The 72089-nt window shown below is 33.9% G+C and overlaps 3 protein-coding genes, 1 long non-coding RNA gene and 1 pseudogene across 4 annotated transcripts; 3 read left to right on the plus strand and 2 right to left on the minus strand.

Moving 5' to 3' along the window:
- The first annotated feature begins 3060 nt into the window (after positions 1-3060).
- Positions 3061-3474, plus strand: LOC145059848 (uncharacterized). The gene has a single exon (XM_079007621.1). It carries the CDS (start codon positions 3061-3063, stop codon positions 3472-3474), a length of 414 nt encoding a protein of 137 aa, XP_078863747.1.
- Positions 3475-12753: 9279 nt separating this feature from the next.
- On the minus strand, positions 12754-15474 carry DRB2 (dsRNA-binding protein 2). Its single transcript, XM_079006684.1, has 3 exons — positions 14840-15474; positions 13574-13793; positions 12754-13465 (listed from the first exon to the last, which is right to left on the minus strand). The coding sequence occupies exons 1-3, from the start codon at positions 15071-15073 to the stop codon at positions 12885-12887; spliced, it is 1035 nt and encodes a 344-aa protein (XP_078862810.1). The 5' UTR covers positions 15074-15474; the 3' UTR covers positions 12754-12884.
- Positions 15475-37391: 21917 nt separating this feature from the next.
- On the plus strand, positions 37392-38424 carry LOC145058789 (uncharacterized). Its single transcript, XR_013686523.1, has 2 exons — positions 37392-37725; positions 37846-38424. It is a non-coding gene; the product is annotated as an uncharacterized LOC145058789 (long non-coding RNA).
- Positions 38425-40294: 1870 nt separating this feature from the next.
- On the minus strand, positions 40295-41107 carry LOC145058788 (protein S40-4 pseudogene; annotated as a pseudogene).
- Positions 41108-58404: 17297 nt separating this feature from the next.
- LOC145059849 (uncharacterized) lies at positions 58405-59990 on the plus strand. The gene is made up of 6 exons (XM_079007622.1): positions 58405-58506; positions 58676-58688; positions 58790-58881; positions 59163-59217; positions 59408-59476; positions 59920-59990. The coding sequence occupies exons 1-6, from the start codon at positions 58405-58407 to the stop codon at positions 59988-59990; spliced, it is 402 nt and encodes a 133-aa protein (XP_078863748.1).
- Positions 59991-72089: the final 12099 nt, after the last annotated feature.

Consider the following 72089-nt stretch of genomic DNA (forward strand, 5'->3'; position numbering starts at 1 on the left):
GTGAGTGAAATGTGAGTGAGTAAAAAACTAATGTGACACTCAAAAAGTGAAAGATAAAAGATGGATATACCTATGACCTAACAAGTAATCAATGGGTAGTTTCATGACTTGGTATGTTTTGAAGTAGCGAAACCATACCTAATTCACTATAAAAATTAAATTATAATATAAATGGTCTCCATGTTATGCAAAGAGGTGTGATGTGGTTTAGTAGTATGGAAAAGGAAACAGTGCCCAACTACACTACACTGGGGGTGCGGTTCAACCGGTGTGGGGAAAGGGTGAGGGGAGGTTAACTCGCCCTTTTTCATTCCTCATGATATTAATTGTTTTTTTTTTCATTTTTTTAATATTTATTAAATTATATATACTAAAAAATTATAAAAATATATCAAAATTCTTGGTTTTTAATTCCATATATAATATTTATATAAAATATATTTTACAAAAAAAAAATAAAAGATAATGAAAGATGTCGATTTTCTAGCTTTTGATGAATGAAAGATGGATAAATAAAAAACTCATATGACATAGAAAAAGTAAGGGAAAGAATATAAGTATATGTTCCGGTCTTATAAAAAAAAACTAGTAATGTTGATCTAAGTTTATTATTATTATTATTATTACTATTATTATTATTATTTTTATTTTGTACAAGGCATTCCCTATGATTTTAATTTCTTCGAAAGTTTGGTTAAGTTTAACTTATGTTTATTATTTTAAATAAGATTTTTACATTTGGACCAAATCCGAAAATGTAATATACCACAATGGCCAATTTTGTAATTGCTAAATATTTATTAGGGTTATTGACATAAAACCCTCTAAATTTACATAAAATATTCGGTTATGTCCCAAGTACGTTTTTTAGTGCGTTAATGCCTTAAATGCCAGAAAAATTGTTCATTTTTGCCTCATGACCGGTTTTTACCTTCAATAGCCAGTTACCCTTGTTTAACTTTGACGAGTTGTTGACTTGGAGCTAAGTCAGCGTTGTTGATTTGCTTCCACATAAAAAAATAAACAGAGGATTTCGAGACGCCAGGTTTCGAACCTATGCCTCCCAAAACGTAAACAAATGGCTTACCAACATGATTTGGAGACCTTGGGTTTCGAAACTGGTAAGGCGTTAGGAATTTAAGGAGGAAACCCATGTTCGAATACTTTCAACTCCATTTCTTATTCCTAATTCCATGTTTTTTAGTTAAAGTATTCAACAGTTGACGTGACAACCACCTTAGCTCCACATCAGCAAGAATGGGCTCATTCAATGCCATTTAGCTTGGATAACCGGCTATTGAAGGTAAATGTCGACCATGGGGCACAAATGAAAATTTTTTCTGGTATTTGAGGCATTAACACAGCAAAAAATAGACTTTGGACATAACCGAACATTTTGTGTACATTTTTGGGGCTTTTATGTCAATAACTCTATTTATTACTAAACAACTTTCTAATTAAAGTATTTCCAAAAAATATCCATTTTCTTTTTCTTTTAAAAACTAATTAAAACTAGAAATACAACCATCTACTCTAATAAATGAAGATTTTTTTTTCATATGTCACACTCTCATTCAATTTGTCAAATATCATTTTGTGGTTATTTTGAATTAATTTTTTCCACACGTCATTTTATGAGTTTTCTTATTTATTATATTTCACATAATATTAATATAATAATTACAATAAATGTAGTAATAAATTGATATTAATTTCATTAATGGACTTATTTTCTAATTTCAAAATTATCAAATTAAAGCTCAATAGTTTTTTTTGTTTATTTATTCAAATTATTTGTTTAAATTTAAAAGATAAAAAAAAACATTTCAATTTTAATAATTCATTATTTTTTTATTTTCTTATAAATTTAAAATTCTCAAATATTTAGACCATTATATTTAACTTTTTTTTTTAAATTAACTCATATGATACATGGGTCTCACAACTAGTACTTTAATATTTTCACTTTCATGTTTCTTACTGTAACTTCATGTAAATATTCTCTTTTAATTCTAACATCTATGGTGTGTTTATTTCAAATTGTTTCTAAGGTTATTATAACTACATTAAATGTAGTGGCTTATATCTCATTCTATTAATGTATGCCTCTTATTTCCATCGTATCTTCCGGTAGTCAATTTATTTTCATTAGTTTTGTTGCTTATATTTGAAAACAATAATTGATCCATGGATATGGTAATAAAACGGTGTTATGGTTGACGTGGAGGAGCCTTAATGAAGTCATAACGAGATAAACACCACACCCCCCCCCCCCCCCCCGCCCATTCTCGTTGTATCACGTCGCGGTGCATCTCGTTGTCGTCTTGACCGGATGAAATGAACAAATTTCGACCATTTGAACCGTTTGACAAGGTCAAATTTAATAAAAAAAATTAATTCTTTTTTTACCTATAAATACCTACTATCTATTTACAACTTTTTCATACAATTCCTCTCTTTCTCTCTACAATTTCAATTATCTTAAAAAAAAAAACTATGGATCCTTCTGACTCATTCGATGATGATTGTGATGATATATTCTTCACTATGATGTACCATTGTTACACCAACGAGATGTTACAACCAGACCCAACCTCGTTACTAACAAGACGTGTGTTGTTAAATAAAAATCACAAGGAACGACACGAACGTCTATATCGTGATTACTTTGCGGATAATTGTGTATACAGGTAGAAGGACTTCAAAAGAAGATTTCGTTTGAGTAGGAATGTGTTCCTACGGATCGTCAACGCCTTGAAAAGACGGTATCATTTCTTTAATCTTAAATACAAATGTACTACATGTTTCTTTAATTTTAATACAAATGTAGTATATTTTTAAACCATGGTTAATATATGTTAGGGTATACATTTTTTCAACTAAGACATGATGCTAGAGGTAGGCGATGATTTACAACGTTGCAGAAATGTGATGCGACCATTCGTTTGATGGCTATGGAGGAGTCACTCGACACCATGGACGACTATATGAGAATGCCCGAAGGAACTACACAGGAAAGTTTGTATAGATTGTCAAAAGGTGTTGTTGAAACATTCGGAGATGTATAAACCTTCGTTGCATGATACGCAAGATCTTTATGCAGAACATGAACAAAGACATGGGTTTCCCATAATGATTGGAAGCATTGATTGCACGCACTGGAAATGGAAAAATTGCCTAGTATCATGGAAAGGGAAGTATGCAAGTGGTCATCATGGTTTGTCTTCGTTGGTTTTAGAGGTTGTTGCTTCTCAAGATTTATGTATTTGGCATGCATTTTTCTGGGGCGCGGGTTCCAACAACGATGTCAACGTTCTTGATCATTCGTCAATATTCGACAGTCTTTTGAATGGAAAGGCACCGGATGCTCCTTTCACAGTGAATAGAAACGAATACAAGTTTGAAAATTACCTTACAGATGGAATATATCCTCCGTATTCCACATTCGTGAAGGCATTCCAACACCCGGTTTGAAGAAATAGATAAATTATTCAAGAGAAGACAAGAAGGAGCACGTAAGGATGTGAAACGTACTTTTGGAGTGCTAAAGGCGAAGTGGCACATAGTTGTACGTGCGACACACCCATTGGACTTAAATTCTATGATATATCATGTATGCATGTATCATAATGCATAACATGGTAGTAGAGGATAAAAGATGAAATATTGCACACTATATCCCAACGGAGCCCAGACACGTTTAATTTCAACCAGGAACAACAAAATATTTGCATAGAGTCGTTGATATTCAGGACGCAAATAAACACAGACAAGCTCGAGAGGACTTGACGGATTATATCTTCGATGGTAACGATAACGAATAGCGTTGTTTAGGAAAATAAAATATGGTTTTTTTGTATTGTAATGTTTTTTTTTAATTTGGATGTTAATTTGTAATTTAAATGCCATGTTATTTTTATTTTTTAAACATTATATTTTATTTAGATATTATGTTTCATTTAAAATATATTTGTTTTAATAAAAAAAGAAATTCGGAAAAAAAATAAAAAAAGAATTTATAAAATGGAAAAAAGTCGGTGTTATAATATTCTCTTAACGTGGTGACAATATCCCCACTTTGTGTCACCATTGGTGATGTGTCATATGAGGTGGCACCAAAATGATGTTATAATTAGCCGTACACAATGTTCTAAGCAACAAAACAAATAAAAACATATTGATCATTAAAATAAGGTGATAATTTGTACACAATATTTTTTAGTCATACACAACAATTTATGTTTTAGATGATTGTACTATACAACTGTATAAAACATAATTTGTTATGTATGATTAAAAAATGTTACGTACGGCTTATCACCTATTAAATTACCGTGAAAATAGAGGTATAGAAATTTAAAATGATATATAAGTGACTCTATTTAATGCAATCATACTATATTATAAATGAAACATTTTCTCTTTCACCACATTCATTTGAAACTCTCATGCATTTTTCCTTTCACCACATTCATTTGAAACTCCCATGACTTTTCAATTTCTTTCTAATAATAATTATAATTTGGTTAATAAGATTAAATAAATATCAAACCTAAAGTGCAATCATATATAAACTAATTTTCAATATTAAAATAATATCTTTACTTCTACTTATAAAGTTATGTTTTTTTTAACTTTTTACATATTATACTTAATTTATTAGTTTTAATATATTGTTGAATGTAAACCATTATCATTTTAAAGCTACAACATTTGAACAATTTGTATGGAATATTTAAATTATAAACTTAAATATAACATTATGGGACCAACTTATATATAAATTTTAGTTTAACTTAAACAACTCAAATAATATTTTGTAAATAGTTAAAAGTGATGAATTGTAGTGTGTTTTTAATAATGATTATAATTTGGTTAATAAGGTTAAATAAATATCAAACCTAAAGTGTAATCATAAATAAACTAAATTGTAATATTAAAATAATATATTTACTTCTACTTATAATGTTATGTTTTTAACTTTTAACATATTATACTTAATTTATTAGATTTAATATATTGTTGTATGTAAACCATTATCAATTTAAAGCTATAACATTGGAACAGTTTGGACAAAATGCTTAAACTGTTAATTTAAATATAACATTATATTGTCAACTTAAATATAAATTCCATTTCCACTTAAAAACTCCAATGAATATTTTGTGAATAGTTAAAAGTGATAAATTATCGTGCTAAATGAATACTTAATTTATTATTTTTAATATATTGTTGGATGTAAACCATTATCATTTTAAAGATACAATTTTTGAACAATTTATATAAAATACTTAAATTATTAATTTGAATATAACATTACAGTGTCAACTTAAATATAAATTTTAGTTTAACTTAAACAACCCAAAGAATATTTTGTAAATAGTTAAAACTGATTAATTATAGTGTTTTTCTAATAATGATTATAAGTAGATTAATAAGGTTAAATAAACTAAAATATAATCATAAATATACTAAATTTCAATTTTAAAATAATATATTTACTTCTACTTATAAAAGTTATATCTTTAACTTTTAACATGTTATACTTAATTTATTAGATTTAATATGTTGTTGTATGTAAATCATTATCAGTTTAAAGCTACAACTTTTGAACGGTTTGGATAAAATAATAAAAAAGTGATAAATGTAAAAACTAAATATAAATTTCGGTTCCACTTAAAAAACAAAGAATATTTTGTAAATAGTTAAAAGTGATAAATACAAAAACTAAATTGTAATATCAATTTAACTAAAAATGTTTCCTAAATATATTTTTATAATCGTTAAAAGTTTTCAAATAAGTAGCTTAAAATAACTTACAATAACAATAGTTAAAAATAACTATATATGAAAGATTATATTGTTACCTTTAAAATCAAAAAACAATTTTTGATGTTTTAAATAATTATAATGATAAAATTTAAAACATGAAGCAAATAAATTTTTAAAAATTAATTAATAATAACAACTATAAATAACATTAAATCATATAATATATATAATTTTATTCATGTGTAACTCGCGGGTAGAAGTCATTCAAACGATTGAGATTATATAATTATAATAGATGTATATATTATCATATAATTCAAAATAATCAATACATTATATCAATTTAGTATAAAATTATTATATCAAATTTAACAACAACGTTATTGCTATATTAAAAAAACATATATTTGTAAAAACTTCAACTATATAGATGTTTATGCGGAACACACGGACATTCGTCTAATTACAATAAACTTAGAAGCAATTTGAAATGAATACATCATGTACATGGGTGTTGGAATTAAAAGAGAGTACTTAGATCAATAAACATGAAAGTGGGAAATGTGAAAGTACCATTGTATTTCTATTTTTAATTAGTTTTTAATCGAAAAATAAAATGGATATTTAAGAGTAAATTATGGAAATCGTCCTTATGGTTTGCTAAAAGCTGCACGTTTGGTCTCTAACTTTTTTTTTTTTGCAATCGGATCGTCCATCTGGTTTTTGTTGTGTTTTTCGTCCCTTACGTACATAAAGTTAGGGACCAAACGTGCAATTTTAACCAAACCATAGGGACGAAAAACGCAACAAAATCAAACCACAGGGACGATCCGAATGCAAAAAAAACGTTAGAGACCAAACATGCAATTTTTACCAAACCATAGGGACGATTTCAGTAATTTACTCTTTTTTTAAATATAGTTTATAAAAAAAAGTAGTTTAGCAATAAATACTTACTAATTACTACTTTGTCCCCCATGGTATATTTACACTTTCGTATATGGTCCAAAGATAATTAGTAATTCAAAACACATAAACATAAAATATAGTTAAAATTTAACGACAGTGAGACCAACTCCAAAAGAAATTAAAATCATGGGGACGAGCCTTCTAACAAATAAAAGCTTAGGTCAAAATTGCTAGTTTTATTATACTATAGGGACCCTTTATGTAATTTCCTCTTTTTCTTTTTTTGTGATTTACACTTGGTTCCACCTCTTCAATAGAAACCCAAGTCATAACTCATGAAGTCACCTATTGATTACCAGTTAATTATCTACAAACCGCGAAAATGGCTCAAATACACTAAGGGGGTGTTTGGGATATCTTTTTGAGAGGCAAAAGAACTTTTGGGAAAAGATACAGGACAAAAGATGTTTGGGAAAAGCTTCTTGAAAGCTTCTTTTGGATTTTTTAAAGAGGAAAAACTGACTTTTTGGAAAAGTCAGGGAAACGTGACTTTTTGGAACTTTTGCCAAAAGTTCTTTTGCCTTTGAAAAGATACCCCAAACACCCTCTAAAAAGAATTCTTGAATGGTTTAATTGACCACCCCCACCCCCCCCCCCCCCCCCCCAAAAAAAAAAAAAACTATTTCAATACAATGGTCAAACTACAATTAATGGTTTTTATACCAATTTCCCAATAAAAATTGAGTTGCTCCTCACCAAGTGTGGTGAAAATTTTGGAGTTTATCATTCAAACCTAGAAAAACAACTTCTAGATAGCAAGCTTTATCATAGCAAATACCATAATGCATTGCAAGATTATTAGGTATGATCTATGACATCTAAAAAAAAACATGTGTAGAGCAATGCTTCAAGAAATATCAATGCAATACAACGATTTTCGACCACATACCCATACGACGAATGTTTATGCATTTGATTATTTTCTCTTTCAACAAATTTTGTTTTTACACATTTGTAATATTACAAATCCAAAATTTTAGGTGTCAACATAGTGATCATATATAAGATAAATGTCATTGTGGAAAATAGAAAAAGGTGACGTAAACATGAAGGAATGAGGTTGGATATGATTTATTTCCGTATGAGCGATCTCTCAAGGCTCAATCATGCTACACTTGTGGTTAATGTTCTTGTTTGGCTTGATGTGTGTTATGCATTAAATTAGAATTCGAGATGTCATTTCGAAAATCCGTAAAAGGATTTACATGCACATGTGTGGTCGTACCCTATGGTAAAACATTTGTACATTAGTCACATCAATTTATGAATAGTACTTAGGGATGAAGACTTTTCAATGTGATTCATGGGTCTTGTTCCATCCAAATTTGTCCATGTTTACTGTGGATATGGTTGCAAACATGTATACATAGATAACGGAATTCAAATAATATTGCATGATGTACAAATCGTAATAGTAATCTTGTTTGTTGTGTATGGAAAGATGAATGGACTTTTCCATGAAAAGAGGCATGACAAAAGGCTTTGTTTAGCTTTTATGTTGGTATGTGTTAAAAATTGTAGTTCAAGTAATCATGTCATAAGTAGCGAATCCTGATCAAATTCCTTCATCTTCGGTGTCTCGGTGAAAAGGGTACAATAATTCAAATGACAATTTTATCACCAAATTTGTTTTAAACATAATATTTTATTACACCAACTAGTTTGAAAAAGATTTAAAGCTTTTGACATAATTTGTCAACCTTAAAGTAAAAGTTAAAAATTATTAGGGAGCATATCAAGGTTTTAGAAGCTTTGTTTTTTTTTAATAATCAAAGTGTCGGCGAACTAATTTTTTTTCTTTCCAATTGGATTCACCGTTTGCTCTTATTTTTATTGTGTATGTTATTAGAGCATCTATAATCAGAGTTTAATAGAAGAATTGAATGAGGTGTAATGTCTACTTGTCATTTAATGGATACAACTCATTCGTTGTAAAATATTACAGTGGCATTCAATGAATTTGGAGTTCGGTGGTCATTAAACTCTTCAATGGAGAAAAGGAAAGTCATTAAATCTTTAAATAATTTTTTTTTTAATATGTTCCATTAAACTTGTAAAGTTTAATGCATTGTGGGATAAAAATGAATAGAATTGTGAATGATGATGTGGCACTTCATTGACCTCTATAGAGTTCAATGTATTGTGGATGTCCTTAATCTTATTGATAAACCGGAAACTTTGCATAAATACGGTTAACAAAATAACTACTATTTTCATAAAATATAAAAATGAGTTGCGTTGGCGCATGTTCGTAAAAAAAATCCTAATACATTTTGAAATTGCAAACTCCATTAAGCATCGAACTTATTTTTATGATAAAAATAAATTTGAAATTTCGAAGTTAATTCTTAGTTTTGGACTATTTATTTGTTTTGTTTCTATAGTTCCAGTAGAAATATGTTCCAAATTCCCTTCAATGTCGTGGAAGGTAATGTATATGCTTTGAAAATCATATTGTCCATGTATAAGTTGTTATCAAAACAAGAGTTGCCATTAGTAAAAAAAAATGTCGTAGGGACATAAGAAGCTCGGAAATATCAACCTCATGTGAAAGTCATCTTCACGATGGAGTGGTTCAAAATAGCCTTGTAAGTTATTTAAAATATGATAATTTTCATGAGTTATTTAAAATATTTTAAAATTTGCTTCGTATCAGTTAAGGGGTGCCCATGTTAATTAAATAATATATTTGCAAATAGCACACACCGCGTTACATATACCCAACATATATTAATTAATTTAATCAACTGGAAACTTATTTAACAACAAAATCAAGTTACGAACAATGAATATATTTACTAAATACCTACAACTTTGTCCAAAATTTAGGAATGAATATCTACCTCTCTGGTGAAAGGTCGATAACTACTTGCGTGCAAGATAAAACGAAGAAGTAGATAAACATTGTGGATGTTTGTAACAAATAAGCTTTGTTATCAACATCTTCTGATCTAAACAATGGCCAACGACTCAACATTCGGTCACAACAAAGACCTTTCACCAAAGAATTTATCATCTAGCGGTATCAGAAATTGATGGATCAATGTCCCTCAACCCAAGTCCGTTAGGACTAAAGGTATAGATTTATTGATAAAGTGATAGTTGTGTATGTAAGCCTTTCAGTAAAGAAAAAAGGTATATCGTCCATTCGTTTAGAACTTATTTCTGATTTCTTATGAGTTTTGATCTCGATTATATATATATATATATATATATATATATATATATATATATATATATATATATATATATATAGAGAGAGAGAGAGAGAGAGAGAGGTGAGTTCAATTGAGAAAATAAAAAAGAGTTGAGAATGGGGGAATCATTCTAGCCACTCATTTAATCTAAGCATAAAAGACACTGTGGCAAACTTGTAAATATAATAATAAACTTCAATATCAAATACGTACTGTATAGAAATAGATAACAATTCAAACACATTTCTAATTGATCGTTTATCATCCACATTTCTCCTCCAACCTTCAACAATCATCCAGATTTATTCAATTAAACCATCATCCAATGTTAATCAATCATCAATCTTCGTCAATAACATGTTTATCAACATGATTCAACAGTTAACAACAAAAATTCGTTTTTGGTTCTTTTAATGCAACCTTCAATTGTGCTTGAATACGATCAGATCTTCAACATCTACGATAAATTATACTCCCAACGTTATTAGATCAACATCATCGATAATCAACAAAAAATCCACTTCAGATCATTCGTTCAACATTGATTATCAAATAAAACTTTAAAATTGAGGTTAGAAAAAGATCAAATCTTTTTTTTTAAAATTCCATATAATTCTCTATCAATCTACTCTTTTGTAAGATTTAAATAGTCAAAATATCATGTTTTTAACATTTTTAAAAAAAGTTAAATTGTATGCACTTCAACTGTTTGATGAAATGCATAAACTAAATTATCACGTTATATTCATATATGAATATGTTTTCTCAGTATATGATTATTAAAACAAAAAATCAAATATGCAGGTTTGTATGTTATTCATATGTGAATAACATATAAAAATTATATATATTTATGAAAATACCTTGTAATATTCATATGTGAATATACTGTGTAATATTCATATGTGAATATATTGTGCAATATTCATAAGTGAATATATCATATAATATTCACAAATGAATATACTATGTAATATTCACATGTGATATATCATGTAATACTATGTAATATTCAGATATGAAAATATTATCTAATATTTATAACTGAATATACTATCTAATATTCACAGGTGAATATATTATGTAATATTCACAAGTGAATGCATCGTCTAATATTTAAATATGAATATACTATGTTTATTATATGTTATATTCATATATGAATGATACTTAAATTGTAAAAAAAAATTAATCATAATTTTTATTCATAACTGAATAACAAATGTACTGTAGTAAAAATCTGATTCATTTTTATTCACTTATGAATAACGATAGCTGAAAATATAAAAAAATAAATTTTTTATTTTATCTTAAAACTATATCAATATGGATGTCTATTTGTAGAGAATAAAAAATCATGAATTTTGGTATATTTAAAATCATTTTTCGATAAAAATAGTTTCTTAAAAAATAAAAAAAACGAAAAAACTATGTTTTTGTATATATTAAGGTAATGATTAGCATAGTTTAAGGAAACATTTTTTGTTGGAAAACGCATGTCTATTCTTTTCCCATTTATGCTGGTAGGACGGAGGCTTTTGCGGCAAAAATAAATGAGTGAATGAGAATGATTCCCCCATTCTCAACCTTTTTTTTCTCTCAATTGAACCATCCTCTATATATATATATATATATATATATATATATATATATATATATATATATATATATATATATATATATATATATATATATATATATATATAACATAAAATTTACATTCTTCAAGTTTGCAATATGTTCTTCATTTTAGCTTCAAACATGTTAGTTAATTTTGTTAATTTTGAGTTGTGAACTAGATATTTATTTTCTATAATTTCATGTTGTCTCAAAATAGGTCATATAAGCTTCTTAATGACTTATATCACAATTTAATTTAGAAAAATATATTATGCATATGTTTCGCAGTCAGCGTTTAGGAGATTTTAACAAAAAAAATTCAATTTAAACAAAAAGTTTCGTTTGAAAGTAAAAACGTTTAATTGTTAGTTTAAATAAAATGATCTAAACCTAAAAGTTACTTCGTGTAGCGTTTAACAAAAAAACTATTAAGCTTTTTAATCAATTTTCAGAATTGTCCTTAAAAATATATTTATATATTTACCTTTTTTAAACAATTGTCCTTCTATTTAATTTTACAAATTTTAAAAACTTTCGCTACAATTGTCAACCACATTATTTATGTTAGTTTTGAACATGTTTTTTCTTACAAGTTTTGAACCAAAAATTATATTTTCAAAAGCATGATTCTTTCATTGTGTCGATCGTTTAAATAAAAAAGTCTTCATTTTTTTTCTAAGTTTCGTTTGTTTCATATTAAAAGATTTACGTAACAATGCGAAAAGTAGCTACGTAAATTTTCGAAGTTGTTCTTGGTTTGTGAAAATCCTACAAATATTTGTTGTAAGGGCCATAATAATCGAGTTCGAAGATCGGAAATTGATAATATTCAAATTCTGTGATTGATTATTTCGTATTTTTTGAAAATGATTGTCATTCATTTAATTATGTTGATGGAAAGTGATTATTTTTTGATTATCCCATTTTTGTAGTGAGGATCTGCTAAATCCTCCCAACAACCACCCTATCCCTACCCCATTCTCCTATTTTGGGTTTTGATTAAGCACATTTGATTTTGTTTGCATGAAGTGGGACCAAATCGGTTCAACTATTAGTATTTGACAACCAAAATATGTGTTTTGGATGCAAAAAACAAATTGATTTCAATTCCTAAGAGCTCTAGTACTATTTGCAATTAAGTTAATCTTATGAATGATTTGAGCTATTTCGTATATAGATCAGATAACAATAATCATAATAGGGAAATTAAGCTACACTTACATTACCAAAATTTGATACACCATTTTTACTTTAATTTCAAACCAAATATAAAAAAAAAACATAAACCATTTAACAACATTCAACATACAATCATCCATAACCCTCTCATAATTTAAGATTTTCTAGACACTTAACCGCTTCAGACTCATTTACCTTCAACCCCTCCTCTTTCTTAACCAGAGTAGGCGGAGGAGGAGCAGAAAAAACCGGCACCGTCTGTCTCACACAGATAGGCGGTGCCACCTTCACCGGTCTACTCTGCACCACCTGCCGAACAGGCGGTGCAGAGAAAACCGGCACCACGGTTCTCATAGTTACCGGCGGTGCAAGCGGCCTGTAGTACCGCATCGGAACATAAGCCGGGCAGGTCGGGCGGTTTTGGTTTTGATGTGGTGATGGTAACGATGACGATGATGATGGAGATGATGATGATGATGATGGTTCATGTTTTTGGTACAAGAATGGAAGTATTTTTGACGACGTTAACGGCGCTCGTTGTGGGCTAGGTGGTCGAGGTGAAGGTGTAGTGAATTTTTTATCAAAAGGTATTGGGTGGTGGTCAACGTAGTTGACTTTTCCAATTTTTTGTTTTAATTTGTAATTCATAAGTGCTCTCGCGATTCTGATTTGTTCCTGTTCATCGTTATTCTCCGGTTCAGTCGATGAACTCGCATCTTGTTTTGCCACTAAAAAGTAAAACAAAAAAAGCGTTAAATAATAAAATTAATAATTTATTTTTTTTAATTAGTTGAAGAAGGCAAAGTCAAAATTAAATTGGTTTGACTTTAACTCACAGTGTTTGAGAGATGACCATGCTGACATGGCAGCGTTTTTTTCCGCTTGTTTTTTGTTTTTTGCGGGTTCACCGGTGAATGTAATTCCGGCGAGTTCGACTATTCCGGTGAACACAGGTAGGTGTCCTAAACCGGACCGGTAAGTTGTGTAACGTGGCAATGGTGCACCGACTCTTTGTGAAATTTCTTGTAATAGATTCTTGTAAACCCCAGTTTCATCCTACAATTTAATTTTCATTTTAAATTTTAATTAAATAATATATTAATGATAATAATAAATACTATGACCCTAACTGGGCACATGCAATGCTGCAACAAAGCATTTATAAGCATAGTTAATTTTGGCAGACAAAGGCTATAACTAGTTAACTACTAATATGTGCTATCAATAACTTTCCCATGTGCCATTTTTTTCTTTTATTTTTTTTAATATATAAGTTTGAAATTTCATTTATGAATTATGAATTATGAATTAGGAATTAGGAAATTAGGAAGTAGGAAGTAGGAAGGAGGAAGACCACCCATTTATAATTCAAATTTCTTACATTCACATCCAAATGGTCAATAATTCAAAGTGTTCATACCTATTTATCATAATAAAAAGTAATACTCCATTCAGTCATCTTTTTGTTACTATATATTTTTTCTATATTTCTCCAAGATTGGCACGTGTCACGTTGTTGTAAATCACAACGTTTTTTACCATTTTCATATGAACACAAATATATATCATTTAAACATGGAAAAGGTAAAACATTGGGTATAAATTTGTTTTTTTTTTTTTTTATGATTGATGAAATATAGCATGTTAGCATGTAGATTAAAATCTTAAAATAAGGATTAACAATTGAATAAGTAAACTATTAAACCTACCAGAGTTGTATTTTCACACAACTGAATTGACTAGCTATTTACTAGTAAAAGTCTATAACTAATCGATTAAATGCTTCATGTTCATGCATCAATCACTTGTACGTTGACCAAAATTGGTACAAGTACTTATGGTGACCAAAATACCCTCACCGGAGAAGCTAAATAACTAAAATTGCCACACCCGGGGGACAAAGCGAGTGTATCATGATTCATGATGCATTGTTAGCTAGTACAGTACAACTCTAAATGCAATCAGACCTAATCGTTCTTCAAAAACTCGAAAGGGACACCGGAAAGGGGTATTTTGGTAAATAATCGACTCAAACGTTGCTTTTCCGACGAGATGAGTAAAGTAATTTTCCGGTGAAAAGTAGTAAGGAGAAAGGAACTTACGAGGATTCTAGCGGCGAGGGAGTGGGAGGAGAGGGAGGAGAGAGCGACCTCGGCGGCGGCGTGCTCAGCCTGACGGAGAGTGGAGAAATAGTTAGGGCTTTCAAAGGAGTCGCCGTTGAAGTTAACGACGGCCTTGAACCTCGGCGCGTGGTCAGGTCCTTCCCTGATGCACGTATAAGATGGGAGGTTGAAGCAGCTTCTCTGCGCTAGCTCTTGCAGCTGATTCTTATACATCTCCACCAATTACTAACCGGAAACCTCTCTGTATATGTAAACTCCGATGTGTTGGTGAAACAATTAACGGAGGCGACGCCACCGGAGATGGATGAGCGGCGGAGAAATGGGTGAGGTATGAGGGAAGAGGGAAGAGGGGGCTGTTTTTTTGGGGATGGAAGTATGTAAAGACCGGTGTGGGTGTGGCGTAAATTGTTTAATGGACGATATAGTGAAATACGCATTAAGCCTTTTTCTCCCCCTTCCTTTGCATGGATGTGATTTTGATTGATTATTTAAAAATTAAAACAAATCTTTTTTTTTAATTATCAAACTATTACTTTTTACAAAATTATGTAAAACAACATTATCTTACAAATTTTATAATTACAGAAATTAAATATTATATTTTAAAAAGTTCATAACTTTACTTTTTGTCTTTTTATATTATAAATAATATTTTCAGAATGTAACAAAGGATTTAAGTTTTTATTTTTATTGCTCATGACATTAACCCTGATTTTAAAAATAATATAAAATACATGTTTTAAGGTAACTTTTAATTATGATGTCTAAAATTATGTAATCTAATTTTGGGTGTGTTAAAAAGGCAATAATTTTGTGATTAAAAGATGTGAAATTGTGTAAGATTTGAGTGGGGTAATCATGAAATGAAGCACCACTACATAAAGAGGCTAATCTTTTTTGTTTTCTTTGCATATTGGTGTTATTTGAAGGGAGATATGGGTGGGGCCCACTAGGCATTACTTCATTGGATGCCTTCCAACTCCCAATGCTTTTTTCCTTCCTTTTAAACTCCAGCTATTGTGTCCATATTACCAGCATACTTCCATTCCATCTGCCAAAAATATTAAAGCAGTCTATATATAAATCGAAACAACTTTATCTTTTCTTAGATTTGTTATAAAATATTTATAAAGAAAAAGAAATAAAATAGTCAACAATAACGTTATGTAACGTTTTTAATACAACATGTATTTTGAATATATAGATATGATGGTCATCAAAGTAACATAAAGCCGTTGACTTAACAAATTCGACCAACCCACTAAATTTTAACATTCTTTCACCCTATATAAACATAAACCTTAAAATGTATATCTTATAATACAAAATAAATTGCAAAACTAATCCCAAAAAAAAAAAGTTTCAATTCATTTTTTTCATTCGCATCAGTTCAAAATTGAAACTTACATACATATTTATGATATCCAGAAAAATACAATTTGAGTACTTTTCTTTAGACGTCAGTTAATTCGAAGGACAAAATCTGAACTTTTTGGGATACCACAGGGACTAAATATGCATGAAAGTTACAAATTTAAACTAAAATGGAATATATAGATATAATGGTTATCTTATTTTCATAGCTTTTATATGTAAGTGTCACCTTCGAAATTTTTAGCGTGTTTTATTTTTATAATATGTTCGAGAAAAGTGATGGAAGCAAATTGAGGTAATAACAACTGTTTTCTTGTTGACTTTGACCGAATACCAAATGTTTGATCCAACTCTAAGCATCAATCACTTTCTTGTGGACTTTTAAGCACAACTTTGCTTCTAAATATCGATTCATACTACTTTCACGAAATACTATGTAGTCTTCACATCGTAAAATGCCACGATATACCAAATTTGCTGTATGACATATAGGCTGATGTATTTTTTTTTTTAACGTTTCAAGTGTTCCATAAGGAATTTAACAAAAAAAAAATATATTATTGTTTGTATCAAGATCATCATCAATGGGCTGATTTTCATGTTACATAAAAACAAATGTATGTGAAAAATCCAAAAAAGAAAAAGAAAAGGCATGTGGTTTATATATCGTAACTTTGGAAGTGGGCTCTGTTTTGGATTTTTCCAAGTACGAACTTGTTTTGAAATGAGAATTTTAGTGAAGTAATTTATTTACTCAGAGACTTAAATATTCACTGAGCCTTGTCTGTAAATACATGTAGATCAAAAGCTGCAAAAAGTCGATATGTCTGTGCAAACAGTAAAACTGACAAAGAGGCAGAAGCACTGTAATTTTATCAGATAAATCCACTGAGACTAAGAAATAATATGAGAGTCGTTTATAAAAGATTTTATTTAAAAAAAAAAAAAAAAAAAAAAAAAAAAAAAAAAAAAAGTGATAATAATGATTCTGTTTTAGCTTTTACATGTTTTTAGTGCAATGCAGTCCACGGTGTAATTTTATTTTCCCCCACTTTAAATTTAATCACGTTTTTCAGAAAGGGTAAAAAGAGTACATACATGGAATTAAGGTAGGTGTTGTGTTGGGGGCATTTTGGGTATTTCTTGTTACGTGCTATGCTATTTAGTAGTGGGATTGAATAAGGCATGGCATGCTTTTGATATTTGCTTGAGATATTTTATCCACTTGAAGAGCTATTGGTTGTAAGGCTTAGTGCATTTTGAGTTGTTTTCTTCTACAATTTAATATAAAGGTGTTTGATTTACTGTTTGATTGCTCTTTTTCATTAAGTTTGATCATTTTCAAATTTCAAACCATGGAATTGGAGTTATTTACAAAGATGCTCTTGATGTTGAAGTTTTAGAGATTAGTGTAAGAGGATTTTACATAATGTTTCTTTGTTACTTTAGGTCAAAACTCAACCAATCTCTAACTACCGTTTTGACGTAATTAATTTTAATTATGCAGTTGGTTTCTATTTTTATAAAATTCATAACTCTTTTCTTTGGAGTCAGATTTTTACGAAACTTATAACGTTGAGATCACGTTAACGAGTACTATCAAAGTACGTTAACCAGCTTAGAAAACGTTATAACTTTTCAGACGCTAATTTTTGAGCCTAATGGACATTTTTAACAAATAAATGTAATGGCACATTTGATTCTTATTACTACTTTTTGCGAAGTTTGAAAAAAAGAAGTGTTTCTATTAGTGCCTAAATAAGTAGTTAAACGTGAAAAAAAAAAAGTAGAAAATAGAAATATAAAAAAAAGTTGTAAAGAATTGTAAGAAAAAAAAAAATTTAAGTCGTCAAAAGTTGTAAAAAAATATCAATGTATGGGACGAATTTGTACAAAAAACATTTGGATCAAATTATTAACAAAATTTAAACCTAGGGCCAAAATTGTAAAAATGAAAGTTGGGGACCATTTCATAGTTCATAGTTGTTTACCCTTTAATGAAAAAATAAAGTTGGTAAGTTGCACCTAGTATAGAAAGTCAATTCTGCAAAATATGTTTTAACCCAAGAAACACCTATTGTATTAAAATAGAGATCTTAGAACTTATATCATGTCATTCAGACTCCATTTAGGTTGCCAAATAGCTACATATTACCCAAAAAAAATCCTTATAATAGCATTTTAGATATTTGTGTCATATCCATAAGTTTATAAATTGAGTGGTAGTTAAGATATGAATAATGTGTATAGTTAACTATTAAACATTTGTATCCTAACTATAGAGTCTTATGACTATTGACCCCCTATCATCCTTTTTTGGTGACTTATCAAGTTACTTGAATTAATTTTCAAGAAAATAGTTTAAAGAGCACAGTGAATTAGGGCTTCATTTGAAATAATGTATTCAATGGAAACTTATGCATGGTGTAGTAAACATTGTTTGATGAAGAGTTCATGTTGATATTTGATGATATTTGTTCATATAAGAACATTATCTATAGTATATTGGTGTTCTTTTTCTTTTTGGTTAAAGTTTGAGATTTTCTTCAATGTAGTAGATTTTGTGGCTTGAGATTGTAACTCCCACACGAGTTAGTTTTGTTTACTTTGGGATTTCCACATTTTTATTGATGTTGTTTCTTATTTTATATCCCATGGTTTATCTCTAATGAAGTAGTATCCAAAGTGTTATCAATTTTTTATAAGTGGAAGCTAGAAGATCCTTACCAATAAATAAGATTGTGGGTAGATGCTGCAACAAGGCCATCAATAAATCCAACAATGTAGTCAGCTACTTCCACCATTCCAACCTAGAAATGGTTAATGATCATCAAAAGTTAGTTTACATGTTTTGAATGGAATCCCATTGACACTAGGATATGTTGATTGACCTCTAGTTATCTTGTAAACAAATTTTTTGAATTACAATCAGCAACTATTATGAAGAATTCATAAAGACAGATACTTCAAGAACTTCTATTATATATAAAGAGGGTAAAAAAAGAGATTTAAAGACAGTTTTGAAACAGTATCTCCATCATCCTTTAAGGGCAAAAGAAAACATAGGTTGAAGCACTTCTTGAGTAGATTGCTCAAAACTCAAAAGACATGATATATGATTATATTCATATGACTTATATCAACAGTGTTTCTTCCACCCAATACAAGCTATATTGCTATTCAATGTTCATCCATGAGCTGAAATAATAAAACATCAACTTCAACTTGCTAATTCAATCCCATTGTAGTGCATTCATCTTGGATCACAGAATTCATTAACACACTCAAAGCTTAAACAATCAGAAAGTCATGTATAGCACTACAAATCTAGAAGAGTACCACATCTCTGGACAATACAACAAAACCTGCAACTCCTGTCAGTTGCAGAATCTAGCTCATTATAGTAAGAAGTTCACTCCTATAAGCTCAAAAACTGGTATGGCCATATGAATTAGATTGTTCTGCCTCTTAGCTCCCACCAAAAATCAGTACATTTAGAGAAGAATCGATGTTTAAACATGATATATGTGAACAGGATAACCTGGTGTCACAATTGTGACTGTTATTTCTCAAACATTGATAGCCTAGTGTTGTTATCACAACAAGATTAAGAAGAATATATGCATGCTTCGAAAACTAACCTCATATTCGTGCAGTTAACCAAAAGCCAGTTCCAGCAACACTCCATCATTCACCTCCGCGATCCTGCCGCCCTCGGCAAGCTACTCGCGCCAATTGAAGCGTTTAACGCGACCGATGACATCTGGTTCTGAATCGCATCCAGTGAGTCGTCTACCGAATCCGAATTATGTTTCAGCTGGCTGAGTCGTCTTCTTCTTTGTTGAATGATAGCTTGAATCTGCAGTAACTAGAGATTATAATTTACCAATTGAAAATAGTAAAAGGCGAATTAAAGGTTAGAGAACGGAGAAGTTAGGGTTTTCGAGTGGAGATAGAAGAGCATAGTAGGGGAAGGCCGAAGGCGCCGCCGCATCAGACCATCAGTGCCGCCGTCGAACTTACAGACGAGTTCAGCGTCCTCCGGTATAGCCGACGAACCTAGGTCCGACAAATACGGGTCGGGCATTGTCTTATTTGATTGCCAAGGGTGTGCGAACACCGCATGGTGCGGTAGGGGTACCGTGGGTACACCACAACATCAAATCCATTCCAATTGGGCCTTTCCTAACTTTCTAGCAGTTGCATTTACTATATTATATTATACAAGTTGATTTTAAAAAAAAAAATAAACATGTAAACAGAAAATAAATTTTAATATATAACTTTAAAATAAGAAAGAAAAAAATGTATTTATTATAATTTAATATCATATATGTATAAGATATTTAATATTTAATATTTTAATACTTTATATATATATATATATATATATATATATATATATATATATATATGATTTTAATTTTAAATATTGAAACAAACCAAAAATTGACAAGTTGATAATATTTATTTCAAAAATACTACAAAATGAATGTCAAAACTCATAAGAGATTGATATGTGTCAAAAAAAACTTTCATTTGGATACATATATTTTTCACCATAGTAGTCATTATTTTCATCTTTATTTTTTTCCAACTTCACTATGTCATCTTCATCTTCTTCTACTTCATCGGGATGCAAGGTTGTTAATTGAAGCAGCATTTATCAGAAAAGTAATGCAACGAACAATCGACATATTAAGAAAAAGCAAAGTTGAAAGTTCACGTACAACAAAGAAAAAACCACCTGCTTTAAAAGAAGATGAAGCTGAAAGTTCATGTACCATAAGGAAAAAACCATTCATTTTAATAGAAAACGAAACTGAAAGTTCAAGCTTCTAGTGGAAGGGCAAACGATCTTCGCAAATCTTTTTTCATAGTCAAGACGTGCTTTTAATTTATTATTATGTAATTTTGACTATTTTAGTTTAATTATGAAAAAATGTTTGTTGATAAATTTTGAATTTATTTTATTTATTTATTTTTATTTTTTGAAGATGCAAATATAAATATATAATTAATTCATACACTAACACATAATTCAACTATGTCCACAAACGGATTTTAACCCTCGATCTCAAAAAAAGAAACATCATCTCATACCATCAGGCTAGAAAACCTTTTCGTATTTAATTATATTTTAAATAATTAATTAATTATATTTTTTAATAGATATTGAATTAACAAAACGCAACTTCAACTTGCTTCCCATTGTAGTGCATTCATCTGGATCACAAAATTCATTCACACACTCAAAAGCTTAAACGACCAGAAATTCTTGTATCTAGCTCAATATAGGAAGAAGTTCACTTATATAAGCTTGAATATAGTGTCACAAGATTGAGAAGAATATAAGCATGCTTCGAAAACTAACCTCGTGTTTCATGAATATGCAGTCGACCAAAATCCACTGGAGCTCGCGGAATACTCCATCATTCACCTCCGCGATCCTTTCGCTTTCGCCAATTTAATCCCTTAGCCCCTGGCTTCTATCCGTAGACGGCGTCATTTTTGTCAATTGAAGCATTTAACACGATCAATGACAACTGGTTCTGAATCTTGTTGAGAGAGTCGTCTACCGAGTCCAAATTATGTTTCAGTCGGCTGAGTCGTCTTCTTCTTTGTTGGATTATAGCTTGAATCTGACGTAACTGGAGATTGTAATTAGCCAATCGAAAATAGTAAAATGTGAATTAAAGGTTAGAGAACGGAGAAGATAGGGTTTGATAGGGTTTTTGATTGGAGATAGAACATAGTAGGGGAAGGCGCTGCAGCATAATACGTTCAATGCCGGCGAATTTGCAGACTTGTTCAACGTCCTCAGATATGGCCGACGATTGTAGGTCCGACAAATACGGGTCGCGCTTGTCGTATTGGATTAGGCTCTGAGGCCTGCAGTACAACAGGACCATTCATGACCCAAGTTATATGGATTTCGTTTAGTGAAAAAAGGAAAAGGGATGTGTCTTGATTCTATCAACCTATGAAATAATGAAAAATACACTAATCATCAAAATACATTAATTAATATTATAGATGCTAAGAGCATTGAGTGTGGACAACAAGGTGCAACACCAAGTTGTGACACCTCACATGTCATCTAAGCTAATGGTGTTATGACACCAAGTGGAGAAATAGGCAACAAGATACAACAAGATGCAATACCAACTTTTTGAAAATAAATATTTTTTTTCTATTTTTTTTTTACTATTTCGTTTTTTTTTTTACTTTTTTTTATGCTTTCATTTTTTTTCTTTTTGTGTTTCTTTAATAACTAATATATTTTTTGTAAAACATATAATTTTAAAAACAAAAAAAAAAGACATAATATTTAAAATCTAAAATTCCGATTACAATTAAAAAAACATAATTTTAAACTTAAATTAATAACTAAAATACCATTCAAATTACTACTAAAACCACACCAATCCTAATTAACCCAAATATTGTTTCCTAATTTGTTCTTTCATCGTTTGTAGCATCGCTAGATCAGCAGGCGCTAAACTTTCCTCACTTGTCCGAAAAATTGACAACTGATGTGTCATTAGTTCCCTCTCTTTTTGTTCCTGCTTCTCCCGTGCTTGCCTTTCCAGGAATTCCAAATAACGACGTTTCAACTCATTTTTTTCTTTTATTAATAAATTGTGCTCGTCGAATTTGGCTCTCATTTCCGCCGCATCTTTTGCTCTCGTCTCCACCTCCTCCGCATGCCTTGCAGCACGCCTCACTTTGTCGCGTCCTGGCGGTCGTCGTGGTGGGGATGTCTCTTGGATATCATCCGGGATCTCATCGTCATCGGCGTTTAGGTCGATGTTAGTCCGTGCGTTCGACACGTCGACCGAGCTAGAATTGCGAGACCTTTTGGATTGAACCTCCGACGATGTAGGCATTTTATTCCACTTTGGATCCGCTCGCAACAATTCCCATGATTTTTCAAAGTCGAAAACATGACCCATTTCGACCCGATATTGTTCCTTAGCCGATTTGAACAAATCGAAGTCGTTGGTTCCGCTTTGTTGTTGCGCCTCAAGCCGGTTGTAAATACCGTTGAATTTGCTGCACCGCTTAGTTATCATACCCCATTTGCTGCTCAACATGTCGTTGTTGCGATACAGATTTTTCTTTAAAATAGCGTGAAACTTGTCGAGCACCGCCCCCCAATAAGCTCCTTTTTTTCATTCCATTTCCGCGAAGTTCGTTTTTTGAAGTAGCACACCAAGCCGCCGTCAAAGCGTATTCCTCCACCGGTGTCCACCATTGTGGAACGTCTTCATTTTCAGATTCCACCGCTATTGATTTCCCTTTTGATTTTCCTTTCCCTTTCCCTTTCTTACTACTTCCCGCTTCCACTTGAACTGATGGTTGTGTTGTAGGCGACGGTTGATTGGTTGTTTGTTGCATAGAACCAAAAGTAGAGAAAAGATTTTGTTGTAAATTTGGGTTTTGACCAAATTGATTTCGTTGAACGTAAGGTGAGTTGGGAAATTGCAGTGGCGGTGAAGCGGGATTGAAAACGGCATCTTGGTATGGTATTTGTGGTGAACCTTGAGACGACAAAAGGTTAAAATAATTTTCATACCCCGCAAATCCGAGAGGCGAGTTTGTGTTTGGGTTTGATGATGGAGGGGGGGTATTTGGGTTTTGCTCAATTTTTTGAAATTTTAATAAAAAATGTGTATAAGATATAGATAGAATGAGAGAAAGGTATACAAAAATTGAAATAAAGTATATATATATATATATATATATATATATATATATATATATATATATATATATATATATATATATATAACAGTAAAAAAGTAAGTTTTTTTTTTAAAGTGACCGTTATCAAACGGTATCATATGGCAACGGCTAAATTTTGTGCATCGCAATTCGTTTCCATGGCAACGAGATCCGGACGACGAGATGCAACGACTTGGGGGGACAGTGTTCCCCTCGTTACGACGGCGTCACGGACCGCCACGTCAGTCTCGTCGCTCCTCGTCGAGACCCATACCGTTCGCTCTAAGGAATGACTAATATATAATTTTAATAATTATCATTTAACTTTTTTATTTTTTCTTATTCTTAGAATTAAAAAAAATCAAACCCACCCCCACCTTATTCTCATCTCTCTCTCTCTCTCTAATGAGGTTTTGGAGAGTTAGGGGTTTTTCATTTTCCAACAACAATCTTCATTCCTTCTTGGAGAAATTGAACTTATCGACATGTTCAACACCAAACTACTTGAATTCTTCGTGTGATGAGATTGATGTTAAAGAACACATGACTCCATCTAAAACAACCAACCCACCTACATTTCTTCCACCAAATACACCTGATTCATTTAGGTTTTTTTGTAGGTTTGAAAACCCATTACATAGATGAACATACATACACTGTGTACTTCTTTTTATATGGATGAACACACATACAAACACAAAGGGTGTACTGAAACATCCTAACTCCGAAGTATAATATTTAAATATTTATTTATGATTAGTTTAAGTAACTCGACGAGTTGGATGCCCCAACTCGTCGAGTAGACGCGAATTGACCACGTGGGTTTTATGACCAACTCGACGAGTCGCAGAGACCAACTCGACGAGTTGGCGATGTGAAAGGAAACTCTAATTCTCCGGGGTTAGGTCCTATTTAAAGGACCTTAAGCCCTTATTTCCGCCTCACCACCCACCTTACTCCCCTGTATGCAACCCTAATCGCCTATATTGAGCTGAGAGAGAGAGAGAGAGAGCTAATCTTTGGGCATTTTAGTGCACTTTTTGAAGAGATGAGTAGAGTATCAAAGCAAGGAACGAGAAGAGACTGTTGGATCTGGTGTTATTTCATCTAGAGCTTCTATTGAAGGTAAAAAGTCTCCACCTTGCTCATTAGTTTGATTGGATCTCATTTTATGGAGTTTTAGGGCTTATTCCATCTTTCCTTGAGGCTTTGAGTGTGTTGAGCTTACCAAGAGATTGAGACTTCAGATCTGAACCTTGTAAGGTCCCAGATTTATCCAGCTAATAGAAGAGCTTTCATGATTAAGACCCTAAATGGAAGTTGTTTTGGCATTCCAAGCCCTAAATGCCATGCATGGATGTAAAGCTTGCAGCTTTACGTGGTATATTAGCCTTGGGAGGCTAGATCTAGAGTTTGGGGTTATGAATCTGCCTTAAAACGTATGAATGAGAAAGGAGACTTAAGGGACTCACCGAGTTGATGAGCCAACTCGACGAGTAGGCCAGGGTTTCCCCGATGAGTCTGGACATGAGTAACTCGGCGAGTTGATGAGACAAATCAACGAGTTAGGTTAGGTTCTCATGACGTTATGAAGGAACAAGGGGACTCGACGAGCCACATAAATGCACTCGACGATTCGGGTCAACATGGACTGTTGACTCGAGTGTTGACTTCAGTTGACTTTAGGGTTTGGTCAAGACATGGAGTATGGAGACCATGGAGGGGTAGAATGATCTTTTACCCATTCCAAGAGTTAGAGAGAGAGAGAGAGAGAGAGTAGCCTTGGTTTATTCAGAGTTGTGAATGGAGTGTTAATTAGAGATAATTATCATATGTGTTAGGCGAAGGCTAGATCGGTGATTCGTGTACGGGATTTATTTGCTTGATTACGAGGTGAGTCTTCTCACTATACTTACCTAGAGTGGTAATCCTTGTGTGAATGGAGGGTCTTATGTACTTATATTGAGTATTGTGATATCCTGCATTATGTCTTTGTGATTTATGTTGTGTATTATTCTGATCTTATTAAGTTAGGACCGGAGGGTCCACCCGAGTTGTGGGACCGGAGGGTTCCACTGAGACACATTGACCGGGGGTTCTTATTCGAGTATAGCCATGAGAGGCTAATGAGATGTGTGAGGTATTTTAGGGAAATCACTAAGCTTCGTGCTTACCATGTTATGTGTTATGTGTTCCAGATACTTCTTAGGATCACGGGAAGGCGATGGCTTGATTGTACACACAAGGCGGAGTTATGTTTTGAGAATCATGGATTGTGTTAAAACAATTTTGTGAACATGTGTTTTTGATAAATTGTTATTTTGGAGATTTTTGAACTATGTTTTGAGAATTATGTGATTTTTAAAATGAAAATTTTGTTTGAAAATTTACGGTGTTACATGTACAAGGATAAACAAACACACACATCAATTTCAAATTTAATGGAGAAGAGACGATAGGTTTACTGAGATGAACACACACATAAATCGTTTTTCATAGATGATGGCTTGGATGTTTTTCAGAAATCGTTTTAGAGAAGAGGTGCATCGGTGAATTTGGTGCAAACTGATCAAATCGAGTTCTCCGATCGACATCACCGGTGAAACAAGTGTTTTCTTGATGAAAACCCGGATCAGATTTATGAAATACCCCTCCCTCACGTAGCTTTTCTCCACCCTCTTCTCCTTGATTGGTATACAATGCATCAATAGTTGGTCTCCCGACATATGATTATATTATACTACAAAAAGAAAAGCAAACAAAGAATGCATTTCAAGTAGGTTTTATTGAAAGTCACTAGGTATTGTGGGGATTTACTTACGAAGGATTAGGGGTAGATTAGGGATTTCTGGTGGCAATTGATGTTGATAAATGGAGGTCGCCAGAGTTGTTGTCTGTGACATCCCCAAAATCACGGCAAGAAAAGACCGGTTTCATTAATGATTTTAAAATAGTTTCAGAGTAAATCCATTTATTTAAAAGAGTTGTGGAATTTGTCCCCAAAACAATACATGATAAAATAAATTAAGTTTATCAAAGCATTTCTTAAAGAAATGTATTTTCATTATATATCAAAACTCGGGATGTCATGTTCCGATACAGACACAAAAGCATAAACAATAAAACCTAGACCTTACACAGTTTTATACAACTACAGGTCTATAAACAAAAACATCTTCACAAGTTCTCCAACTTATGCTCTCACGCCACTACCTGTAATACAAAGAAACTGAGTGGGTCAGGCTTGGGAGCCTGGTGAGCATATAGGGTTTTCAACCCACAATAAATAATTATATTTAATTTCACCAACCAACAATAACCCGATTACGCATTCCCGTTATCCTCACTTTACGTCCCTAAAACAACAACTATCACAAGGGACCTAATCTACGATTTTCATCGGGACAGACAATACTGCAAAGGGGTTTCCTCAACAATGAACGTCCTACGGCAACCATGAGGGGGATAGAATACAGCAAATGAACACCCAAGTTCACCAACACTTACAGGTTATGAGCCTGCCAGTATTCCATAGGACAGTCTAGAAAGAGTCTGTGTTCGTCATTCATATTCTGTTGAATGACTAGATCACAATCACATCGAGACCTCTCTTTATTTTTATTTCGTCACACATCAATATATACCCATGTTCTACCCAACATACAAGTAGATAATACATATATATATATATATATATATATATATATATATATATATATATATGTAACGCCCGCAGATCCGGGCTAGTCAATTTAGAGATGATGAGCATCAAAAATGAGGTTTTGATGGAAGATTATTTAGAAGGATTAATCTTAACCAATTTGTAGTATATGTTACAAGGGTTCCGTACATATAAGGAACGCCAAAATCCGAGTTATAACGAAGAAGTTATGGCCCGTCGGAGTTTTACGGCAAAACTGGCACGGCACCGGGAGACGTAAATAGTGAATTTATGGTATAAGACTTTTTAGCCTTAGTGATCTAAACAAAAAATTTAGTGTACGCTAAACCGAGAACATAAAAAAAACGCCCAAATCTGACTTCGTATAAGGAAGTTATGAATTTTCTAAGATTTGGCATAGCAGTGCACAGCCCAAAACTCGAATTTTAGTTCGAGCGGTTTTTGGCCTACGCGACCTAAATGAGAGTTGAATATCTCATTAATAGGAACTCAACGGTAAAAAGACAGACGAAAACGGAGTCCGTATGTAAAAGTTATGAATTTTATGCGGACATTTAACAATATAATCTCCTCCTACTATTAAATGTAAGATCGGTCGAGAATTAGCCGACGGAGTCTAAATAAAAGTTTTAGATCTTGTTTTTACCTATGCGTGGATATAAATAATGTCGATATTAGAGCACACATGTTAAAGATATGGACGAAACTTGGTCCTTACTCTTCGAGCGCGATAAATTCAATACAGTTTTGTAAATCTGAGATAAAATGAGAATTAGCTGACGACGTCTAAATGAAAGTTTTAGTACTCATAAATACCAACGCGTGGATATAAAGAATGTCAAAAATGGAGTTCGTATGAACGAGTTACAAATTATAATAGCATATTTACGTATTAAAATAAAGTATAAATCATATATATGTACACACACACACACACACACACACACACACACATATATATATATATATATATATACACACAAATGTATATATCATCAGAAAGGTATCGACGATGCGGTTATTATAGGACTAGTGTTGAGTACTTTCGACATTAGTTTAGTACAAATATCGTTAAATCTATTTAAAATAGTATTATGAAGGGTGTTTAGTCGTTTATATAACTATAAGGTCATTATGTATTATAGAGGGTAGTTTTTGTAAATTCAATTACTATAAATAAGAGGCTTGGGCTCTCATATTTCTTGCACCATTCTCTTGATTCAAGAATCTTTCTCTTCTTATCCCCCGAGCATTTCGGTCCCTCGTGATTCGACTTCTCTTTTTGTAATTTTAGTATAGTAAGGTGAGCGTTGAAACGTTGCACGAATCTTTCTTAGAAAGATTCAGCGACGAAGTTCTGCCCCTGCAGAGCCCGACTCCTAGCTAAAACCCCTTTGTAAGTAAGTTATGTTTATCCTATTTTAATATAGCTTATATTTAAAATTATTATTGTTATTATGAACTTGTAATAAATATTTGAGCTATTATTATGACTTATATAAGTGTTGTTATACTATCTTTTTAACTACTCGTGGTACGGGGAATCTAGTTTAAAGGACCGCATAGGGTTGTTGGATTTCAGAAGTGTTATATGCCAAAATGGTCCTGCCCTCCGGTGTTTTATGTTTGGCCCCTGTGTGTACATAGTGGTTGGAAAATATTGTTTAAAAGCTTATATAAAAATAATAATAATAATAATAATAATAATAATAATAATAATAATAATAATAATAAGACTAATAATTAGTCACGGTAAATGTTAGACTAAAATCTAGTGGTAATAATACTAGGTTTCATTGAAGGAAATTATTTTAAAGTAAACGAAGTGTTGTCCAAGTACCGACTCACCACCTTATCAAGTGACTGCATAGTTACTTTCATCTTACACATAGATACAAAGTATTTTATATAAATTACGTGCTATGTGTGCATATTATTTGAATACTTGCTTTCTGTGCTGAATGAATGATTTTATACATCTTTTAAATAATTTAAACTGTATATGTATTTTATATCTACGAATATGTTGGGTAAAACTTGGGTAGATGAATGATGAGAGATGAAAGATGATATGAGTGAACAGTGGCAGCTATAGACTTAGTGCCTAACAAATAACATCGGCATCTATGGACTTAGTGCCTATCGAATAAACATTGGTACCTATGGACTTAGTACCTGCTAGATAAACGTTCGTAGTTATGGACTTAGTACCTATTAAATAAACGTTGGTAGCAATGGATTTAGTACCTATTAGCTAAACACTAGTAGCTATGGATTTAGTACCCGATGAATGAACTTTAGCAGCTATGGAATTAGTGCTTTACGAACAAGCATTGGCAGCTATGGACTTAGTGCCTATCATATAAACCCTGGAAGCAATGGGCTTCGAAATGAACGAATGCAAGATAGATGATTCTTAGGGTAGATCCTTAAGAGTAAGAAAGATAACGGGGATGGGTAATTGAGTTGATTGTTTGATGTTTAAACATAATAATTAAATTATTGTTGGTTGAAAACCCTATGTACTCACCAGGTTTCCCAACCTAACCCACTCAAGCTTATTTGTATCACAGGTGTCGATATGAAGTTACATTACAGTGAGAGATTAAAGAGATGTAGATCACTAGTGTAAATGAATGTAAGTTATGTTTATGCTTATGTTTCTGTATTGACAATGACATCCCAAATGTTTTTAAATGAATAAAAAATACATTTCTTCGGAAATGCTTTGATAATGTATTTATCAAGTTTTACTGGGAACAAATTCCACAACATTTTTTTATCAAAAGAAGTACTCTGATTTTTATAAAGCATAAACAAAATCGGTCTTTTGTAGCCGTGAAAATGGAGATATCACAATATACAACATAAAACATGTATAAAACATTCAAACCATACTCATTTCAAATAACACATAACATATAAACACATAGCACGTATTTTATGGAAATACTTCGTATTTATGTGTTAGAAGAAAGTAACTACACACTCATTCGATAAGACGATGATCGGACAGCACCTCGTCTATTAAAATAATCTTTTTCGATAAAACCGGGATGTTTTCTCCAAAACCGGGTTTCTTGTGGGCAGAGTTTCGGCTTGAAAACTTTACTTCTCAGGATCTTCGGGGCTTCAGGACTTGCTTCGGGTCTCGGGATTAATACCGGGGCTTCGGGGTAAAGCTTGCACGTAAAACGAGGTAAAAAAGGTAAGAGAGAAAGAAATGAGCAGCCAAATTCGGCTGGGGGTCGAGTTCTATTTATAGTATTGAACCCTCGCGTTACGTTGGGCGTAACTCGCAAGTACGCGAGGCGTAATGCCTCTTTCATGCGTACGCTGGGCGTACCAAGACTTACAATGCGTAGTTCGGATAAGACTGCTACGTGGCGAGCTTCTGGTGGTGCTACACGGCTCTCTCTCGGGCCACACAAGGACAAAGTACGTTGGACATACTCAAAGGTTACGCGGGGCGTACCCTTCGGATCAGATGGGTGAGTCGCGGTTTCTGATATTATCCGAATATATAATAAAATTTATATATTTTAATTATTTAAAAACTTCAGAAAATCATATATTCCTCATACGAGCTCCATTTTTTTACGTTCTTTATATCCACGTGTAGGTGAGACAATGCTCTACAACTTTCGTTTAGACTCTGTCGGCTAATTTTGACTTTATTTTTATTATATTATTTTTAGTAGGCCGGGACAGGAAAACTTTGTTAGAATTTCATAACTCCTTCATCCGACGTCCGTTTTCGTCTATCTTTTTACCGATGAACTACTAACGACGATATCTTCGATTATCTTTTAGATTGTTTCGACCAAATATCACTCGATCTCAATTTCGAGATTTGGGTTGTATACCGCTAAGTCGAAACTTAGAAAAATCATAACTTCCTTATACGAAGTCAGATTTAGACGTTCTTTTTATGCACGCTCTCTGTTTAACGTATTCTAAAATTTTCGTTTAGATCACTAAGGCTAAATGTCGCTCTATCGTAAATTCACTATTTACATCGCGTTGTGTAGTGTCAGTTCTGTCGCGAAACTTCGACAGGATATAAGTTCTTCGTTATTACTCGGATTTCAGCATTCTTTATATGTACGGTAACCTTGTAACATATACTACAACTTGGTTAAGATTATTTATTCTAAACACTCTTCTATCAAAAAGTCATTTTTGACGCTTATTGTCTCTAAATTGACTTGCCCGGATCTATGGGCGTTACATTGTCATTTCCAACACCTCCATGCATTAGGATAAAGAGAATCGAAGGAAGAATGAGGGTTCCAGTAGGATTGAGGGGCAGTTGTAGTTGTGTGTTGGAGATGGATTTATCGACGAAAGAAAGGGAAATATGAGATTTGGGTTTGCATGTGTCCAATGCCATTTGGGTTTGCAGGTATCCAAAGAAGGGGAAGAAGTCTAAAGTCGGAGATGAATATCGAGCGTGGTAGTCGGAAAGGGAGATGGATAAAGCGTGGAGTCGCTGATTTTGGGTTCTCCCAAAGCAATTTTGGAGCTAGTGATGAAAGGGGGGTGGTTATTTATTAATTTTCTTTTTTGTTGAAAGTTTAAAAAAATGAAGAAATAATATAACAAGAAGAGCATAAAAGTAATTCTAAGCGTGTAAAGACTAAAATCACTAGAAAGATCTAAGATTGGACCATGGATGTACCACCAAATGCTTTTGGACCAAAACCACATAATTTTGACAAACACAGAGACAATTTTTGCAATTTTGTCCATAAAACAATAAAATCCCTTATGAATATGAAGAATATAGTGTTTTGTTTTCATAATTTAGATATAAAAGTTTTTTTATTCATATTTTGGCCAAAAGTCTTTTTTTTTTTCATATAATACTTTGGCCACAAAAGTTTTTTATGTTGGCAATTTGGTTCCTAGATTTTTAAAAAGGGTTTAGGTCATTTTTTGTCGTTTAACTTTTGGTTTTGTGCTCATTTGGTCACTTAACTATTTTTAAGTTTTAAAAGGTCATCAAACTTTTGGCTTCATGCTCATTTATTCACTTAACTTTTTGTTTGGTCGCATTTAATCACCTAATTTTAAAAATTGTGTTCATTTAGTCACTAAACTTTTAATTTTTTTCAAGACTAAACTGCAAATTTGGTCCTGTGGTTAGCAAAAAAAATGTGGATGGAGTCCAAAAAGTTTCCAACTTGGACCACTGGTCCAAAATCACAAATTTTCCGTGGATTTGGCCCTGAACAATTTGAAAAGACTCTTTTACCCTTTTCATTTGTTTTTTGTATTTTTTACTATTTATTTTATTACTTTATTGATTAAAAATTAAAAACTAAAGACCCATACCCCACCCCCACTGTGCCCTACATTTTTTTTCTCTCTCTCTTTCTAACCTAACCCATCTTTGTCTTCAAGATTCGTCCAACTTGTTCATCATCAAACACACAAACACAAACATGTGATCTTCCTGTGGTGGTCCATTTGGTGATCTTCCTAAGCGCTTCTTGAACATGCTTGCCCGATTCCAAATCCAATGCACTGGTTGCATCATCCAGTAACAAAACCTTTGATTTCTTCACTATTGCCTTAGTTATTGTTATCAATTGTTTCTTTAGCAGCTTCTTCAATCTCCGAAATTAAAGAAGTAGGTTTTCAGAATCATATGTTTTCTCCAATAGTTCCAACAAACAAAGCAGGTTCCTGACCGTCAATACCCCATAACCACTCCCTCCGAGTCTCCGATGAACGCCACCATGGTTCCACCTTTCACCTTCAAATAGAAATCCCTCACAGTTGCATCTCGTTAGGTTTCAAAATCCCTTCGTGAATCAGAAGTTGACCTCCTGACATCTGAATCCTTTCATGAATTAGAAGCAAGGTTGAAGAAAAAAATTTAGATATAGAAATCAATTGGCATAATATATCCGCACCCCTTCAAAGTCGCACCTTGTTAGGTTTCAGAATCCAAACATGTGTGTGTTCATCCCTATGTATGTGTTTTAAATTAGGAAAACCTGATGATGAAGATGACCTATGTTTTTGTTTTGTTTTTGTGTATTTAGGTTTTGCAAGTGAAGAAGTAAATATGATAGAGATAGAGAGAGAGGGGGGGTCATCGGTTGAGAGGGGTGGGATTTTATTTTTATTTTTTTTCTAAATATTTAAATACTGAAACTAATAAAGAAAATTGAAAAAACAAATGAAAAGGGTAAAAGAGTCATTTCAAATTGTTCAGGGGCCAAATCTACGGAAAGCTTGTGATTTTAGACCAGTGGTACAAGTTGGAAACTTTTTGGACTTTATCCACACTTTTTTGCTGACCACAAGGACCAAATTTGCAGTTTAGTCTTTTTTTTCAAAAGTTTAGTGACTAAATTAGCACAGTTTTAAAAGTTAGATGACTAAATGAGCAGACTACCGAGTAACGAGTACTCAGGAGTACTCGGATTCATTAATTCATGTAGAAATATTTTTAGGGAACTTATATATGTCAAAATCATAAGTTAAAATCTTAAGTTGATTGAAATATAACAAAATTTGATACATATGAATACACAAAAACTGAAAAAACTCATAATGGTCTCACTTTATGAATAATTACTGAAAATTTAAGGTATATATGTAGCAATAATCACATGTGTGTGTATTAAATAATAAATCGTTAAGTATATTATACATATTAATCACCGAGTTGACTGAGTTTTACAACACTGCTCAGTTCAGTAAGGGGTCGATCGGAGAGTACTTGAGATTCTGTAACTCGCCTCGGTAAGGGGTCGAGTAGGGAGTACTCGGAGGAGTAATCGTCCAACTCGGCGAGTTTTACAGCACTGGTCCATGTATAATTATTTTTCACTCAGGTTGTCCCTGTGGACATAAAATGACCATTTACCCTTAATAATTTCTTTTTTTAAATTTTTAATATCTATTTATTATTTTTTTCAGATTTAAAAAAAAAAAAACAAAAAACAAAATACCATACAAAATCAACCCACCCTCCAGATTCCCCCTTCCCCTTCGTTTTCCCATTTTTCCTTCTACATCATTGAAACCAGGTCTCCAGATGAAGACCACCATCCACCACTCCATCTCTGCTTCTCCATTCGTCGCTTGTGCACCACCATCACAAATCTACACACCATTCACGAAGACGCTGCCAACCATGAAATCGTCGCTAACCACAACCACACATCTCTTCTCTTTCTTTCTCTTTCATCGTCGTGGCAACCATCGCCGCCTCCATCTGCGTTCGAACCCCCCTCCACATCATACCACACCCATCAGTTATCCTCCTCTTTCGATCGACACTCTTCTTCCCCTTCCTCTAATCCTACTCCGGTCATCTTCTACGACCACCCTATATCTCGCCGTCCCTCTTTCCCTCTCTATTAGTATTGCACCAATAAAACCTAAACTCACATCCGATTTCCCGTCAGTATATAACCCCCACCTAGAACAAACTCTAAATCACTTGGTTAAATCGATTTCGTGTTAAATCTCCTGGAAATCGCCCTCATGACGACGGTATGTTCTATTTGTGGTTTGGAACTCCTCAAGCTCCCTGATCTCTCATTTCCTTAGTTTGATTTGTTGGTTTTAAATTTACAGATGCTCAATTGTTGTCACGGTGAATAACAAATCTTAGGGTTATGGTGTCGGAGATTTGGTGAGAGATGGGAAAGGGATGATGAAGAATAGATAATAGGGGTGGGACACGAAATGATGGCATCGGTGGTGATGAAGATGTCGTCTCCGGTAAGAATCGTATATGAATCAGAAATCGAGTAACCATTAACCAACAATAGAGACGATGTATCTTCTAAAATGAACAAAGGATGAAACCCTTATTCAGATTCAAACGTGTTCTATAAACCATGCCTGAAGTTCTTGTATCATGATGAACCAGAAATCGAGCAACCATGGCACTTGGATATCAGACCATGGGGGGAGCCCATCGTACTTGGATATCAAACCATTGGGGGAGCCCATGGCATTCCTGGTAAAGACCATGGGGGAAACCCATGACAACTATATGTATGTTGCATGATATTATGTGGTTATATGTTATGTGGTATTTTGGGGAACTCATCAAACTTTGTGCTTACGGTTTCCAGTTTATGTTTCAGGTACTCCGGTTTTCAAATAGAAGAGCCCAATATGATTACAGAGCACACTCCACATGTTTCCGCATTATGAGAATTATTCTCATTTGATGATGTTTTGTTAAATCTTGGTTACCTTGGTTTTATGGGAAATATATATTAATGATTTATTAATCTAAAAACAAAAAAAAATGTCATGATTTTTGGGACGTTACATTCGGTGATTTTGTCACTGATAAACTTGAAATGACATTTTTGCCCTTTTAACTTATTTTATATTTTTTTTGTTTTTATTTTAATACTTTGTTGATTTAAAAATAAGCGAAAATAAAAATAAAAATAGAGCCCACACCTCCCCAATGATCTCTCTCTCTCTCTAAAAAACGATAAGGTGTTTAATACTTCGTTTTTTGTTTTCCTTCTTAAATTACTATAATATGCTACATGATTCACTTGATTTAGGGAAAATGACTTTTGAGGGTAATTAACTTTTGCGTTTGTACTCATTTGGTCCCTTTTCTTTTTTTTTTGTATTCAATATACCATCGAACTTGTTGTTGATGTTTACCATAGCCCTTTTGACCGGCTTTTGACCTGTGATAGCCGGTCAAAGGGTTATGGTGAACACAGACAACAAGTTTGATGGTATATTGAGTACAAAAAAAAGAAAAGGGACCAAATGAGAACAAACGCAACAGTTGGTTACCCTCCTGATTCATTTTCCCTTTACTCATTTACAACAAATCCCACATCATTTCCTACTGATATTAATGACTTTTATGAGATTCATTCTTGTTTCTCTTCAAAATATAACCTACGAAAGGACATTATTCATACATGTACAACTTTGTAATGCACTTAAATATTTATTAGGGGAATCTTGACTAAGCAGGCGCATTTCATGACTACATTTACATTTCCAATCAAATGATTTATCGTATCATGGATTCTAGACAAGTCTACAAACGAGTGGAATCACAAGTGCTATGATTTTTGAGTTTACTTAGCTTTAAGATCGAACTCATGGGATAAGATACAACATCATTATGTACAATATAATGGTGTATTGTACATACTGATGTTGTATCTTATCCCATGAGTTCGATCTTAAAGCTAAGTAAACTCAAAAATCATAGCACTTGTGATTCCACTCGTTTGTAGACTTGTCTAGAATCCATGATACGATAAATCATTTGATTGGAAATGTAAATGTAGTCATGAAATGCGCCTGCTTAGTCAAGATTTCCCTAATAAATATTCAAGTGCATTACAAAGTTGTACATGTATGAATAATGTCCTTTCGTAGGTTATGTTTTGAAGAGAAACAAAAATGAATCTCATAAAAGTCATTAATATCAGTAGGAAATGATGTGGGATTTGTTGTAAATGAGTAAAGGGAAAATGAATCAGGAGGGTAACCAACTGTTGCGTTTGTTCTCATTTGGTCCCTTTTCTTTTTTTTGTACTCAATATACCATCGAACTTGTTGTCTGTGTTCACCATAACCCTTTGACCGGCTATCACAGGTCAAAAGCCGGTCAAAAGGGCTATGGTAAACACCAACAACAAGTTCGATGGTATATTGAATACAAAAAAAAGAAAAGGGACCAAATGAGTACAAACGCAAAAGTTAATTACCCTCAAGAGTCATTTTCCCCTTGATTTAATAAATAAATTGTATATTATTATTGATTCCTTCTCAAGATCATACGCTGCAAAGTAGTAGCAATCAGCCAATGTGAAACACTGTCACCTCCTCTTCCGCTGTTGGGAACCACCATTGACGGAACCCTAGACGTCGTTTATATTGTTGATTCCTTACCATCGCTCGACTGAGTGCCTTCATCCGTTCTAATCGGCATCTCTCACTGCCACCGTCGAACTTGGATCTGTACCACCATCGAAGAAGGATAGAGATGAAGATCGAGGTTGCCACCATCTTCGGATCTGGAAAGACGAAGCTTCGTCTTTTCAAACCCACAAACACTGTAAGTCATCTGCAAGCGATACCCAACGAAGAAAGCAAAGCATTCTTCTTCTTCTTCTTCTTTTATATCGAAGTATCAATGATTTGGAAGTGCTTGACAATTTCGATTTTGATTTTCTAGGCTTTGACTTTTCTGGGTTTTGAAGTTCTTAAAAGCTTCGATGAACGCACAATCAAAGATTGGAGGTTCTGAAAGCTTCGATCTTTGATTTTTTTTATTCATTGACTGGATTTAGTTTAAAGTTAAATCAACTTTGAGTCTAGTTTATAGGTTCAAAGCGGGTTAACTAAGTTCAAAGAAATCGAAGGTCGATTTCTGAGTTGTTCCCCCTCGATTTGCAGGTGTCTATATTAATCATTTTATGTGTGTATATGTTGAAGAAGATGAACACATAAAAGCATTCGTTTTATGTGGAGTTTTACAGATTGATTCAAAAGATGGAAAACTTGATTCCTTCAAGAACAAAAGGATTTTCAGGAACTTGATTTTTAGAAGTTGATTTCGGAATTTCTAGAAACAAAAAGAGGTTGAACGAGTGGTGTTGCTCGATGGAGAGAGAGAGAGAGAGAGAGAGAGAGAGAGAGAGAGAGAGAGAGAGAGAAAGAAGGCGGGGAAGGGGGTTTATTTTATTTTTATTTTAAATTGAAAATGTATTATATAAATTTAAAAAATAAAAATAATAATAATAAAAAGAGTAAATCGGTCTTTTAAAATTGTTCAACCAAAATTACAATTAAAAAATATGACTTTCAATTTAAAACTTTCTGACTATAACCACAATTTTTGAATATGGACCAATTTTATATTTTTATCAAGTTATAATTATAATTCACAAATAAACGATACAACTTTCTATAGGCCATCTATAAATTGAGACATCTTAGAACATCTCCAAGTCGACTCTATTTTTCATTATTTATCCCACATTTTTCCTATTTTTCTTCAACTCTAACCCATTTATTCTTTTATTTTCGGAGAAATAAATAATATAACACAAAATACAGTGTTATACTATTCACTTCTCACAAAATAAGAACCAATTTTGAATTGTCGGTGTTATTGCATCTTTTTATATATTTATATATTTCTAGTTTATTTTTATCTATTAATTATAATTTTAATATAATATTTAATATTTATGGTATTTTATTATATATTAAATTATATTGATTAATTATAAATATAAAGTTTTTTTTATCAAATTCATATAAAAATTGAAATATATATTGAAATTTTAAAACACAATAATATATTTTACAAAAGCTTATAATTAAGATGTTATTTGGTTTTTTTGAATAAAAAATCTATAACGTCTGCGCAGATCACCTCTGCAGCTCTTTGCAATAAAAAAGGTGAATCAATCGGTTGCAGAATACAGTAAGAAGCGTGTTTGTTTTTTTAACATTTGCATGTTGTTGTAAATATTACAATATTAAAATAAACTGATTTTATAACCCGAAAATTATTTTTTAATACCGAAAATTTAATAAATATGCTATTTCGGCAAGAATTTATGATATTACAATAAAAAACAATGATATTTTATCAACAAATTATTATTATTCAATATAAAAAAAATTCTAAAAGAATAAACAAAAAAAACGATAAAAAATATGAAATAAGATTTCAGCAATATATAATCAATATTTTATGAAGAAAAAAAAAAGAACAAGAAGAGGTAGGAAGAAGCAAAACAAATGTTTCGCCAAAAAAAACATACGCAGAGTTTTTTAATCCGAAGACTTCTGAAAAACAAACAACTGTGAGATGAAAAGTATTGCGTGTGTGCTGTGTCGCGCAACAATAAGAGGTCTGAAAATATTTTTTCCAAAAAACAAAAAGCAACTAAGCATTATCAATATAATCTTATTTATTTAATATTATTATAATGAAAAAATATAGATTATATATTTGTTAAAAAATCAAATTAAAAGAAGGGAAATTAAAAGAAGGGGTGTGTTTGTTCCAGAAGAATATACTACAAATATATTTATAAAGGGATAAAAATAGGATAAAAAACTATATCCTCCATCTGATATTCCATGAAAAAAAAAATCCATTTTGAACCCAAAAAATAAAAATAGGTTGAAGTGGTCTTAAAACGTCTTGCGCACACAGCTTCATAACAAAAAGAATTTCTTAAAATAACCAAAATGGATTAAACATTGTGTGCTTCTTTTCTTGAGTGAAAGTAATCGTTTTTTTCTTTTTTTATGTGTGGTATAAAGTATAAAACAAATAGAAACAGTATTTTTTTTTTCTAAATGAATATGCCCACATAACCATTATTTATATATAAACGAACCATGTTCAACTTAGATATAACATTATATATAAAATTATAACGTGGATTTGTATATTTAACAAGCAAATTAAATAATTTAAAATAAAAGTTTAATAATTTGTCAAAATTCAACCTTTAAAAAGACAATGCTTTTGCTACGATGTTTCGTTTCTTCAACTTTGAGCGCCTGCAATAATTCAAAAGCTTCTGCAATGGCGAATTCGGAAAAAAGCTCTGAAAAGCAGAGCCCCAAAAGTTGATTCATCATTCGGATGCAAAGATTCGTAAGTATGAAAGTAAAAATCTATAATTTCGTCTCAAAATTCAAAATTACATTATAAAAATCACCAGAAAGATGTAAAATCGTGGAAGAAAAAAATAAGGGGTAAAACCTGTTTAGTTAACAGTGTGTAGTGAAAATTCTCTCATCAATGTGTAAAATCCGCAATACTCTACTCTAATTTGAAGAAGATTAATTATAGGAAGTGTTAATCCTGAAAACCAGTTTTCTCCCAAATTGCGTTTCTAACCCTACTCAGATCTCGTCCTTTCAAAGTCCGCCCGATTCCTTCGTGGACGGAAAACGAGGCGATTCTCGTCCTCGCCAGTTGTCTCGCCAGAAACTCATGCGGCGGAATCCGGTTACCGGTGCCGTCGTCGCCGTAGTTATTTTCGTTGATATCATCGTCTTCATCGTCGTTTCTCCTCCGATTGTCCCTGTAATCTTCTTTTAGTATCTTAGACCAGTCCGGAACATTGACCGGCAACGACGACGCTGTTCCTCCGATCTCCTCTCGCTTCACCACCGCCGATGACTTCTTCGAGATCCGCGAACTCGGCACGGTTTTCCGTAACTCAGGCGATGCGGCAACGTTCCAGATATCTGATTCGTCGAGCTCAAACATGGAGTCCGTTCCGATAGAAACGTCCCTTTCACCGGAAAAGTACCGGAAGTTTGATCTCGCGTAGTAGCTCTTGGATGCCGCCATTGAAATCGAGCTCTCTTTCTCTCGCTAACAAAATTTCTACTGTGTGTTTCGGAGTTATTCGTGATGAGTTGAGTCTGCCTTTTATAAATGCTCCCAATGGATAAGGTTCTCTCTCATTTTCTTAACCTTTTTCATACTTCTAGTTTCTATTTCGAAAATAGATTAATTTGATACATTAATAGTTGCTTTTTTTATATGTTGTTATTTAATTTGTATTAATTTATTGTACATGTAAAACTTTTTTTGGCAGGCCACTTTGAGTTTCATTTAACTAGGTTTTTTTTTGAAGTTATTTATTAAAATATTATATATTAAAATAATACATATTTAGTGTGACGACCCGTCATTTCTATCCTGTAAAAATCAAACTTGATCAACTAAAGTCAAACATATCAGACAAAAGTCAAACTTATTTCTTTAATTATCCTAGTATGGTTAGACTAATGAGTTATAGGTGTATAGACCATATATTCTAAGGTGTTGTGTGTTAAATGAGGGAAGCAATTAGGACCGAGGACCTTTGCATGAGCCGCAAACCCTCGCAGCCGCAAACGGTTCAGACCGCTAATGAGCCTTCGGGCCGTGAACCTCCCTCGGATCGCAAACTCTACCTACATATATGTGTGTGTGTGTGTGTATATATATATATATATATATATGTGTGTGTGTGTGTGTGTGTGACTGAATTTATCTTCACTTCTACACTTCTAGCCGCAAACTCAAGCCATTTTCTCTCAAAGTCTTCAACCGAAAACCCAAGTTTTCTCTCATCTATCATCCGAAGATCATCCAATCCACCTTCGGATCTTGTTAAGGATGTTTATTGTTCTTCATTTTCTTCGATCAAACACCCTTCATTCTTGAGTGTACGTCCGTGAACACCTACATCTCTTTCATTTCACTAAGAACATACATTGAGTTCCAGCCGAAAACACTTGAATCTTCAAGGGCCGAAAACCCTTTGCGGTCGTGAACACCGAAGGTTGGTCGTGAACATCAAATCCAGCCGTGAACTCCAAGCAGTTGCTTGATTTTGGTTCTAACACTTCTTTTGTAAGTGTTCCTTACATCATAGGTTGTTTCCTTTACACCTTTGAGGTTATACTCACTAATTTCATGCCTATATATCGCGTGAGATGCATTATAGGACTTGTTTTGTCTCGGGATCTAACTTGCGGAAACAATCATCATAAAGCAAACCTCCAATCGAATCACTCCCACAAGGTGAGTTCATACCCCTATAATTTACCTTTTTAGATGTTTTAGGGGAGGAATACAAATAGAACACAATAGAATTGTGTTAACATTTACATGTGAAAACAAACAAAGGATTTCTTATGCTTTTTATAATTTGTTAAAATCACTTCAAAAACTCTTTTAAACTATTTTAGACCGTTGTTTATTATCAAAATCGTATTCATTTATATATTTATGTATAAGTCTGCTTTAACAGACTTAGGACTATTGCTAAATACCTTGACTCTTGTTCCTTGTTTGGTTGTGGGCTTAGGGTAAGATCACTCGTCCGACTGTCGGCTAAATCATAGTTATACTTGCTAAATATATACATGAATATTAAACTCCATTTTCAAAGTACTTACTTAACTCAGTTGCATACATTGAGCAATTGAGTCTTTTATCCAAAGCGGATACAGTTCAAACAAACATACTAGTAAACTATAATAGGTATAGTTTAGAGGATCAATACATACTATTTTCTAGAACAGAGGAACAATACATGAAACAATACATACATACATACTATTACTATTCATACAAAGTATATTACTCTTTTACAAGAACAGAAAGGAACTTACATACTATACGTGAGCAAGTTAACTAAAATGTGATGGTACTATTTTAGGACATAGCAATATACTTGCTATGTCACATTTTTTATAACTAGAGTCTCCTGGAGGGAGAACGTGAGTTTGTGTATAGATCTATACTGGATTGACAATCCTACACCTCGCTGCTAGCTATAGTGGGACCTGTAGCTCTACAGGTGACAAATGTCATAACTTTTTCGATGCCTGAAGAACGTTGTGTTTCACACTAGTCAATCAAGCATGGTTATAAACTTATCACATTATAACCTTAATTTAACCAGTTTGGTTACAAGGTAGTTAATGCATCAGTAGTGTATTTCATACAATACTACTGTAAACCTTCATTTTCCATTACATTCATACAGTGATTTTCTCTCGTGAGAAATGCATACAATTTTTCTAGTAAAGATGGTTTACAAATATGGAAACCATACATTTTATACTATTTCAAGTACAAACATACATTTTACACTATTACAAGAGAACAAACATACAAAACAGTCGGGTCTTGGGTAGAAGACTGCATTTCATTTTTAGAAGAAAATATATGATTTTTTGGGAAGTATACAAACATTTCACTATACAAATACAAACATTTTCATGAAACAACTACAAACATTTGACACTAAAACATTTATGAATTCACCAACTTAAATGTTGACACTCTCTTTCAAAATAACTTGTATTCTCATGGAACCAGTAGGTAGGTACACTAGAAAGCTTTTGAGACGACGGAGCATGTTCAAGACTCGTCTTTAATTTTGATGTTATATTTTTGGTGTCTTACAACTATACACAGAACACACATGTATTAACTATTCTATTAATGCAATGGATGTTGTTGCTTGTTTTACCATTGTGCATTATTATGATATTGTACATGACGTCCTCTGCCCCGAATGTTTCCGCCGTTCTGGTTTGGGGGTGTGACATTTATTTATAAAATTATATATATTCTTGAAAATAAGAAAATCAGAAAGTTCATCTTAATAATCATATAATATCGTTCTTCGCAAAAATCATCTGCATTCGTGAGGTTTTATTACTTTTGACCATAGATGCAGTAATGACATCCACATAAGAGCGTTGTCTACGGTGGTTTTAACATGTGCATATAAGGCTTTTGATGGTGATAATTAGATTAGTGGAGAGTGTGATAGTAGAGGGTTCTAGGAGGAGATGACAGGGTTCCAGGAGGAGAGGAAGACCAAGAAGAAAATAGAAAGATAATGTTAACAGGATACAAATGAGTTGAGTCTCTCAAAGAAGAAGAACGTGACTTTAGATAAAAGTCTTAGTATTAGGGTAGTTGAATAGGCTATAATCCTTTATTTCTATTGTCCTAGCTTTTGTTATATTGATTGTATTGTACAAGTATTGTTGTATTTATTTATTGCCTTATTGTGGCCGTTAGCTTTCTTCGGTTATAAATGTTGCAATTTTGTTCTTCGTTGGTTTTGCTTACTAACTTTTTGGCATATGCGTTTGATGTTGTTTATTAACATGTTGGTTTTAACTATGTGTCAGAAGTTATATATGTGAAGCAATCACTTTTCCACAACACATGATTGTTGACATCCATCTCCTCCTTATCCCATTTGAATGGTATTCGTTGTTGTTGTAAAGACTAAATCAATGTATTTGTTAGTCATCAATAATTAAATTACATTCTTTCTAACACGACAATTATAAATTTTAAAATAATCACTGTCGTTATTGACTCGCAGACTACTTAACTATCTGTGGTTTTTAACTAGCATTTATTTAAGTTTAACAAGAATTAATCATAGTATTCTCATTTTGAATTAACCTCAATAAAAAAAGTATATCACGAATCATAAACAACATCATAACAAATAACTATTGTATTCGATACCCCTTTTGTTAATACTGGATTTTGTTTTAACCAATTTGATCGGTCGGTCTGGTTCGATTTTCAAAACATGAAAAAACCGCATCAAAGTCTAGAGTTGGTTAAAAACCGAAACTGCACAAATACAAGCCAAAACTGTATATATTCAAGACCGCACCAAACGGTTTTAATAACGCAAAAACGCATCATGTGGTTTGTGTTTAGTTTGGTCATAAAACCACGCAAACCACACTATGTTCACCCTTAATTATTAACTAGGCGAATCCATGTACGTTATGCACGAATATATAATTATATAGCTAAAATAATAACTCTTAACAACTTATTATTTAATATTTCTAATTAAACAACCAATGTCAATAGCAATTAATTAACATGTTAGTTTTATTAAATATTATAGTGTTAAATCATTGCTTATGTATACAATTAATTGATGATTTCATAGTATGTTTTGAGTTTTGTGAATCATATGTCTAATATATGTTTATTTCTATTTTAATGAATATCAAATAATATGAAAAAACAAATACTATTTTTTTGTAACATAAAAATAACTATAATAACATTCTTACTAAAAAATCTAATTAATACTTATAAATTGTAATATATATATATATATATATATATATATATATATATATATATATATATATATATATCACTGCATACTATGAACATACATACTTAATTTTTTTAATGTTATAACTATTTTTTTATAATAACTTTTAAGCTTTAATATTTCTAAAAGTAGAAACAAAACAGTATAATCATTTGAAACTTTGATAACAAAATATGTTTTTTAAATGACCACTAATTAATATTAATAATAATCTTTGAAAACCACATTATAATCAATATCATGATTAAAGGAGAGAAGCAAATTTAGTGATATTATACAGGGGAATGGTGAAATGTTAGTTATATGTGTGAAGCAATGTGAGACAAGCTCACCTTTATTTATAGAATAAAACAACTTATTAAGTTTGTTTACCATGAGGTTGTGGGATAAATTTCTCCTATCATCATGTGTCTGAAAAAATTTCGTGCTAAAAAAATCATAATAGGATGATGTTACTTTATAACATATGATCATAAATTTACATGCTAACAACAAGTTGATTCAAATAGATTATTTATAATAATTTGATTCTTGATAGATATTTCATAACTCTTATAATTAATTAGGAATTATTTATTTTATGAAAATAATAATTTGCAATGGAAAGTAACATAATATATCATAAGGTATGATTTATCAAATCATGTATATTCTTTTGGACTAAAAGGACTCTTGCCATTTAGCTAAAATATTGAAAGTTTATATCTTATAAAAGATTACACGATTTTATAAACTTTGGTCTCTTTTTTATACCTCGTTGCCAAGAGCTAGTGATAGCAGAAAGGGAATGAGGATTTGATTATTTTAATCTAAGGAACACTTGTAATACTCTGATTTTCAAATATTACATTTTTGGCCCTTGGAATGAGTTTTGTTTACAAAAAGGGCTCATAGTGGCATTTTGGTCATTTCAAGATTTTGGGAGTACGCTGAGAGTACATGTGTACGCTAAGCGACTAGGGCGCGCCTTAGTACGCTGGGCATACACCTTGTACGCGGGGCGTAGGTAAAGATCATGCAAACCCTAATTTTTAGGGTTTTGGCCCTATATAAACATCATTATAACCTCATGTCCACTTCCTTCTTCAGCCACCCTCTGTGAGAACGACCCCCCAAGCTAACCCTAAGTGAAAGAGTGCATTTTGGAACCCATTGGAGTGTTTAGAGAAGTTCTTGAAGGTGAAGAGTGAAGTGTGGAGAGCTTGGAGTTGGGAAGCACTTTGGATATGTGATTTCTAACTTAATTGCAACCTCCATAAGGTATAAGGCTTGCAACTTTACCACTATATCTTGTAGATATAGGCTTTTGCTCTTTTAAGTCACTTTTTGGTCCCAAAATGGTGATTCTTGAGCATGGCCTGTTCTTGACACAATAAGTCGTCCTTTCAGACCTTAGGGAGGGTCTTGAGTCATAAAAATGGGGTTTTAATGGTTGGTTTTGCTCCATGCATTCTTTAGAATGTCTTAATGTATTAAGATGTTGAGTTAAGCACTTAATGGACATGCAAAGTCTTAAAGTTGGAAACTTTAAAACTCTTGAGGACGATTTAGCCTTGTATTTGAAAGTTGGACGTAAGAGTTGAAGGCATTAAGCTCTTAATGAAGTTTTGAGAAGATTGGGTGTACGCCCCCCGTAACTTGAGTATGAAGCACGTACGAGGTCAACTTTCCTATATGCAATCAAGGTTCGGGTATGCCCAACGTACATTTGGAGTACGCCCCACGTACGCATTCTGTGTCGATTCGGTTGGGTTGACTTAGTTGACTTGTTGATTTTGACCAGTTTGACTTTGACGTTGACTTTGACCAAGTTTGACCAATGAGTATTTTGGGTATTTTGAATGGTGTTTGAGAATTGGTCATTTGGATGAATAGGTGACGGCTAGAGCTTAGATTTGGAGTCGGGACTTCATCAACTATTGTTCAGACTGTGAGGTGGGTTTCGCCTCATTGTACCGTGGGTTGAAGGCACTAATGCCAACCCACTAGTTTTTGGTTTTCATTTAGTAGAAGGATGCCTTAGGGACTCTTGATCTAAGCTCTCTTACATGTTCCTTGTTTGGTTGTGGTTATAGACTAGGATCACCTGTCCGGGTGTCTATCTCACCTCTGATTAGACACGGTCATGCATTTCTTGGACTACTGCTATTTAGTATGTCGATATGCTATAGTGATCTATTATATCTGTATTCTAGTATCGAGTATGTTGCTATGCTGTTGTGATTTGCTATATTTGTATCTTGGTGTCGAGTATGTTTTTATGTTATAGTGATATGTTAGATTGGTATCCTGGTATGTAGGATGTTGCTATGCTATAATGTACTGTTGGATCTGTATGCTATCTGTACTTACTGGTTATCATATGGTGGAGTGCCCTAGGGACTGTCTGTGGTCATGTAGAATGCAATTCTGTTAGAACGATATTGTATGAAAATGTCATAATATATTTTGATAGAGTACATATTTTGATTGAAGTAACTGCTTGTAGAAAAACAACATTCTTGAACCTTCAATTGAAATATAACATGATCCATATATATTCAAACATTGTAATGCAAATATAGATTCATACATATTCTTACAAAATAATAGTCTAAATAACATCCTTAAATATACAATTATTGAACGAATACATTTGATTACTAAAATTAATTAATAGATAAATTAAAATTTACATTATTTAATTAATTCTTAAACTATCTTGCCTAAATTAAAGAGATTAATTAAATATTTATTTAATTACTAAAATTAATTAATACATAACATTAAAAATTTACCATATTTAGGTTTTGAAATGATTAACTCGCATTGATTCTTATATCCACATAATAATTAGTTAGAATACTTGAACATATATATATATATATATATATATATACATACACACACATACACTTAAATTTATTAAGGGAAAAGTGAGTATACATTACAGCCCACCTAATCTTAGGTACTAAACCTTATGAAAATACATTGTTTTACTATATAAAGATTGTGGTTAGGGGATTCATGATTAACAATTGAAGATATAGATTCAAGATCGACGCAATAGTTTTGATAATGAAGCAAAGATATTGATTATCTTAGATCTTCCTGATAGTGGAAAAAAGCAATGTTCAATGGAGTGCGGTAATAAACGGTAATGGAGGAAAGAGAATAGAGATTGTAAAACGATGATGGAGGAAAGAAATGTTATCGATGATGATATATTTACCAAGTGAAAACCAAATCTGGTATATTTATTAAGTTAAAACTACATATTTTATAGGTTTAATATCTAAGCTTAGGTGGAACTGTCATGTATATTCCCTGTCCCTATTTATTAATTCACTAGTGTTAAAGTTAACAAATAACTCTTTCCCTTAACCCTTAAAACAAACATATCATATTTATTTAACTTTACTAGAATGTTAGAAAAGTTAATGTTACTTGATTTAAAAACGCGTGTTCTCTTAATCTTTTATGTGATAATTACCATATTACTAGAATGCCCTCGTTAATCAAGGACAACTCGTCCCAACTTAAATATTCGCTGGCATGTCAATGATATCTTTACAGAATCCCCACCGTCGTTTTTCCAACTATTTCTTCCAGATCACTACACGTGTCGTACAAAATAAAGAAACTTAAAATACAAGCTGCACAAATACTCAAATAGAATCCTCAACCTCAAGCAATTACTCTACAAATATATTCAGTAATTGACTTATTCGATTTTAGCTAATTAAATACACAAAACAAAGATTTTGAATATATGTATTAAATTATAATACAACAAATCTACACCAACCAAATACTATGTAAAAATTATTTTCAACCTTTAGCGGCTATAGTTGCTTGACAAAACTAGGTACTTCACTTAATTTATCGTGATGCGGAGTTATTGTTGCTTACACAACAGGTACATGGAGAAAACTGTGGTCCCTAATCAGAAGGCTCCAGAATGACGACAGGTGTCAAAGTTCAGATTAAGACATGGGTTGATGAGATATAGTAATATAGTATGCAACTTGAGTTGTACATGAAAAAATCCCACGTGAGGTGGAGCCCACTGGTTGTGACAGGTGGCGGTGTCTTCTGAAGTGTAACATAAAACAATAACTCGTTATGATGTTGATCCAAATTATCGTTTCGTGAGATGAAAATATCGCATAAAGAGTGGATATTACCTTGGGGAAAGGGTAGTCTATTGGTATTTCATATCGCGGGGTTCGTAATGAGTATGGTTGAACGTTGAATAGGAATACCAATATACCATGCTTTTCTTGTGACCATTTAAAAAAATGTATATTCCTAAAGAATTTGCTACAATAATGACTATATTAAAAATATATTTGGCAAATTAATATAATGTTTGTATATTGAAAGATAAAATGTATGTTAGACTGTATCCGTAGACATAGATAGAGTAAACATGTGCAATCTATAAAATTTGGCTGTAAAAATAATTGTTAATTTTTAAAAGATAGAGAGTAAATTATATGAATCATCCGTATGGTTTGGTATAATATATGAATCTTGTAGGGTATGTCCGTTTATTTTGAAAGCCCATTAAAAAGAGTAAAAAATAGGTCCCGAATATATAGTTTTTTAATACAAACAAAATTTATTAATTCGACGATACTTGTAATACCAATAATCAAAAACAAAATAACAATAATACATAAATCATGAGTCTATTCTAGTATTTTAAAGTTGTCGATAAGAAACTTTAGAGAAAAAGTTGCCTATGCAAATTGAAAAAAATGTTTTGGAGAAGAAATAAACATAGTAAACGGCAATGTTAAATATAAAGGTCAAAATATTTGAGAACTTTGAATTTTTAAGAAAATAAGAAAAATAATGATTTATTATAATGGAAATATTTTTTATCTTTTAAATTTAAACAAATAATTTCAATAAATAAAAGAAACTAATGAGCTTTAATTTTGAAATTAAAAGGTAAGTTTATTAGTGAAATTAATATCTATTTATTACTCCTTTTATTGCAATTATTACATTAAAATACTATATGAAATTTAATAAAATAAAAAAACTCATAAAATGACATGTAGAAAAAAAAATTAATTCAAAATAATCATATAAAAACAATTAACAAACTGAATTAGAGTGTAACAAGAGCTAAAAAAACCTTAATTTATTAAAATATATATATATATATATATATATATATATATATATATATATATATATAACTTAAAATGATTTCACTTTTAATAAATAAATAATTTAGTTTATAACAATCAAAATCAAAAGAAACTAGTGAAGTAACTTTAGAAAACATGTCTGATTAATACATTTATTGCTTTTATAAATTTACTTATTTTATTAATAACGATAGCTAGAAATTTAGATGGCATTTTAATGTGTTTTTCATTCATTTTATTTGGGGATGATTTGTACATAATATTTTTTTCCTTACACAACAATTAGTGTTTTAAAATTGTATTGTATAATTTTAAAATGCATAAATTGTTGTATATGACAAAAAATTATTATGTACGACTCACTTCATATTTTATTTGATATATTATAATGTGTGTGTGTGTGTATATATATATATATATATATATATATATATATATATATAAACATTATAATTATATAATTTTGGTAAATCATTGTCCTTATTTTTTTCGAGCTCTGTGTGACCGCACACCTTTCACCCCCTTAGGGTCGGGCTTGTCCCTAACTTTTTTTTTACACACGGCTGGTTTTGTTTCAATTTTAATCATTATCGATCTAAAACTTATAATTTAACTTTATGGTTTCGTTACCTTTTTTTAATTATTAGTTTATTAAAAACTATTAATATTTCCCCTTTTGTCCTTCATGGTATCTTGTCTTAGTTTATATCCACAAACTTCAAATTTTAATCTTGGCCGGAGGGAGTGAGTCGCTAGCCAAACTCCTCTTCATCTCCCTGCATTCGTCTCCCCCACTTCCTACAAAGTTGTTAGAGGGCACGCTATGAAATGCTAACGAGACGAAAAAGAAATATAAAGAAAAAAAAGGTTGTGATTGGCTGCTTTCAATTTCATTTTTATATATTGTTTTAAATAAAAATAAAACACCATTTAGATGCTATAACTCTCTATTTTTTACAACATTGATGTTGCTTCTCTCTATCGTAGGTGACTAAAAAAAAATCATACGTGACAACTTGCTAAGGATGCTATAACTTCAGCTTCAGAGAAAATAAACTTGGCACAATCAAGAAGATAAAAAAAATACGAGGTAATAATAAAAAAATTATAATATGGCAGAACTATTATAGAATAAATAGTTTTATGTAATACAAATTGATTTTCTGAACATTAAAAAATCTTATTAATTTTCTTAATTACTAATATTTGTAAAATAAATAGCAAACGAAACTTTTTATTTGTAATCTTACCGGTCATAAAATAAATTCACAAAAAATAAATTCACAAGTGAAAGTCCATTTTACAAAATTAATGATTATTCTATACAACTTTCTAAAAAGATTGTCATTTTGTAGGGATGGTAGGTTTGTTTTGAAGTAGAGTAGTGTTTGTCTCATATGGAATCTATACCATCGTCTTTTTTTTCTTTTCTTTTCTCATTGTTTCCTATATTATCCCCCATGATGTATTGCGACCCATAACTTGATAACGGATATACCCGTGGAATATGTTCTCCCATTTTTGTTTCATTTTAAGGGATATACCCATGGAATATGTTATCCCATTTTTGTTTCATTTTCCAATTTGGCTAATAAGGCTAAGGAGAACGGTGACACTGTTAACATCTTGTCACATCAGCATTTTAAATGGCACACCATTTTCCTTTTAACATCTAAACTTAATATTTGGTACGGACTAGTAATATTCCTAACACTCAATTTTTTTATTTTTTTCCCTAATTTAATTTAATTACTATATTTTAATAAAAACATATTGCAATCTATTGTTGAATATATATATATATATATATATATATATATATATATATATATATATATAATTAAAAATGTTTTTTTAATAATTAAATAACAAGTGAATTGTTGAGGTTGTGGAGATATTAATATTATCCATTGTTGAGAATTGAGATATTTGAGTTTATCCATAAATTGTTTTGCATGGACTCCGATACATATTGCAATCCCAAAGAAAGTATTACACCCAATCAAAGTCATTTGTTTCTCTCTCTTACTTCTCGCTTTCAGCTTGGAAAATAACATTTGACGAGCCCCCTAGCAAGAGCTAGGGGTGGTGCTCTACACCAATGGCGAGCTAAGTGAGTGGCTTTGGCGAGTGTCACTCTGCTTAGCCTAATATTTGTATGCTTTAATTTTTCGCAAGATAATGTATGAATTTCCTAAAGAAAGAAAGAAAAATAAATCATTTTAATAGTTGTGTATATAATATAAATAAATACACAGATTACAAAAAAACCCCTACAATGTATATGTTAGGTGTATGTTATGCACCTATTTTTCATTTTTATTTCGTATCTTTGTATTGAATTTATGCTTAAAATACTATATTTTACATGCTTTCGGAAAATTTCATGATATTGTTTCACTTGCACATTTCATGATATTTCAGGGACTTTTTGGAGGTGAGATTTCATTAAGGGAGATGACTAGAAGTTGCAGACAAGATTTCACGATTTTCGGAGCATGGTTGATGAAGTTGTGGAAAATTGAGAAAAGCCTTCAGCAGAGACATCCACGGCTATGGATTTGGAAGCTTGAAATTTCCACGGGCTATGGATTTGGACCCATTCCAACAATCTACTTTGAAGCCCTGACCAATTTGAGCATTCCACTTTGTGAGTTTCCACGGGCCGTGTTTTCTCCGGTATAAATTTCTACGGGTTATGGAAACGTGGACATGAGTTTAGTGATAGGTTATGATTTTTCCTATAATTGGTCCACTAACTTCATTATTGAGGAGATCGAGGTTTTTGAGCATCAGGGGCGATTTTGTGGTGCAATTTGAGTTTGATTAACATTTGGGAACTTTTGGAATTGATCTTTTGTAAGTTTGAGCAGACTTGAGTCTTTGTTCTTGATTTAGTCATGTGTGGCTAAATCCTCTCCATTTCCGATTTTGCAGTATAGTTGTGTTTATTTTTAATCATGTGATTCAATGTTATGTTCAGGATTCTATCGAGCAATTGTAGTTTTGTTTTAATCGAATGTTTGATTTAATAATGGTTCATATTGATCACTAGAATTAGGGTTATTTCATTCTTGTTATTCAATCTATGGAATCCGTAATTGTTCTATGAATTGAAATTAAAGTACAAACATCAAATTGGTTTTGTGATGGGAATAACTTTGATGGAAATTACAGTGGCTTGTTTTATGTTTCCGAGCTTATGAGAAATATTGAACATTTTTGGGAACATTTACACTAATCTTAATGCGGTTTTTCAATACAATTCTAAGACTTTGTGTATGTTAGATTAGTAAAACTAGGTTTAGTTTAAAGAGCTTATTTTGATCAAACAATTTGTTAGAATGGAAAATGCTAGAGTTTGTTACTGTTTTCAAGTACTAACTTAGATAGATCAAGAATTAACTTGATCATGTGATTGAAATGCATGACACATGAGTTTACTACAGGATAAAAATCATTCTATTATCAAGTTACAAAATATTTAATTGCATGTGTTTAGTTTTGATTTCTACAAATACAAACACCCCCACCCCATTTTGTGACTTTAATACCTTATGCAAACATGTATAAGCATTTGTCTTGTGTCTCTGTGGATTAACCATGCTTAACTTGTATTATTTTTTGTGCATTTAAGAAGTGTATATGGAGTCATTTTGCACCCCTTTTATTTGTTGGGTTTAACACCCTAACAATATAGCATGAACAAAAGAAGACTACAATAAATATATTAATATTTAACACACTCCTCATTTGGATGAAGGGGCTCACAAATGCTCAAATTGTCCTCAACTCTAGAAATAGTTATGCAAGAAGTCTCTTTGTAAAGTTATGAGCAAATTGATGACCCGACGCAAAATACAACACATTAAACTGACCAATATCAATATGTTCTTCACAAAATGTAAATCAATTTCCACATGTTTGGTTCTTAGAGATTGAATTTGAATTAGAAACTAAGTAAATGGAACACATGTTGTCACAAAAAACAATCATAGCACGAGAGAGGTGACAACATGATTCGAGGAGAAGATTTAAAATCCATGCATCTTTAGCAACAACATTAGCCACCCCTTGATAATAGGCTTGAATGCTAGACCGAGAGACAACATGTTGATATTTAGAGGACCATAAAATGCGATTTCATATGGGTCATCCATGTAGAGACAAGCTTTCCCTTAAACCAAAGGTTGGGATTGAAGTCTATGTGGGTTATGGAGGGATTGCATGTGTTTATATTGGCTTGAGCAAAATATCTTTAAGTAAAGATGATTAAGAGAGGAAAAAATGAAAAGAGTTTTGAGTAGCAGAAATCTTACAAAAATAAATATCCTAAGTCAAACATGTGAAACCCATATTGAGTTAGAAGATGACTTGTGTACACAAGACGGTCAAAAAGGCACTAAGAATGATATCATATACAATCATGCCCAATGCTATTGGTTTGATGTTGAAATGGATTGATGGAGCTGCTAGAAAGGGTCGAGAAGGCTTAACATATGTTGTGGAAATTGTAGGGAAACATTAAACGATTAAAAGAAGGATTTTATGATGCACCATAGTAGGCTTGTTTATTTATATATTGTCCCAAACTTGAATTTCGTACAAAATGGTTAGCATTGGACGAACCACTAGAATAGAAGCACCCCAACTGTTGTTTATAAATTTATTTGACCTCATTTTTGATCGGTCGGGTTGAGTGGATGTATAATATAGGTGGTGGTTGATTATAGTATAGAGCCATGGTTGTGGTCATTTATTTCTTTCGTTCTTTATGCAAAAGTAACATATCTTTAGCCTTTAAAAAGGAAGGAAGAGGTTTAGTATCAATGATGACATCGAAGATACTATGGTAGGACAAGGTTAATTAACGTAAGATTTATTGACTAATTCTATTTCAATCATTGGGGAGTCAACATCGCACTAACAAGATTCATGAAGGAGCGACAAAACTCGATAGTAGATAATGATCCTTTCTTTCTATTACGAAACAGGTCTTAAAGTTGCAACATCCATGACATCTTGTTGCTTAGAAAAAAAAATCATCCAGTTTGTCCCAGAGATCTTTGGCGGTGCAATTTTCGGTTGATATAATTCGAAGTAAATTGGGATTACAAGTGGAATAAAATTATGAGTTTATGTGTGAATCAATGGCTTCCTATTATTCATTATCATCATAGTTGGAAGAATTTTCCATTTATTTGGCTAATAATGTTTACACCTTTTCATATATCAAGATAGATATAACGATATATCAAGATAAATATACCGATATAAACTGAACTTTGAACCATCAACAAAGTATCTGAAACTCAATTACAATGTCACATCCCCGGCCGGCAGCGGAAACATCGGGTTGTGCGACGTATGGACATTGGATCATGGTGGCGGGTATATCGAGCAATACACAAAAATATAACACAAACGTTACTTTTATTTATTATAAATTATTTCAGGGTTACATTGTTTGGAGTTCAAGCATACATCCTACTCATAACTAAGCACAAGACAAAGAGAAACGACTTCCATCAACTTCCTTGATGACTTTCTTCCTTCCACAACTACTCTCCACATTTATCTTCCAGTGAATACATATATTTTGAAAACATCAACATAAAGTTGGTGAGTTCTCATGTTTTTATAGTTTCTTTATTTATCATTTTTATTAAATTTTGGATTTCCTTTTTCTTTAAAAATCTTTTAGGTAATATTACATATCCTAAACTTTTATAACTTTTATCGAATCCTTTCAAATCAAATCATACTAGAAGGCGTCCCTCTAGGCAGTATAAATTAAGACTTTTGAATAGCATTGCCTTGAGCCCTTATAATCGACGTTGTGGACCGATAAATACCCCAACACGATGCTTCAACAAACGTCGAATAATATTACTTTTATACTTAAGAAGGTTATCCTACTAGGATTGTAGCTAGAAATCACAGGTGGGGGTGTTAGTCCCGTATATATGTATACATATTTACTGGCTCTCGCAAGATAAACGATTATAGGTTTGGGGTCTAGCCGACTTTAATCAGACCATAGAATGAATAATAACAACTCACTAATGTGTGTTTATTTAATCTTAAGTATGATTACCGTTTTGTGTTGTCCTTATTAAATCTTTCTTTCATATATATATATATATATATATATATATATATATATATATATATATATATACACTTAACCCTATATATAATAATTATCTTTTTATAGATTTTCTTTGATAGGTAATGGTATAACTAAGTACATTGTCTATCCTTACGTTTTCTTTCATAAATATCACTATATATATATATATATATATATATATATATATATATATATATATATATCTTAACTATATTATTAAACATATTGCCTATGTCTTGAAAATTAAGAGGTATACATTTTATAACACCATGTACAATCTATTAAACTTACAATGTATATGTATACACGCACGTATCATTGTAACGTATGGTCGTAGCTTCTCGTGGAAAACCCTAATACCCTCTAGCCACCATCAGCCATCGTTTCTTCCAAAAGCATCTTCCAAATCTATTCCGGCTACCTCCTCACTTTCTTCAATCGCCGATAGGCTTCCATTACCACCACCCTCCTATAGTCGTCGCTATCGCCACCCTGCTGACGTTGTCGTTATCTTCAATCGTCGTCTGCAGTCCCGCTTCTACCTAGAAACCGTAACTCCATCTCGTTGCCACCATCGGACACTATTAACTGCAAGCCCTAACCCTAGAGTGTCCCCTCCATCGCCACCAGACATCGCACACCATAAACAAGAAAAAGCCCCCATTCGATTCTTGTGTGTAAGCAAACAGAAAATGAAAAAGTGAAAGACTTGGGTAAATCCCGTGCATTGATATATTGGTGTCGTTCTCAAGGCTTGTGGCCTTCGCGTAAATCGGTATGTGTTTGTTTCTTTTGCTTTAATTGAATAAATTAGACAACCAGAATAGTGATTTTGTTGAATTTGTTAGATTAATTGTACCTATATATTGGAAGTGTAGATGGTACCTATGTGTTTAATCAAATTACATTCTTGTTCGTTTTCTAATTTTATATACACACCACACCACACCACACCACATACCTCCTATTTTTGTTTTTTTAAGTGGCTTACAGGTCGAGTTGGTGTGTGAATTTAAGTGGTTTAGTTATACCTGTTGATTGCAGATCCATACTTGAACACAGATGCTGGTACGATGTCTCCCTTTGAACACGGGGAGGTTTTTGTTCTTGAAGATGATGGAGAGGTGCTACTTGCTCTCACTAGCTTTAAAAATATTGATTATGATGATGATAATAATCTCTTTCCATATGATATTTTGATAGGTCGACCTAGATTTGGGTAACTATGAACGCTTCTTAGACCTGAGGCTTACTAGAGATAACAACATAACCACTGGAAAGATCTATCAGGTACCATTACCATTTACCAAAATTTGTGTTGTATCATTTATATACTCTATAGTAGTGATTAGTGCCAAATTCTTTCAGTAATTTGCTCTCATTCTGCTAGTCTGTTCTTGAGAAGGAACGAAAAGGAGATTATCTTGGAAAAATTGTTTAGGCAAGTGTGTACTTTTGCATCACAAATCATAAATTGAGTTGTATTTGTCTTCAAATGAATACTACTTATGATTCTCTCTTTTAGGTAGTCCCACACATAACGGATGCTATTAAGGATTGGATTGAGTCGGTTTCTGCGATTCCCGTGGATGGAAAAGTGGGCCCGACAGATGTCTGTGTGATAGAATTAGGAGGGACAGTTGGTACACTACTTACTTCTCTACTCATGATGAAATTATTTTTCTCAACCCTACTTTAGTGATTATATAAAACAATACCTCCCTTTGTAGATGAATTTAGGGGGAAAAGGAGTTTAGTTTGTTAATTTGTTGTTGGTGGTGATTCGAATTTGAGGAAATTAGAAGGATATGGAGTCGAATCAAGGATCTCCATCGTATTATGATGTTCTTGGCTTTTCTATGTACTCCTCCGACGATCAGATCCGACGTGCTTATCGGAAGCTTGCTATGGTAATGTTATTCTTCTTGTTCTTGCTTCATCTGATAACATATGATTTGTATACGAACAAATTCTGACGATGAAACTGGATTTGTGTGGGTGTAGCAATGGCATCCTGATAAGTGGACGAAGAATCCATCGCTTTAAGGGAAAGCTAAATGTAAATTTTAACAAATTCAGGAAGCTTATTCAGGTAATAATCGGTTTGTTATATTATGAATACAATTTGTTTTCACAAACTGACACACACTTTGATTAATATTCCTTTCTTCTAATTTTTTGGAAATAAAACAGTTATATCAGATCAGAAGAAGAGATCAATGTACGATGCTGGATTCTATGATCCCCAAGATGAAGAAGACGAGGTGATTCCTCTGTTCATGATTGTATTTTGTTTACATTTGTGCGTAACTTTATCTCCCAATTTCTCAAATCTTTCATCATAGTTTCGCTAATTAATCGGAAATTATCAATTACTAACTCAATTATCATGTTTTTTTTTAAATTAATTATGGTTTTGCTGATTTTCTGCAAGAGATGTCATCTTTAATGGAAAACGTAAAGAAAGAGGTGAACAACTACACTTTGATTTCAAGAAATCCAAATTTGAATTGTATTACTACCATCGAATTTGAATCTAACATGCGGAAATTATTGGATTTGATAGGAGAAAAGCTATAGTTTTGGGGAACTACAAAGCATGTTCAAGGAGATGGAGCAAAGTTTCAACCATTTAGACTCTTTTGGTTTTGATTATAGCGTTGAATAAAAGAACCAGTTTGGTCTCATGAAGTGTTAACTTCGGATGATGATTCAAGAGCAAAAAGAAAGATGATATTTTGAGCGAGTCTGATATAGAAGAGGAAGAACTAGAAGAACAGAGTGTTGATAGTGATTAAGGTGGGGATTCAGGGTCGGAAATTTCGTTGGATGGGGATGATACATTGGCTCGCGATTTTTTAGACGGAAGTGATGATGAAGGTACTTCAAATTACAATGATTAGATTCAAGGATTATGCCTGTTGAAACAATAATGTATCAAAATGAATTAGGTAGATGTAACAACCTAAATTTCTTCAAGTGTAAGCTTGAGTAGAGGTGCTATTTTTTACTCCTTAACTTAAAAGCAGGTCTTCCACTAGGTCAGAAAAATAAGTTCACCTTCAGTTTGACATTGAATTTAGATACACACAACTTCCTAAATTCTTAAAATTTAAAAATAATTACACTAAGTTAGTTAAGTAAACAACAAACAACACCTTAATACATTAAGGACATTCTTGAATTTTGAAAAAAAAACAATCTTTCACTTTAATATGTTATGATCCATTGTTCAAATCATATATACTTAGCAATTTAAAGTTGTTATATATCCATCCCAGTGTTCTTAGTTTTCTTTTTGGGTTGGTTTTATTTGTTTACAGTTGAGGGGTCAGATTCAGATGCGGAATTGGATTCCGATTCCGATTCTGATGATCATGATCCTCAGACATAATCTACAGCTATAGATGCAACAAATAAGAGAATACAACAAGAGGTGCAAGATGAACTACAACTTAACATCACAGAACAACCTGATGAGATTCGATTGTCAACACAAGAGGTTTACTTCTTTTTTCTTATTGTTTGTGGTTAAATGACATGTTATGTTGCATTTACTTTTTGAGGTAATACTAATCTACTAATCTTTGATATATTTTGTATGATAAATTCTACGTATTTTTCACAAAATTCCAATTGTTTCTATAATGTTACATTTTGTTCAGATGTTTCCACCCGTTGAACTTATGGAACTAATTGAAGCTTTTGAAAAGCCTAGGCCTATCACCCTACTGAACGAGCACTAACTGATGCACGTAGAGGTGAATTTGAAGACATGCTTCGTGCCCTAACATTAGAAAGAATTCAAAACAAAGAAGCAATGGGTTTTGCATTAGATAATGTTGACGCTGCTGGAGAGGTAAATATGGGTAAAACAATCATTTTTTTAAATAAAACTAATGTTTTAGTGTTACTGAATCAGTTGTATTGGTTGCAGACAGTTTAAGTTTTGACCGAGTCTTTGACTCTTAAAGAAACACCAATACCCACAATAGTAGTGCTCCTGTAAAGAATGTATCTGTTTACAGAATGCATTTACTTGAAAGTGGTTTTCGTTTAAAAATTGATGACTGATTTGGTACTTGAAGGTAAGATAAAAAGATACAATGGTGAATGGTGAATAAAACTAATTAATGTATTACTTATAAATATTTCAATTATGGTGATTTTTTCAGAGCAACTATGAAGGATAGAGACCACAATTCTAGACAAGGGAATTCTGGTATAAGGTAATTCAATTTCAAAGTACAATAATGAATAAAAATATATTAAATCAAATATGTTATTTTAATGAAAATATGATAATAATATGATTAATTTTGGTATGATTTTTGACAGTTAGTATTTATGGTATGATTTAAAGTATTTTTGGTATGACTTTTGACAGTTAGTATTTATGGTATGAATTAAAATAATTTTGGTATGATTTTTGACATTTAGTATTTATGGTATGATTAATAATATTTTTGGTATGACTTTTAACAGTTAATAATATCCGAAAATACATCATATGATACATTATTCCGTCTATAAATCTAATATATTATGTTCTTATTTTTTACTTTCACAACACATTTCACAAACATGGAATCGGGAACTAGAAGATTACTTCATTGCATTGCATTACATTTCGTGACACGAATTCAGGTTCTCTTTACTTCTATCTTTTTGATGAATCTTCTTCTGTCTTCTGTCTAAAGTGATAAATTTATTCTTTTTGAAATGATACAATTCTTATGTCTCAAATACAATTCTTGATTTTCTACTTTACTACATCGAATTTGGTGTAACTTGTGTTGCTTTGTTTCTGTCCCTGTTTTGATTTATGCACAGGAACTGTTCAATTCAGCAAGAATTAAGTTAATTGATTCTTGCACACATTTTATTCTACTAGAATAAGCAAAGTTATCTCTTACATTTTAAGGATTAAAATAAAGTTTATGGCGTGGTAATCCAAATGTAGGTGTTTATCTACCAGAATCGGTATTCTCACATGGCCAACTTTATGTGGCGCTGTCCAGACGAATATCACGTGTCAATCCCAAGGTATTAGTAAAGCCGGAAAAAACGTTTGATAATGATGGAATCTACACATCAAACGTTGTGTACAAAGAAGTGTTATGTGATTAACAAGGTACAATCAACAACTTATTATTTTACAATTTCTTCAAATATATATCTTAGATGCTTATTTGATGTTTAATGCAGGGCTAGCAGATGAAGCAACATGATTGTAGATTGGTGTAGTTTATATATTGGACATGTTATAAATGTACAAAACTACATGGTTGCAGATTGTTGTTATTTATATATTGTAAAATCAAGTATGAACTATTAGATGAATAATTTAAGATGTAGACTCAACTTTTGTCGTATTGTATGACTATGCACCTAGCAAGAAACTATATGTTGAAATGAACTATTCGACACAAAATAGTCTACCAAATGGCTGCAATGAATAGCTCACGTCTAAAGGAAACTAATCATCACATAAAAACTATCTTCCGAAAGAAACTTTTTGCCGCCCGGCGCTTAGCACGGGTAAACGGATAGTATATATATATATATATATAATTTGTTTACCATATATATACAATAATTATGATTATCTATATAATAGGATATTATTGCATAGTAACAACTAAGTACAATGTCTATCCTAAAACTTGGCCAACGTTACATGTAGGTACTAAGTTATCCTAGGAAATCGGCCAACGTAACATCTAGGGCCAACGTAACAACTAAGTACAATGTCTATCCTAAAACTTGGCCAACGTTACTGCAGCAGCTTGTGAGAGAGTCGAAATTGGAGGGATGCAGAATGAGGCTGCAGACCTTGCTATTTATAGTTAGGGTTTTGACGTGCGTGTGACATAAATATATGTGCACGTTGTACATGATCATCGTGGATCCATCTAGGAGTCACCACATGTCACTCTCTCTATGTGCCATGTCACTTGCAAGCTAATCGAATCCAGTGTCAGATGCATGCCACACAATGGCGCGCACCTCGTGCGCATAAAAAGGATTTTGAAAAATTCATATCTTATGCAAACGAGTTCCGATCTTTACCCTCTTTATATCTATGTGATGATCTCAACTAGTACTATAACTTTTCTTTAGGTTGCTTTGGCTAGTTTTGACTTTCATCTTTTTGACTAATAGGGGTAAAAACAAATGATTTTACAAAAATCATATCTCTCTCATATGGATGCTGCTTTCGGCATTCTTTTTCCTAAAGTTCTTATCTCGAGGAGTACTATGATTCTCCTTTTTATAACTTTAGTGAAAACTTAACCAATCTTTATGTATCGTTTTGACATCATAATAATTATGTACGCGGTTGAGTTTACTTTTTACAAAAATCATAACTCTTCCAATCAGAGTCATATTTTTATCAATTTTATATCCTTGGAATTAGGTTGACGGGTACTCTCCGAATATATTAACCATTTTAAAAGGCGGTACAACTTTTTGGATGCTTATTTTTTTAGTCTAAACGTCAAATTATTTGTAAACATAACATCATATTTGATTATATTTACTCATAAAATCAAAATTTACAATGTTAAGTTATTATCTTTATGTTTCCCTACTATATCCTAATGGTGGTTGGTGACGGAAATTTTCTTGGTTGTCACATTCTCCCCCTGTTTTAGAAATTTCCTCCCAAAAGTCTATTTAATCATAGGGATTCCTTTGAACTAGTGAGGGTAATTGTTATTCATTTGGTCCTCTCGTTCCCAGGTATACTCAGGTCACCGCTTAGAGTTCCATCGTACCTTGACTATAGGAATTCAACTTTGCTTGAGTAATTTGACCTCTCTGTCCATAATTTCGATTGGTTCCTCAACGAAGTTCAGCTTAGGGTTGATTTAAATTTCGTCAAGAGGAATGAAAAGTGTATCATTGGAGAGACACTTCTTAAGATTGGACACATGAAAGACGTCATGCACGTTATTGAGCTCTTGGAGTACCCTAAGTCGATAGGACATTGGACCAATCCGGTTGAGGATTTCAAACGGTCCTATGTACCTAGGATTAAGTTTTTTTCTCGCTTTCCGAACATTATAACTCCTTTCCGAACCTTATAACTCCTTTCCAAGGAGAGAACTTAAGCATAACCCTATCTCCAACATGGAACTCAATGGGTTTGCGTCTTGTATCAACATAGCTCTTTTGACGATCACGTGCTCCTTTCATGCATTCATGGATTTACATTATCTTCATGGATAATCTTTGGGCCTGTTCGTAGGGTATTTCCTATGAACTTCTTGTCAATTTGGGTATCACCAAATTCCCCGCAACAAATAAGAGATCAAAATTTTTGATTGTATAAAGCTTTGAATGGTGCAACCTTGATGCTCGTATGATAGCTATTTGATGGCGTGCCTAAGTCGGCACGGAAGAGTCACGCCTGCCCAAGATACCTGGCGCTCCGGCCGAGTTAAGAGGAGCGGGCTCAGCGCCCCTAAGAGCAGGGCGCCCCGGCAAAAGGCTCGCGCCCGCCAAAGGCGCTCCCAGTGTCAAGACAAAGGATATGGTCAAGCGACAAGGCAGAGAGTCAGAGCATTACCGCCAGAGCCAATGGCAGTACTCTGACATAAAGAGGCACACAACCCTCCAATCAGCGTCTCTGACCTTGTCCCCTAAAAAGCGATCATGTCCCGTACGGACAAGTAGGATCGTTGGGTATAAAAGGGCACACTCAGGAGACCTAAAGGTAAGCCATCCCTTCTAAGAGCAATTTCCTTAAGAAACACCTAAAACCCCATCTAACTTAAACATCAGAGCGTTCTTCCGGGAGCCTCCTCCCGGGAAGCGGCTGACGGCTGTTATTTCGTGTGGCATTGCAGATACCTTCTAACACCATACCGGAGAACGAGCAGTAGGTCAAGGTCAAGGTCGCATCATTTGGTGCCATCCGTTTTGTGTGACGAAGAACGAAGCAAAAACCACTGTTTCAGCGAAATCAATGGCGTCTGACGGCGGTGACGGGGTTGAGGGAATCCATAACAACCCTATATGCCCCTTGACACCGTTAGACGACGTACCGCCACCCATAATGGCAACCAGTGAACCCACCGGCGAAGGAAGCTCTATGCTAACTACAGCACCCCCGATAGTCCAACCACCTCTTTTGTTGCCAACAACAAGCATAGAAGCCATCATCCTGCTGCCATCCCGACAACTGAGGCCACCTATGGGGACGGTACCACTAGCTACACCCTTGCCGACGCCGTTAACATCCCAACCAACGGCGACACAACTCTCAGTAAACCAAACGTCACCCTTTTTTACCCCGATGGTACAATGCCAACTTCCTCTTTCTTCAACGACGATGCCAGCAAGCCAAGCACCAAACACTCAACCGTCACTTCACGTGTCACCACAGAGCCAAATACCAACGAGCACACCCCTGATGCTCTCGCCTCTTGTGCAAACTGTGATAGCACCACCATTGTTTCCTCACCTTTCGACAGGCACATGGGGTGAGCCTATAGTGACCACCCACACAAGTCAACAACAGCCTGCACCACAGCACCAGCGCAATCGCTAGTTCAACCTCAACTCATACACTTGGGGAACTCACTGCAATTGCCGTTCCAACAGCATGCCTTTTATGGCCATAACCCAGGATACCAAGCGTTCTACGGTCACCCCGGGGCACAGTCTTACAACGCGCCCCACCAATATAATGTACAAGGCTCGCTGACCATCCCAAATCAGGACTGCCTGTCACGGAGTGTCACATCTCCGTTCGCCAGGGAACTACTAGATTATGAAATCCCAAACACAACAAAGCTCACCAACCTAAAAACTTACAATGACACCACCGATCCGGACAGTCACATCAACACGTATGAATGGACAATGACGTCGTTAAAGCTAGATGAGCATTTCTGGTGCACATACTTTCCAACGACACTAGATGGAAATGCAGGTACGTGGTTCAAGACGTTGTGCCCAGGCATCATTTACAACTTTGGCCAATTCAAGTATCTTTTCCTCACCAACTTCATGCAATTGCAAAAGTACAAAGGCGATTCCCATTCCATCATCGGATATAAGAAAAAGGAAGGGGAAAGCGTAAGAGAGTATTTCACACGGTTCAGAAACACCACGTTAGATGTGTCGGGTCATGACGAGGGTCTTATAGCAGGCACCTTCATATAGGGACTTCTCCTCAGCCCTCTGTCACAAAAAATCATGGGCAAGAAACCGCAGACAAGAGTCGAGTTAAAGGAACGAGAGGAAATATATTTAAGACATGAGGAAGGCAAAGCAGCAAAACAAGCAAACTTAATTGCCATGACCGTCAAGCGTTCTAACCCAACCTACTCAGAAACATCATGGGGATGTAGGCATTTTGGACGAAGGAAGAGACCACCGGGTCGCTTCAGGGCATTCGTTAAGGATGGCAAATGGGGTCGTCGTCTAGATGTATATGTGGTCGCAAACAAGCAGCAAGAGAGAACGCCAAAAGGATGGTACTGCGAATACCACAAAAGCAAAACACATGACACTACCAACTGTTTAGTCCTTAAAAAAGAAATGGAGGAGAAAAAGCTCAAGGGAGATCTTGTGGAGGTAGCCCGCAGCCTGCGCGCCAAGTTCGATGCAGAAACTGCCACAGGAGCTCCAAAAGAAGGTACTTAGCCCAAAGAAATATTCATGATTCGAGCCAAGAGAAGCAGACATGAGGGAACTGCACATCAGGAGAACCTCACGCCCATGACACAAGAGATCACATTTTTAGCATAAGACCCCAGACCCGAAGGTTGGACAGGTGATAACCCTCTCATAATACAGGCCTCTATTAAAGACGTGGTCATACACAGAGTATATATCAACACAGGTAGCTCCGCAGACATTATCTACGAGCATTGCTTCAGACTCCTTCCAGACAGGTGGAAAGACGCCCTGAGACTTACAACAAGAAGGTTGGTTGGATTCACGAAATACAGTCTGTGGGCGTTAGGCATGATCCACCTCCCTCTTACGGTGACTAGTCATGACAAGCAACGAAGGAAAATAGTCCTTGTCGATTTCGTCGTAATTCGACATTCAGCAGAGCATAATATCTTTCTGGGAAGGCCCAGCCTTGATCAAATTAGGCGCGATTCCATCCACAATGCACGGGATAGTGAAGTTTAACACTAGCAGAGGCCCAACCACAATCTTGGCCACACCGCCAATACAACTATAGTGCTTCACGATTATGCAGCCAACTGAGATAACGAGAAAAACCAAAAAAGCACGGGGTGAATCGGCATACGAGAAAGAAGTAATCAATGAAGAACATTGTGATCATACAATCAACATCGGTCGCAACCTTCCAGGGCACACCAGGCGGGCACTCGTCGACCTCCTCAGGCGATACAAGCACATATTCGCGTGGACTCCCACAGACATGGTAGGCGTCGACCGGAAAATCATAGAACATAAGATCATGATTAAACCAGGTACAAAGGAAGTTAAAAAGAAAAAGCGGGTCCAGGGGGAGATCGTAATAGGGCGATTAATGCGGAGGTGGCAAAGCTGACAAAGGTAGGGATCCTGAGGGAAGCAGTCTTCCCAACCTGGATAGCCAATCCTGTCATGGTATGAAAGCATGACGGATCATGGCGTATGTGCATCAATTTCTCCGATCTTAACAAGGCATGCCCTAAAGATTTCTACCCCCTCCTAGAAATTGACCAGAAGGTAGAATCACTACAAGGTTTCAAATTAAAATGTTTTCTGGACGCGTATAAAGGGTATCACCAGATCTTGATGAGTAAGGATGATGAGGAGAAAACAACATTCTACACCGACCATGGCACATTTTGCTATACCAAAATGCCTTTTGGTTTAAAGAATGCGGGGGCAACATACCAACGTCTGGTCAACTCCATGTTCTCAAGCCAGATTGGGAGGAACATCGAAGTGTATGTTGACGATATGGTCATTAAAAGTGAGGATGAAATAACGATGTTGCAGGATATCGAGGAGACTTTCAAAACGTTGGAGAAAGCAAGGATGAAGCTAAACCCGAGCAAGTGTACGTTTGGAGTGGAAGAAGGCCAGTTCCTAGGATACTATGTTACCAGACAGGGCATCCAACCCAGACCAGAAAAAGTGGACGATTTCATGGAAACGCCACCCCCAAGTACTCTAAGAGACGTACAAGGCCTGAATAGGAAAATCACGACGCTTAGTAGGTTCATTTCAAAGTCATCTGAAAAGGCTATGCCGCTATTCAACACATTGAAAGGCTGTATCGAGAAAAGTAATTTCCAGTGGACAACGGCGGCAGAGGCAGCACTCCAAGGAATCAAGGAAGCTTTGCACAAGCTACCCACGTTAGTTAGCCCCATTATGGGAGAGGTATTGCAGGTATACCTATCGACCTCAGCTGAAGCCATATCCTCTGTACTAGTCATGGAAAAAGAAGGGGAACAGAAGCCAGTATACTTCGTAAGCAGAGCGCTACAAGGCCCTGAACTCAATTACCCCACCCTGGAAAAGCTGGTGCTAGCACTGATCTATACTGCGAGACGGTTGAGATGGTATTTTCAGTCCCACCAAATAGAGGTCCTGACGAATTCTCTGATTAAACAAATTTTGCTCACGCCCGAAACCTCAGGAAGACTCGCAAAATGGGCAATCGAATTGGGTGAATATGATATTAGCTACCGGCCAAGGACAAGTATCAAAGGGAAAGCACTGGCAGATTTCCTACTTGAAGTCCCAGAAGAAGGAGAGATAATTAAAAAAGGAATCATTGTGGTGGAAGAAATTCCAGAGGGAAATAGAAAATGGACGTTGTATACCGATGGAGCGTCCAACAGGGTGGGCTCGGAGGCTGGCCTAATCTTAACCAGCCAGGAAGGAGAAGAGGTTACGTACGCCTTCCGTTTCAACTTCCACACCTCAAATAATGAGGCGGAATACGAAGCACTGCTTGCCGGATTACGCCTGGCCAAACAAATAGGGGCGGAGGCCGTAGATGCGCTGACAGACTCAAGACTGGCTACCAACCAGGTTAATGGAAGCTTCAAGACAAGAGACAAAAGAATAGAAAGATATGTTAAGACAGTGTGACAGCTTACCAAATCCTTTAAGGAGTTTACCATCAAGCAAATCCTAAGGAGCGAGAACAGGAGAGCAGACGCCATAAGCAAACTGGCGTCGACGTGTTTTGATCACCTATCAAAGAAGGTTTTGGTCGAGGTGCTCAAGGAAAGGAGCATAGAGGAACGACATGTAGGCGCACTCACGGCAGCAAAACCCACATGGATGACCCCACTAATACACTACTTACAACAAGGCGTCCTACCTGATAGTCGTGACGAAGCCCAAAAAATACGCATAAAAACACCTTCGTACACTCTAATTGAAGGAGAGCTATACCGGAAAGGGTTCACAACCCCATGGATAAGATGCGTGGACGACATCAAAGGGAAAGAGGCGTTATAGGAAGCACATGCAGGTTAAGCAGGCGCACACGAGGGTGAACGAGCTCTAACAGGAAAGGTGCTTCGGATGGGGATCTATTGGCCCACCGTGCATCAAGACACAGTAGAGCTAACAAAAGCATGTGGGGAGCGTCAAGCATTCTCCTCGGTCCAAGCGAATCCTCCGACACCTTTATCCAATATATCCAGCCCTTGGCCATTTTATCAATGGGGAATAGACATTGTGGGGCCATTCCCAGAAGTACTAGGAATGTTAAAATATATGGTCGTGGCTGTGGACTATTTTACGAAATGGATCGAAGCAGAGCCATTGGCGTGCATAACAGGAAGGCACATGATCAAGTTTGTATGGAAGAATATCATGACTAGGTTTGGCACACCTAGAACGCTAGTAAGTGACAACGGGCTTCAGTTTGCTGAAAACCCGTTCAAGGAGTGGTGTGCCAGTAAGGGGATAAATCAACGATTCACATCGGTGGCACACCCACAAGCAAACGGACAGACAGAAGTTTCCAATAGAACCATTGTGAACGGGATTAATAAGCGGTTAGGAAAGGCCAAAGGAAATTGGGCAGAAGAGATACCGACGATGCTATGGTCGTATAGGACCACCCCGCGGACAGGCACCAGGGAGACACCATTCAGTTTGACATATGGAGCAGAGGCAATGCTTCCAACAGAGGTGATGATAGGCACGCTAAGGACAAGCCATACCGATGAAGAAGCCAATTCCCGAGACTTGAGGATGAACCTATATATCCTTGAGGAAAGGTGAGAGAAGGCAAGCATATGCCAGGCGGCATACAAGCATGCAACAGAGAGATATTACAATCAAAGAGTCAAGGAAAAAGCATTTAAAGTAGGGGAATACGTACTAAGAAAGAGTGAGGCAAGTCGAGCTCAGCCTCAGGGTAAACTAGGACCCATATGGGAGGGTCCATACAAGGTTGTAGAAGCAAACCAGAATGGGGCGTACACACTAGAAACAATGGAAGGAAGGCAGATTCCAAGAATGTGGAACGCAAGGAATTTGAGAAAATTCTACTTCTAGAAGAAATCCCCTACATGAAAGCAATGAGGTTGGAGTAAGTACCGGTGAATGATCTAAGTGTCAAGGCGCAAGAAGCCCATACCAAAACCTGGGCGAGTGAGCACTAAAGAAGGTCCTGATATTCTATGTGTTTAAGTCCTTGTACTCAGTGTACAAATCTAAACAATTATAATGATGAAACTCGTACTTAGGGTACTGAACTCTTAATGATTAACGCGCATAATGCTTAGTGCATTTAAGTTTTAAATTTTGGCAAACTAAATTACAATGCTTAGTGCGTTCAATGATAATACTTAGTGTATTAAATACTCAGTATATTAAAACCCAGTGCATTCAGCCTTAATACTTAGAGTATTAAGCCTTATAGCCAACGCATATGAGGCTCGACACACTGGCTCATGCGGACGCTTAGTGCGCCGAATTAATCGAGACATCACCTTTATGCTCAACACAGGGTCGATCGCTTAGTGCGTGAACCAATAGCATTAATAAATCTAGCAACTAACGATATATGGAGTAATAAACACATAGCGATTACATTACACATATCATCAAAATGTCACAGCAAGGATAACATTGTCAACACACAAAAAAAAAGTGCCAAAACAGCCATACACGAGAGCTCAAGACATAACCATCAAAACAACAAATAAACAAGAGTTTTCACGCTCCATAGGGGTAGCACATGAAACCTACATCAAAACATCACCATCATTTCCATTCCCTTCGACATTAGCGTCACCATCTCCACAGGCAACAACATCTTCTACATCTCCAGCGTTCTCAACAATGTCATCAACATGAGCCGACTCAGAAACAGCGTCATTGCACTCATCATCCAGACAAACATTGGCATTCAGACGATCGCCAAAACCACCAGCACCATCACTCTCGTTAACAACACCTTCACCACCATCAACAGTGCTCTTCCCAGGATCAATTCAATTGTTGCGATCCACCACATCTTCAGGAGTACCATCGGAACCAGAGAAAACACAAAGATCACGAATCCCCTGTATATTCAATTCACCTAACCCTAGAAGTGAGGTGTGATCCATACTAGCAAATGCTAAGAGAGCCTCATTGACACTAGTGACGGGGCCAGTGGCGGGGGTATCTGCAAGACCTGGGTGACCAGTAGCAACTAGAGCAGCACTCACAGATTCCGCTCCAGCAACAAAGCCGACGTGGCGGATAAGACTTACCGCCCCCATAAACTCTGGATGCTCGATTAGCTTATCAACAACTCGCACAATCCCCACCTATAATAACCAGTTCAGGTCACGCTGTGTAGCGGTCACACTCGATTGCAAGTCAGCAACCACCCTATCATGATCGACTGCGTCGCATTCAAGGCTTTCGACCTGAATCATTAAACCCTCGTTAACCTGAGAAAGAGAGTCAACTTTCGCTTCCAAACCGGACCGGAGTTCCTCCATCGCAGCTTTTTCGGAAGCCAGAAGTTGGTACCTTTGCTCTGCATGCTGCAGATCACCAGTAAGTTCTGAAATATGCTGCTCTAACTCAGTTACACAGGCCCCGCAACTGGCATGCACAACTTCCATCTCATTAAGCGTCTAAATGCGTCGAGCCCTACAACATGATAAAACATGGCTTGCGCAGTTGCACAGGTCATGTTATGAGACGAGGCAGGACTGCCCATAGCCTCCATGTCAGCAACAGTGGCAGGAGTGAAGGCATGCCGGGGGAACTCTAAAGCATCAGCACAAACAGAGAGATGAGACTCGTTGTGAAGATTCCAAGTGAGGAAAAAAGGAGAGGGCCCTAAAGAACCTCCACCTAAGTTCTTGATGGGAGAAACAGGGGTAGGCTCCGGATCATGAAGATCCTTTGGAGGAGAAGAACTGGTAGAAACAGGGTTAACAATTCCTTTAGACTATTGAGCATCATCATTAGGGATAACAACAACGGGTGCTGGTGATGAGGAGATCGAGCTTAGAAGGTGCGAGAAACTACGTCT

The sequence above is a fragment of the Lactuca serriola genome, chromosome 6 (assembly GCF_051521515.1).
Source record: "Lactuca serriola cultivar US96UC23 chromosome 6, Lser_US96UC23_V15, whole genome shotgun sequence".
Lineage (NCBI taxonomy): Eukaryota > Viridiplantae > Streptophyta > Magnoliopsida > Asterales > Asteraceae > Lactuca > Lactuca serriola.

Coding starts and splice junctions, on each gene's coding strand:
- LOC145059849 (XM_079007622.1), top strand. CDS start 58,405: ATGGAGTCGAATCAAGGATCTCCATCGTATTATGATGTTCTTGGCTTT. Junction 58,882..59,162: donor TGATTCCTCTGTTCATGATT/GTATTTTGTTTA, acceptor TGGATTTGATAG/GAGAAAAGCTATAGTTTTGG. Junction 59,218..59,407: donor GTTCAAGGAGATGGAGCAAA/GTTTCAACCATT, acceptor GTGGGGATTCAG/GGTCGGAAATTTCGTTGGAT.
- LOC145059848 (XM_079007621.1), top strand. CDS start 3,061: ATGTATAAACCTTCGTTGCATGATACGCAAGATCTTTATGCAGAACAT.
- DRB2 (XM_079006684.1), bottom strand. CDS start 15,073: ATGTATAAGAATCAGCTGCAAGAGCTAGCGCAGAGAAGCTGCTTCAAC. Junction 13,794..14,839: donor CCCTCGCCGCTAGAATCCTC/GTAAGTTCCTTT, acceptor ATTAAATTGTAG/GATGAAACTGGGGTTTACAA. Junction 13,466..13,573: donor ATGGTCATCTCTCAAACACT/GTGAGTTAAAGT, acceptor TTTACTTTTTAG/TGGCAAAACAAGATGCGAGT.